Source organism: Homarus americanus, unplaced genomic scaffold, assembly GCF_018991925.1.
Source record: "Homarus americanus isolate GMGI-L3 unplaced genomic scaffold, GMGI_Hamer_2.0 scaffold45562, whole genome shotgun sequence".
In the NCBI taxonomy this organism is placed as follows: domain Eukaryota; kingdom Metazoa; phylum Arthropoda; class Malacostraca; order Decapoda; family Nephropidae; genus Homarus; species Homarus americanus.
The window spans coordinates 2,904,531-2,976,619 of record NW_024744839.1 but is presented as its reverse complement, the minus strand read 5'-3'; the positions used below and the strand labels follow the sequence as shown (position 1 = coordinate 2,976,619).

General features: G+C 41.4%; 4 protein-coding genes across 7 annotated transcripts in view; 1 reads left to right on the top strand and 3 right to left on the bottom strand.

Moving 5' to 3' along the window:
• LOC121878135 (beta-arrestin-1-like) overlaps positions 1-32,648 on the bottom strand; it is a 120,405-nt gene extending 87,757 nt beyond the window's left edge. For all 4 annotated transcript variants that reach the window (XM_042384144.1, XM_042384147.1, XM_042384143.1 and 1 more), the window contains exon 1: positions 32,490-32,648. The gene's annotated coding sequence lies outside the window, so the exon portion shown is untranslated. The remainder of the gene's footprint in view (positions 1-32,489) is intronic.
• A 3,860-nt stretch (positions 32,649-36,508) lies between these two features.
• LOC121878162 (gamma-gliadin-like) lies at positions 36,509-41,995 on the top strand. The gene is made up of 4 exons (XM_042384190.1): positions 36,509-36,618; positions 38,148-38,440; positions 40,959-41,063; positions 41,740-41,995. Exons 1-4 carry the CDS (start codon positions 36,612-36,614, stop codon positions 41,848-41,850), a joined length of 516 nt encoding a protein of 171 aa, XP_042240124.1. The 5' UTR covers positions 36,509-36,611; the 3' UTR covers positions 41,851-41,995.
• Positions 41,996-43,958: 1,963 nt separating this feature from the next.
• Positions 43,959-47,767, bottom strand: LOC121878209 (carbohydrate sulfotransferase 5-like). Its single transcript, XM_042384290.1, has 2 exons — positions 47,249-47,767; positions 43,959-45,970 (listed from the first exon to the last, which is right to left on the bottom strand). Exons 1-2 carry the CDS (start codon positions 47,358-47,360, stop codon positions 44,949-44,951), a joined length of 1,134 nt encoding a protein of 377 aa, XP_042240224.1. The 5' UTR covers positions 47,361-47,767; the 3' UTR covers positions 43,959-44,948.
• Positions 45,700-64,785, bottom strand: LOC121878094 (serine-rich adhesin for platelets-like). The gene is made up of 6 exons (XM_042384086.1): positions 64,551-64,785; positions 59,193-64,189; positions 57,432-57,570; positions 56,647-56,810; positions 51,479-51,588; positions 45,700-45,834 (listed from the first exon to the last, which is right to left on the bottom strand). Exons 1-5 carry the CDS (start codon positions 64,783-64,785, stop codon positions 51,493-51,495), a joined length of 5,631 nt encoding a protein of 1,876 aa, XP_042240020.1. The 3' UTR covers positions 45,700-45,834; positions 51,479-51,492.
• Between the last annotated feature and the right edge of the window lie 7,304 nt (positions 64,786-72,089).

Here is a 72,089-nt window from a genome sequence, read left to right as displayed (position 1 = left end):
AAGGATGGATGATGAGAGTGGGGGGTGTGGATGGTAAGGGGGAGAGGGATGGTAAGGGAGAGGTGTGGATGGTGAGGGGAGAGGGATGGGGAGAGGGAGGTGTGGAAGGGAAGGGTGAATGGTGAGAGGGGGGTGGATGGTGAGAGGGGAGTGGTGGATGGTGATGGAGGAGGGTGGATGGTGGCGATGTTGTATCCGCCTCCCATTTTGAGAGAGATTCACACTGGCCACCCCAGCCTCTGCCACAATACTTTAGCGCTATTTGCCAACTCTTAATTAAGAGCTCCACCCAATTATTGCACACACCAATTTTCTCTTTCAGGCCCTATTTTAACGAGAGAGAGAGAGAGAGAGAGAGAGAGAGAGAGAGAGAGAGAGGCAGACAATCTCAGGTAAAACACAGACACAAAATATATATATAATACACCACATCTGCCTGGGAGGTAAGGATATACTGTTATAATTATATACCGTCCATAAAAACTGTCGTCAGGTAAATATTCACCAGGTATATATACGCATAGTCTCATCAAGTCTTCTCGGGAAAGAAAAGAACGGTAGCCTAAAAATATATTCCCACTTTTTTTCTTTTTATAAGTTTTAACGCGAGAGGTTTAATTTCTTCACATCAGGACCCGATTCTCCCAAAAAAGTTCACAGCGACGAGTATTCCTGGCGACTGAAGCTGTATGAGAGACTATTAAATCGTCGACTTAATGGTAAAACGACAGACATCACAATTGAACAGACTTTTATCAACACTCGCTAATCACTGAACAACTACTGGGGGGCGGCGGGGCATAACAGCCTAACACAACCTCCCCCCCCACACAGTCAGGTTGGTTAAAGTCATTTTCTAACTGCTTCATCTATGTTTACTGATTGTCTGATTGTCACACTATCTGATGTTAAGGCTCGGTGTTTTCTGAGTGGGGAGGCGGTGGTGGGTAACTGAGTGGCCGCTACCAGCCCAGGCCACACACAACTTCACCTCTGACATTTAATTTACCACCCCACGGAACCCCCCACTCTCATCCCACCCCCCACCTGTCTGCCACCTGATACCCAAGGCCCACCCTCCTCCTCCAACTCCCACCCCCTCTTCCTCCCCCGGGCGCACACACACAGTCTCAGGAAGCGTAAAGCCTCCTCCCCACTTCGCCTGCCACCCACCATCCCTACATCCTGTGTTTGTTTGTTTTTCCTCAAGGTATCTCCATTTAATATAGGCATGGACACACTTATTCTCTCTCATACAACAGAAAAACACAAGTTGAAGATGCACTTTGTTACGAGTGAATCACCCCAAGTGTGTCTCACTGTTCCTCACATCGGACTCTGTGACCCTTGGCAAAACCGCCTGAACAAATCCATGCTTGTCCAGAGAATTGAAGCTTCTGACTCCCTCTGATGAAACCCCTACTGGACCGCTGGGCTGCATCAAGTGGATTAAGAACGTTCTTTATATCCGTTCATTTCGAGAATCATTGTTGTTGTTACGTTAAATAGTAAGACGCAGCGTAATTTTTCCACGGGGACCTTATATAATTATTCAAGACCTTCATTCCTCGTGGCCCAGATCTGTGTGAGGCGATGTGAGTTCCTTCTCTTGTAGCATAAACCCCGCCTCGGTGGTTCAGTTAGCTCTACCACCACCTATACCTCCCCATGACCACTACCACACTTCCCACTGTTATCACCTCCCTACCACCACCAACATAACAACCATCACCCACATTCTTCAGATCTACACTCATCCTCCCCAACCATCCCACATCTTACCACACACAAACTCACCCAGGTATAATAACGACCACCCAACCATACCCAAATCAAACGCCACACCCAGTACATCTACAGTACACCCACTCAGCATCACCACCACCCACTCCGTCACTTTTATCCCCCCCCCCCACCACCCTGGCCTTGTTGACATCCAACCCGGGTGTGTCGACACAGCCCTACACACATACTGCTGTACTTACTCCCTAATCCCACTCTTCGTCTCTCCTGGGGTCCTGGGGATCGTGTACAATTCCCCCCCACACTTCATCTTTATCATAAGTCTAAGGTGATATAATTATGACTTCCGCTCCAGGATCTGTCTCGGCTGGCATTACTAGACCGTGAAGTAGAGAGGCATTGCTTTGGTCCCTCATGGTGGGCATTAAACAGCGGCGGCAACACGGGACGAGCAAACTATGCCATTATCATCCAGGAGGAAGCTAAGTAATTTCCTGCAGATGTTAGAGCAGGAGCACCGTGACGTGTCTGGGTGCTTCAGTGAGCCCCACCTTGACCACAGCAGCCAACCCTTTCTTTGTATGGGCACCCGTGAGGAGTTATACCATGAAACAAAAGTGAAGCGGGTGAGCTGTCTCCGGTGGTTCCTCCATGTTTATAACCCGAACTGCACCTATATTATTACATCTATAGTCACAAATATTTAGTTCATCATTAGTGAATGTTGTTTACCTGTCAGTAGCAGGTGTCTCGAGTCTTCATCTCATTTTATAGTGACCGAGACTGTACACACCGCCCATAGCTGGAGGAGGGAGCACCAGGGAGTGTGGTTGGTGACTCCAGGGCGGTGTATGGGCAGCCGCCGCCGTTCAATAAGACAGCACCTGAGTCTTCCCGTTGTTCCTCCTCCCCGCGTCACTACCCTCCGCTCTACACACTCACGGATGCCCCCCCCCCTTTCCATTAACACCACAACAATGAGTATCCCAGAATCCTTACATGTCTAATGATGTATTTCCTCTTATAAACATTCTGACGATTAATATACAGTATATACCTATTCTCTACATTAACAATTAGGAACTGTTCCTATCTCGCCATGATTAGTGAGCGGCCTCCCCCTACAATACATATTGACAGTATAAGTTAATCTCTGGGTTCCTTCCCCGCCGTGGTAATGATGATGCCTGGTTACAAGAGCGTGCAGCAGCCACCACCATCTTCCCTACAGGTGCGGCGGCACATAAGGGCACATTCCCTGGTGTCCCGGTGTCATTTACCTCACTCCGGCTCACCAATATTGTGCCCTTGCTGGATCATTAATTCCGGATGTGGCCTTTCCTTGCGCGCGCGCGCACACACACACAGGTTAGTGCAGGTGAATGAGAATATCGTACACACACACACTGTAAAAGAATCAGGTTTTCCTTTCTGGACACACCTTGCCTTTTACCACACCCACTCCGCCACAATGGACTTATAACATTTTCCATAACCACCATAAAGGGATTCAAACCCCTGACCTGAGAGACAACGAACCACTCAGCAACCATCTTAACATGTTTCACGAGTCACGTTCCTCATTCACCCGCGAAATACTACCACGTTGAACTTTTGTGTACACACATTCTGAAGCGTTAAAAAAACAACAACAACATTGCTTCAGGTAAATTAACTAACACGATATCTTATTTTTCCCACCACCGGCACTCCACACACACACACTTGGTAGTTATGTCATGCTGCGCCGTTCAGAATGACAATAGCCTAACACACCCCAAGGCACAAAAGTTTTTACAAAATGTGATACAATAATAACGGTGACCGGATAAAACCCCCAGTCTCATATATAAACTAAAACACCTTTATGCTTAGGTTAGGTTAGGTTAGTGTTGACAAATGACAACCCCCGTTGGGGTTTTGTCATGGAACCAATAATAACCTCTCTCATCTTGTGTCTCGCCTCACTGGTAAACATACGAGGATCAGGTCAGTAATAGTCTTCATTGTCAACACATTTACCGCAGCAATATGATACCGTTATAAAACTTCACGTCTCGTAGGGGTCAAGGAGAGGAGTGAACAGCTGTGTGGGAAAACAGGAATGTGTGTGTGTGTGTGTGTGTCTGTGTGTGTGTGTCACGGCAGAGGTCCTTAAAGTGGGATCTTAAATGGTAATGGCCAAGTGACACAATTGCTGTATCCGGAATCGAGATTCTTATCAGCAGAAATTGCCTAAATGACCCGGAACTAGGGCCTTTTACCCGGCTAAACTATGTCACTAGTTCCGGGTGAAGTGGGAGACCTTAAACAGACCAGACCAGACCAGACCCGCAGCCATTATCAACCAGTATCCGCGTTATAAGACCCTGGGAGGACCCGGGTATATGGCGTCTGGGTGATGATTTAAACTGGTGAGGGCCAGCTGGTGGTGGCTGGCGGGGCGGGCGCTCTCTACACCAGAAATCAATATCAACGTATCTTAGGGAGAGGCAAGATTCTGCTGCCTGAGACACACACACACACTATATATATATATGGTGTGTGTGTGTGTGTGTGTGTGTGTGTGTGTGTGTGTGTGTGTGTGTGTGTGTGTGTGTGTGTGTGTGTGTGTGTGATTTAATAATAATAACAACGCCACCGAACAGTTTATGTCATAGAACTGGATACATATTAGTGGTATGTATGTATGTATGTATGTATGTATGTATGTATGTATGTATGTATGTATGTATGTCCCCCCGCTACAATAGTAAGTAACCTCAAAACACACACACACACACACACTTGAAAGATGATGCTGGGCGGATACGTGTGGGTGGGTGGGTGTGGGATACATTAGTGCCCCCGTCCTAACACAGAGGGTTGGGAAAGGAGGTTGCAGGATGACGCACTGTGGGTAGTATGGGCATGTGGGTGTGTGGGTTTACAGGGCTCAAGTGGCAGCAGCTATGATACCCCAGTTACTCCCTGGATACCCAAGGTCAGCTGAGAGAAGGCGCATTACTGCCCCACTTGTACCCCTGCTGTTGTTGTTTACTGTATTCTGTGTCCTGCTGTTGTTGTTTACTGTATTCTGTGTCCTGCTGTTGTTGTTTACTGTATTCTGTGTCCTGCTGTTGTTGTTTACTGTATTCTGTGTCCTGCTGTTGTTGTTTACTGTATTCTGTGTCCTGCTGTTGTTGTTTACTGTATTCTGTGTCCTGCTGTTGTTGTTTACTGTATTCTGTGTCCTGCTGTTGTTGTTTACTGTATTCTGTGTCCTGCTGTTGTTGTTTACTGTATTCTGTGTCCTGCTGTTGTTGTTTACTGTATTCTGTGTCCTGCTGTTGTTGTTTACTGTATTCCTACTGTTGTTGTTTACTGTATTCTGTGTCCTGTTGTTGTTGTTTACTGTATTCTGTGTCCTGCTGTTGTTGTTTACTGTATTCTGTGTCCTGCTGTTGTTGTTTACTGTATTCTGTGTCCTGCTGTTGTTGTTTACTGTATTCTGTGTCCTGCTGTTGTTGTTTACTGTATTCTGTGTCCTGCTGTTGTTGTTTACTGTATTATGTGTCCTACTGTTGTTGTTTACTGTATTCTGTGCCCTGCTGTTGTTGTTTACTGTATTCTGTGTCCTGCTGTTGTTGTTTACTGTATTCTGTGCCCTGCTGTTGTTGTTTACTGTATTCTGTGTCCTGCTGTTGTTGTTTACTGTATTCTGTGTCCTGCTGTTGTTGTTTACTGTATTCTGTGTCCTGCTGTTGTTGTTTACTGTATTCTGTGTCCTGCTGTTGTTGTTTACTGTATTCTGTGTCCTGCTGTTGTTGTTTACTGTATTCTGTGTCCTGCTGTTGTTGTTTACTGTATTCTGTGCCCTGCTGTTGTTGTTTACTGTATTCTGTGTCCTGCTGTTGTTGTTTACTGTATTCTGTGCCCTGCTGTTGTTGTTTACTGTATCCTGTGCCGTGTTTACTGTACTCACTCACACACCCGACCATAGATCAGCACTTACACTAAACTACACCATACTACACTACACTACACCACACCACATTACACCACACCACACTACACCATACCACACTACACTACACCACACCACATTACACCACACCCACTACACCATACCACACTACACTACACCACACCACATTACACCACACCCACTGCACCATACCACACTACACTACACCACACCATACCACACTACACACACGCCACCCCATAACTTTACCTGTAATAATATACTCTTTCCGGTGAGCATTGACAATTCATACTTCTTTGTATCTATCTTGAGTGTTGTGTAAGTTAGGTTACGTTAGATTAGGTTAGGTGTGACGCGAGGTTAGGTTAGGTTAGGTTATACCAAGCCTTTACCTGTATACTTTTTTCTAGTGGTGATGTAGTTTGGTGTGAAGTGTGGTCAAAACATCTGGGTCCTACTGAAGTGTATGTTCCGGAGAAGGGCTTGACCTCTGACCTCCCTGTGACCTTGACCTCCACCTTTGTCACGGACCTTCTGATCTTGGTGTTCGACGCTGTGTCCAGTGTTAATCCATATTCCTGTCGAGTTTCATCAGCACATATTGTTGTCATTCAAAATTTATATCCCAGACAATGCTTTGACCTTTGACCTTCTTGTGACCTCTGACCTCCAGCCTAACATTCGTGTCCTGATGAGACATACTCGTGTGAAGGTAGATAAATATATATTGGTTTCCATTTTACAGTCAGGTCTCTAGATGAAGCTAACATTACGGACACAATACAACGCTATGATATATACTGTATATGTTTTCAGAGGACGTACAGGAGCTAAAACAACTATCTGTGCAGGTGGGGGTCGATATGCTCCGAAATTTGGCGTGTGACTAGTGACAGCCCTCATATACCAATATTTATCGTCCGCGGTATCATATTGTTTCCCACAAAGTATGCACAGATAGTTGTTTTAGCCACTGTGCAAGACTCGTAAGGCCGGGGCATGAACGTCGGCAGTCCCGGATGTTGCGCACAGCTGAGAAACACAAAGCGCGGGTAAGTCTGGGAGGACAAAGAGGCTGGCTGTTGTTTCGGAGAGTCAAGTGCTGTCAGTCAGTACCGTGAGTGAGTGAGTGAGGAAGAGGGAGATGGGGAGGGTTGAGGGAAGGGGTGAATTTACTGTACTGTACTCGGGTCAAGCGTGATCAGCCAATGGTGGAGGTGGGTGGAGGTAGCGGAGGTGGGCACAAGGTAACGGAGGTGGGTACAAGGTAAGGGAGGTGGGTACAAGGTAAGGGAAATGGATACAAGGTGACAAAGACGCTCCCCTACCTGCCTCACTCAACACCACCTGCCCGCGCTAGATCACCCCTGTAGATACTATCACTTAATGGTCCCCAACAACCTAGGCCAGAATATTTCACTAAGTTGGGGAGCCAGGAGGGGTTTGATCACTACGGAATTATAATGTAGCATAATTCTTACACAGCCAATCTTACAAGAGCCACGAGTCCCCCACCCCCACTACCACCACACACACGCACATCAGCACAAATCTAACAGGTGAATATGGCTCACACCCAACCATCACATCTACTGTACCGGACAGGCGTGTGCCCCCCCTACGCCCGGTGTCATGTGAGACTGTCGTCAATATAAGTTAAGGAAAATTTTGTTTTTCAGTTTAATACGTCCATGACCTTCCTGTAAGAGACTCCTCGGAGATCTACTGTATATTACTCCAAGTTTACATGAGTTATATTGAAGTTCAAACCCGACAAGTGAAAGCTTATCACCATAACATCTCCCTCAACACACTAACTCATCCCTTACCAACAAAAACATAGTGAAAGATGACCAAGGGACGAGAAAAACAGTATACAGGTCGTCCACCACCCACCAGGATAACACTATCCCCCACCACCCACCAGGATAACACTATCCCCCACCAGGATAACACTATCCCCCACCAGGATAACACTATCCCCCACCAGGATAACACTCTCCTCCACCAAGATAACACTACCTTAACTGTGTTGGGATTATAACACTATCTGCACAGGGAAGTGACAAAACACTGCTGTCAGGTGATAAAACAAAAGCACCTTCTCTCCCCCCGTCCGTCCAGGCTGATAACACTGTGGTGTGAGTCAGGTGTGATAACAGCACCTTCACCAGTAAGGTCCTCACAACTTGATATTTTGGTTGTAAAATAGTGTGGCAGATGCCAGACCCACCAGGGCCCGCACCTCTTGGGGCCCCAACACACCGGGGCCCCGCCCCACCACCATCATACAGTCATTACCAGTGTTAGCTTTAACAGGCCCGCCGGGTCCTCCTACAATATTCATGTAACGATCACTCCTCCCCAGTTATTGCCTAAATAATGTAACCACTAATGTATTGGGCGTTTTCGTTGGCCACTAACATTTACCAACCACTACCTCCTCTTACACCCTCCCCCAACTTTAACTGCTAATGCTGGCTCAACAATTAATGGTTAAAACTGTACCCGCAACATGCAACAACAAAAATGTTGCTCAACAATTCAGTTTAAAGATTTAATAATCTTACTAAACATTGCGTTATATTAGTTATGCTTCATGGTCTAGCACTTGAGATGTTTACCACCCCATTAAGGTGTATTGCATCCCGAGACCAGGGAAATTTCTGGCTCCCCGAGAAAATATACGACGCTCGCCTGGTGTTCGCCCCTCCCGAACCTCTCCACTACCCTGGCGTGATGCGGACCTCACCTAACCTAACCCTTCACCATCACGCACGTTGCGCATCGTTCATCTGGTCGTAAATTTTGCCCGATATCGGGAATCCATGATAGATGACGGAAACGCTACTCTTATCCACGTTATTCCAGAGGTGTGTGGTGCCCTATCACCTGTCATCAGTGCTCAACGCCCACATCATCACAACCATCATCACTTCCTCACTCATCACCATCTGCCCCCTGGACCCCACCACACACTCAGGACCCCACCACCTACCTGCCTCCCTGGACCCCACCACACACTCAAAGGCCCCACCACTCTCTCAGGGGCCCACCACCTACCTGCCTCCCTGGACCCCACCACACTCTCAGGGGCCCACCACCTACCTGCCTCCCTGGACCCCACCACACCTCAGGGGCCCACCACCTGCCTCCCTGGACCCCACCACACTCTCAGGGGCCCACCACCTACCTGCCTCCCTGGACCCCACCACACTCTCAGGGGCCCACCACCTACTCCTGGACCCCACCACACTCTCAGGGGCCCACCACCTGCCTCCCTGGACCCCACACTCTCAGGGGCCCACCACCTACCTGCCTCCTGGACCCCACCACACACACTCAAAGGCCCCACCACACCTCAGGACCCCACCACCCTGCCTCCCTGGACCCCACCACACTCAGGGGCCCACCACCTACCTGCCTCCCCGGACCCCACTACACTCGCAGGGCCCCAGACAACTTCCCTGAGCCAACAATCACGGAAGACCCTACCATTAACGGGGGAAAGAGTATGATCCCGGCCAGGCATCTCCCCACCCGTGGCCGTGATCTGGGAACCATTCTCGACGACCCTCTTAATCAACCTCCAGCAAAATCGATGGAATTCCCCACGCCTCTGCTGGCCGGTGCAATGCGGATGATCAAGCTAATGTGTGTGTGTGTGTGTGTGTGTGTGTGTGTGTGTGTGTGTGTGTGTGATAACGCTACACCAGGCATCACTCTTCATCAGTGTGGGCACACGACCCCAGGAAGTAGTCCTGGCTGACCACCAAGCTCTCCTCACTCACCTCTCTCGCACTCAACCTGAATCCCAACCTCACATTCATCCTCACTCTCACTCGCCCTCACCATTCATATACCTCAAATCCACATCCTGACACATCTTCCTCACTCAACCTCATGACACACACACACACACTATATCCACTTCTCTACAACCATCACCATTAAATGTTCTTCTAACATCACTATACACTGACCATCAGTCACCATCACCATCCACCACCTAAAAACAACACACGGTACCCATATTGTCATCATTATCACCATTCCTATCATCACTATAACACTCTCCACCATAACCCAGCCTTAATTTAACCCAACCTCTCGTCACCATCACCAACATACACTATACCTTTATGTCTTGCCTACATAACACAACTACCACCATGCTTCCACCTCCCGTCACCATCACCACCACCTCCCACCATCGTCACCACACCATCAGCCAGTCACCATCACAACTCCCTCAAATCTCAGGCAGTCCAATCAATCTTCATCACCATATTAACAATACCCCACCACTCACTCCTGTACACACCAGTCTCCAAAAATTGATTGATGGAAGCTGTGAATCATCCCCTCCCCCCTGTGTGTGTGTGTGTGTGTGTGTGTGTGTGTGTGTGTGTGTGTGTGTTCGCTAATACATCATAAACCCTGTATTTATTTCCACACAAATTCCTCCATTATAGAAAATCGACCCAAATTTCCCCAGCAAGTATAAATCCCAAGAAATTTCCCCAAACAAATAATAGGAATCCCAGGTAGGAGTGAGTAAAGCCCCCCTTCCCACTCCCTCCCCTTAGCACCTGGTTAATCCCCCTAACGTGTACAAAGCTCCCCTGGACGTAAATACCCCTTTGGTCCTTATGAACGCCATCGACTACGTGTACAGAAACCCCCTTTGTGAAGTGTGCTAAATCCTACATCAAAGTTATATATATACCATTGAGTCAGGTGCGTGTAACCCCTTCTCCTCCTTATCTCACAAATGAATATCTCGTCAGGTGTACATATATACCTGCCAGGTGTGTAAAATCAACCCATACCAGATGCCATCACCCCCCTCACCGCCAAGCATACAATTATTTCGTAAATAATTAGAGACAAGATTATATTAGAATGAGGAGATAGGGAGGGTGAACACCGTGATCAAGAAGAGTGCCGATAACGGAAGGAAGGGAGAGTAAAAGGAGGGAGTGGCAAGGGTGAAAATAAAGATGTTTTTGAGTGGAGGGGAGAGTGGAGAGTAAGTACTGAGGGAAGACTGAAGAATATAACGTATAGTCACGTCACAAATAAAGAATTATTATTATTATTAGTAGTAGTACAGGTAATAGTATATTTCGTTACCATTTTCATTATTATTACTGTGTCAAACAGAAAACTGCAAGCCAAAGAAATTTGACCATATAACTGTACACACACACAGCTGGGCGGGAGATAAGAGCCACACTTGCACACTGATAGTTATATCCTCCGGAGGTCGCTGTTTGATAGGTAAAACGAAACAATGATAAAAGTAGAAGTGCGTGTGCGTGCCGAGGTCCTCCCTCACACACTGCCGACAGAATACATGAATGGTGTGAACATGCACCGTGACCTTCCATGCAAAATTAAGATCAGGATCAGAGGCATGAGTTCGCTGGTACACACGCTGTTGCCACACTACACAACAGGGCTAAGTGAGGTGGGCCCTACACACCCCGCCCACATCATTTCCTTCCCATTAGCTCACTACAAGTCCCTCAAACCTTGCCGTAATTTTTGTCATTCGTCAATCAGACACTGTCGGCCATTCAATCACTGTCAATTAGAGAGGAGGAACTCTTGAATAAGTGAATATCCGCGGTGGCTGAGTGACCTTAAACGTGGAGTCCGAAAACCCCTGAGTCTTCACGTTCTTCACAACCAGAGTACAATACAGTGGTGTGTGAGATCTGGCAACATAACGACGTGCTTCAGACATAAAGCTTAGTGAATTACCGTGAGTGAGGCTCAAACAGTCGGTCTATACAGTACACAGTAAGAGAAAGAACCCGCACAATTAAGCCTTGTCGTGTAGAGACGCAGTTGGGGTTACTCTTTGGTGGTGGAAGGACTGTGACACACACACAGGCAACCCCACTAACACACACACACACACAGGCCACCCCACTAACACACACACACACACACAGGCCACCCCACTAACACACACAAACACACACAGGCCACCCCACTAACACACACACACACACAGGCCACACACACACACACAGGCCACCCCACTAACACACACACACACACAGGCCACCCCACTAACACACACACACACACACACACAACACACACACACACACAGGCCACCCACTAGCACACACACACACACAGGCCACCCCACTAACACACACACACCACCCCACTAACACACACACACACACAGGCCACCCCACTAACACACACACACACACACACACACACACTAACACACACAAACACACACAGGCCACCCCACTAACACACACACACACACACACCACTAACACACACACACACACACACAGGCCACCCCACTAACACACCACCACTCACGTTTTATCTCCTGGAATCCTTTTCTTTGCGTCAAGAAACCAACTGTCTGTCACGATCCTCTCTGTTACCACCAGCGACACCCTCACCATCAACCATACAACTCGCCCCCACCCCCACAGCCATATCACCATCACTACCGACGACTACCATGAACATACATTATCACCACCAGACACCTGATACCCCGATCCTTCCCTACTACCTACCTACCGTCCCCAGCTGCTACTATCACCTCCCTGGCAGGAAACAACACTCCCCTACCACTCCTCCCCGACTAACGCCAGCAGGTGCATCGTGCCCCAGCCAAGTGATAACGAGGAGGGGCGCCGCCCACCTGCCACGCTCACACGTCTATCATCCCCTCATCCGCCGCCACCATTACCACCATCACCACAGGCCACCATTACCACCACCACACGCCGCCATTACCACCACCACATCCATGTAACATACTACCATCAACATCACCATTACACACCACCACTACCAGGCCAGCATACACCCGCCTATCACACACACACATGATGTCCGTCACTCTCATATCCATTCTCTGGCATTACCACCGTCACCCCCGAGCGTCACCACCATCTACACTACCGACGCTCGCCCTTCCCCCCATAACGACACAACCCTGCAGAGCGGCGTCGTGCAAGTCACTCTCTGCTGGCTTAGTTCAAGATCACCGACAAATCCACGGCTGTGTTGTGTTTCGGCAGGAATATAACGTATCTCAGCCATGCTTCCTCCGCAAAAGGTGGTGATGCAGGGCACTCTCAGGAAAATCTTTGGAGCGTGTTGGCACTTTTCACAACAACCGAGGGAGGAGGAGGGGCGGGAAGGTTGGATTTGGAGAACGCTTTTTTTTTCATTTACAGTATAGTGTTGGCATTGTAAGCAACAAGGGAATAGTGTTCAGTCTCACGGTCTACTAAACTATTCGCTCTCTGAACACAAATTAAACTCACAAAATCTTCAACTGTGTCGGACAAAATCCACGAGTGTCGGTGCCGAAGACCTGCTGTAGCGTATCAAATAGAGTTACCCGCCAGACGACCAGTGGCTGCAGGTGTAACTCTCCTCCCTGAGACCCTTATTCCCCCAACACCCTCCCTGGCCAGGTGTGTTCACGGTGGTCTCGTATTACTACTCAACGTGGAAGTAATTTTGAATAATGTAAACAAGGCCGCTCCATAACTTGTTGATAATGAATATGTAAGTAGTGCCATGAGGAAGTGTACTGGTGTAGGGAGACGGCCGGCGACACTGTAGAGTGAGGCAGGAGAACTAATACTGACTCAAGAGAACTAGTAAATATACAAAACCACTTCACTGATACCACAAAGTTCAGTACCAGTCCCAAACCTGAGACAAGGGTGAGGAGGAAGACTCAGAGCGGGGACAATAACAGGGTGAGTCAGTTACTAGTCACCGTGTAAATAATCCAATATTACGGGGGAAAGAGGGGAGGGAGGGGGGGAGGAGGGATTTAATAGAAAAAAGAAACACTCTACACACGCGATGCTCACCCAATTGATTCCACTGTTGTCTATGTTGGACAAGTCTGCCGATGTGCAGTACACCCAGTACAGTCTACCTGAATGGCTTCCCCTTCAACATCTCCACTACTCACCTGTAAACGAGAGAAAAACAATTAGATACAAAAAAAGGTGTTGACATTAAAAAAATTTCTTAAGGTTTAGCATACGCCAGGTACAATGGCCAGCTCACGTAGCAAGAGCAGCAAGCGTAAAGCCGACCCTCTCTCGCGTGACTCCCAACAATTGACGTGTTGGACGCATGACTGAAGGAACACTCATGCAGGTCTTGGCAGCAGCGTGAGTCACCCTGGTTGGTGTTGGGACAAGGGGGGGCGATTCTCCCTCTATAATACAAATTGCAGCCCCAAAGCCAGCCCCCTCCCCCTCCTCTCTCTCGCTAACGTCACTAAGTAATACTCCTTATCTTATACAGCAAAAAACTCTATATACTTTTTAAACGTCAACACAATATTTCTAACACAACCCAGACTCTCTTTAATCTCAACCCGCCTCATCATCTTCTATTTGTTGTTCTAAGACTGCTTATAAACTGACACGAGACATCCTGTTAACTGCACCAAGCCATCCTATACCTTTATAATGTTGACACAATATTACCTTGTTTGGTTAGGTTAGGTTAGGTTAGTGTCAGACGATTTTATCCAGTACCCAGAGACCCTCAGTACACAAGGGGGTTAAACTGCCGGTACACATACTGATGGTGACAGACACACAGACAGCGGCTATTATTAACGCCAGACGACTGCAGGTGTGAAGGTACAAAGTGACCAGTGAACGATGTGATTTTCCTCGTTAATTACAGGTGAATTGACTCGACTGTACTCGAGTCTCCGGGTTCTCACACACACACACACACACACACACACACACACACACACAGCTGCTCTTCAATATTGGAATAAAGGTTTCGGGGCCCGGTGACTGATCAAATGGGCCCCCCAGTCTAACTGAGCACCAACCTATCCTGACCATACCATGAGGGTCGGGAGTCCAGTCCACATGCGGGTAACCTTTATCACTAATATATATCTGTCCAACCTACTGTGTATTTAAAGGTTCCCAGCGTGTTCAAGTTAATGGTGGTATTTGGTAGTTTGTTCCACTTAGGGCGAGCAAGGAATGGAGGGGAGAGAAACACACACACTCAGAACAAAGCTGCTATACCAACCTCGCCACCGCCACTTCTCCCACCTGAAGTTACTCGTCCATGTATATGTTGCCTTTCGACGCCATAACCGCACCAAGCCCATACAGAACGCTAACATGACCCAGTCTGATTCCAATCATTGTAAAATTTATCACTAATTCGCGGATACACTGTACGTTTACTGCGGCTTTCTTCAATTTCTTCTCCTCTTCGTACTGTGTCTGCTGGGAAAGCTTTTGTTACACGACCCACTTCCGTCACGTCAATATATTTAAATCTTTGTGTATGTTTTCAGCTTTTGGTTGTTGTACAGTATATTCAATATCCCGTAAATAATTATTCTTACACACGCACATAAAACAAAAACAGACATATACCTGCATTCATAAAACACAACACCACCCACACACACTCATAAAAAGGAAAACCTAGCAAAACAAAAATGCTGGTCACGTCATAACCAGACACTAGCTCAACATAAATGCATAATCTGTTAACGGAGATCTGAGAATTTTACCTGAAAATGCTTTGCCATCCGACCTGCATATGACCAAAGGGGGTGTTATTTTTTTTAATTACCTGTAAGAGCAGCGTGCCATTAGAAAACGTAGAAATTAATACATTTGGAACACACCATGATCACGATGCTTGCTATCAGCTTAAAACGTAATACGTGCTACAAGATGTATGCTGTATCGGGGGGGTACATGGATGTAACGACTGTATTTAGATTGTATATGTAATTAATGTGCATGATTGATTAAATACATGACACTCTACGTTTTGTAATTACGACTAATGACCGAAGCGATTACACGAGAGCACACACACGGATGAGAGCGCTAACATGCATCACAGAGCAGTCGGTCAGTCAGTCGGTCAGGCAGGCATGTAGAATACCGTGTCCTACAGCTTTACCATTTCCTGATTTCCACAGTGGTGTAAAGGTCAAAGTGCTACAGATGACGTAACTTCATCCAGGACACAGCCACCCGGATTACTCCACACAGACACACAAACGGGGACACACACACATACAGACACACACACACACACACAAAATACTAAACAACCACTCGTGTTTTCAGAGCCGTAGTCACAAGCAACACTGCCACTTTAATCTGGAAAAGAACACTGATGACAAAAGACACCAGTTTGTTTACAGTCGAGGATATAATTGTTGCTCTGTGTAGCCGAGTTCTCGTACCACCGCGGGACCTTTTCCTGGCCTCTGTGTGTGTGTGTTTCCGGTACTGTACTCTAACCTAACCTAACCTAACCTACCTGGCCTCTGTGTGTGTGTGTGTGTGTTTCCGGTACTGTACTGTACTCTAACCTAACCTAACCTACCTGGCCTGTGTGAGTCCGGTACTGTACTCTAACCTAACCTAACTGGCCTGTGTGTGTGTGTGTGTGTGTGTGTGTGTGTGTGTGTCCGGTCCTGTACTCTCACCTAAGCTAACCTAACCGAACCGAACCGAACTTAACCTGACCTAACCGAACCGAAGCGAACTTAACCTAACTGAAAATACATTATAATGAGTGTGATTGATTGTTAAGAATGAGTGACACCAACTGAGCTGAAAGAACGAGAGAAACGCGCACACACACACACACACACACACACACACACACACACACACACACACACACACGACTTTTTTAGACTCTACTGATACAAAAAAAAGATCACAATACAGTAAGTTTTTTTGCTGTAACTTCAAAATAATAAATTCTCATATTTTCGGGTAAAGTTCACACACCAAGGAAGGATTTAGCCCCAGAGTTACATCCCTATTACATTAATGAGCTGAAATTTATTATTAATTCTGATAACATTTTTGTCCGGGTTTAATCGGGAATTTGCGGCCATTAATCACTCACGGAAGGTTTAATTTGTCGAGCGATTTAACCCACTTAATTTCTATAAGGAAGTGAAACGAGAAGTATGCGTTAATCAACTATCAACTTGGGAACATGTAAACATAATAAGAACTGACTGACTGATATTAAGAGCACATCCCGTAAGCTTTGTCTGATGGCATCGTTGGCCAGAGGTGAATGACGAGCGTTGCCTAAATCACTGTGTTGTGTCACTGGCTGCTTTACGACCCAGTGTTTATGCAGCTGGCCTTCGTAAACGCAATTGGCCGTAGTCTAGCTTTTTACCATTACATTGAAGGGAATACGTGTAATATGGTTGTTGTTGTTGTTTACAGATACGAACGTTAGATAATAGTAACGGAGGTATTGCTACAGTGGCTCAGTAAGCTACATGTTTCACTTCACTGCAACTTATTGACATAGCAGGACATTTGCCTTATGACTTCTCGGTACATTTAATAGTATGGATACATTTAACAAGCTACTGACTTATCTATCTTAAACTCTACAGAAACATGATCACTAGGAAATGTTCGCCCGTACTTGACCCCCGTGTACAGGAGTCTCCTCCGAGCAGAATAAAATCGTTTGGAGTAGCCCAGTAAACTATTGAAACTGGCGCCCCCGTAGTGAGGGGCTAAGAACTTATAAGGAGTTACTTGGTAGTAGTGTAGTCTAAAAGTATTGGTCAGGACTACTAAAGTACAGTATTGGGGTTAAGATCTTACAGTTCACCCGGAGTAAGAGCTATAGTAAGTTAAGACGGGTAAAACGACTCGGTAGCCGTCCATACTGGGTGGTGGAGACCATAAACAAACAGTGGGAGGGAACTACACCAGGCCAACACACAAGAGAGTCGAGGGTCACAGACTCTGCCTTTCTCGCCTTGTCTAGTAAACCAACGTCTTCCTGTGTTGGTGGACGTGTACCACTTCCGCCAGGAGCCTCACACGCCGTCCACCATTTCCTACTTTACGAGGAGCCGCTCTGGGCGCCACCGCTCAATACGTAACAATAACGATCACGGCGCCAGTAAAGAGGACAATACCTTTTGTTCCCCACCGTCCCGGTAGGGGAACTTAAGAAGGCATGCGCTCCTTCCGTTCGTCAGTCCCTGCGTTAGCTAGGGGGTTATAAACAAGTAGCTACTGTGGTGAAGCGGCCGATATAACCACATTCACAGCTCCGCTAAGTCACAAAAATAATGAACACAGGAATACAAATTAATATATGACTAACCGTAACTTATAAATTAACCACATTGTATTATTACGATAACAATGATGGCAGTCACACGCGGGGCCCGAGAGCATTAACAGTGTACTGAAGGAGACTCCATGCACAAGTGTTTGTTCCAACTCTTACATGTGGTTGGTTAGGTTAGGTTAGGTGGGTCCTAACCACCGTGGGCCAAACGTCTTACACTAGGTGACAAGACCCCTCCTTACCGGATATGTACAAGTGTGTGGACAGTTTCCCACGCTTGTCTTGCACCACTCCCTCTTTTGACCCCCCTTCACTGCCGAGTAAATGGATGATTATTATTACTACCGCCCTTAATAGTATAATACGGAGGGGTTATGTAAATTGCTATCACCTAACTGTCCTAACATGTGCAGAGAGAGAGAGAGTTTTTTTTTGGGGGGGGGGGGCAGTAATGGATCTAGCCGCAGGCTAGATCCATTACTGCCAACACGTGGGGGTTGGGTGGTGGTGGAGTGGAGCAACTGAGTGTCAGTACTGAGGAGAACCCCCCCACCCTCTCCCTCCCCAAGTGAGGTACTGAGGGGTGTGGTGACAGTATATGTGAGTTTGTACATATGTGTGCTTGTTTGTGGTTTATAAGTATACATCAATAAGTTTGTAGTTGTATCAGTTTACATCTAATAGACAACTAAAATACAAGACAACAAACCCCTCACACTTCACCTCGGTAACAAAACATGACTAATTCACAGCTGATTCCTGCCTACCTGAGTGTACCTGCTGCCTCCCCTGACCTACCTAAACAAAGTCATGTGGCCAATGACACCAACTGCACCCAAGGATTACGAATACAATTATATTAGTCAATTAGAAGCAACTATTTTATTAAAACTGGTCTATCAATGTGTATTTTGGCGGCTCTCTTCCTCTACCTGATTAAGGAAATAGATAATAATTTAGTCCAAACACACATTGTGTGTGTGCCCGAGCCATGTACGACTGTGATCAGGCCCGTCTCCAGTGTATGGTGAACCGGGGCCCCCGACCGCACCACGCCCCAGGGACAGCGCCTGGGGTCCTCCAGGAGTCGGGATCAACTTCACCCAACACCTGGAGGAGTGACCTGCGCTTCCTGTTGTCGGGTCTAGTCCTGCGCTCACCTGGGGGTTAATCTCTCTGACCTCACCTCACTACCCACGCACAACACAATGAGGTCATTCTTAGTATCAATTGACACTTTACTTGACACCTGTAGTCCAAACCTTGATTCCTCCAGTTACGTGATTGTTTTGTATTCCGTGGATATACTTTTTCTATTGTACACAGTCTACGTCTTTTATCATACCATGGCGAGCAAAGACAGACAAACATACAGCAGTTAGATGGGAGGAATGATCAAGTGTCTACAGAATCACAGAACACTGGATTTACCTCCTGGAGACTGAACCTTAATTAAAAAACGGATGAGTGAAGAAAAATCGACAAGCTTCATCTACAAGTGAAGATGAGCCACAAAACGTGACCAAGAAAACCTAACCCAACCAGACTTTGAGGTTACTGGTGGTTCCGGAGCTTCGTCTACTTCAAGAACTTACATCCCAAGAAACAAAACTGTACTCGTAAACATCCAGATTCTTACATCTTTTAAAGGCAGAAACAGCATTCAACATTTTACTGACAATTCCAGTCACTGTGGCATCAGGGGAGCGATTTTCTTCTAAACAGATCAATGAAAATAACTACAGTATCTCGCGACGAGTACCAACAGGTCTCGAGACAGGCTGAGTGGGTTGGCTCTGGTTTCCATAAAAAAAGAATCGACAACTTCTCACGATTTGATGGCAGAGTTTGGTGCAGAGGCGGCGAGGAAGTGAGTGTCTATAAAATAAGCAGTTGTGGGATCACCTGAAGAATCGTCACCCCGGGATATCCCACCTGAAGAATTGTTACCCCAGCCTGCTCCACCTGAAGAATCGTCACTCCAGCCCACAGTGAATATAATTTGTATAATTAGGATAACATAAATATATTCCTTTGTGTTATGCATCTTTATTGTGAAAAGTTTAAAGAAGAAAAAATAATATACACCCTTGTGGAGTATTTCATGACAACTTACCAATGTTAAAGTACATTAACAATCTGACTTAGCCATTACGAATATGTATGAAACTATGGGAAAAAACTGTAGTACTTCCCACATTTTGTTATAGTTTACCAAAAACTAACATTATCGCCATGTTACATAAAAACAAGTATCGTCTTATAAAGGGGTACCTCTCAGGAACTTACTTCTCCTGGGCCCCGCATCCTCTTAGGGCGGCCCTGACCGTGACTAGCTACAGGGATGAGAAACATTTAATGAAAACGATAAATAATGCAAAGTTCTAAACTCTCAACGACTCAATTAAAACCTTCAATCAGATATGGACGATGTTTACCAGTGAGTCCTACCTAATGTTTACTTCTCACAGACTTAATAAAGAAAAACATGGGATTTATTAAGGGTTAGTCACTTCAACTGCGTCTACAAAGGCTTCTCTACACCTTGGAGTTTGGGGGCTACGGGCTACTGTACTTACTCGCTTCCTTCCTCCTCAGTCCCCAGGTCCCTCCGACTTCTACTTGAAATCTATTTGAGAGCCTAAATAACGGTGTGGTGGAGGTCCCTGCGAGACGAGGTGTTTACACTGCACCCTACACCAGAGTCATAACACCCACATACCCCTGGGTCACGAGAGGCATATCCCTAATAGCGTGAGAACAGAGGCAGGAGGGGGACACAGAGTATGGAGAGCGTTAACACGGTACACACTTGGCGAGAGTAAAAGATAAAGTAGAAAGATGGAAGAAGGGGAAGAACGTTTGGTAAGAGGAGGAGGAGAATACGTGCCTTAAACCTCACACTACTACCCAGGGAGGGAGGGAAGGGACACAGGAAAGGGAGGGAAGGGGCGCAGGCAAGGGAGGGAAGGGGCGCAGGCAAGGGGGAGGGAGGGAGAGGAAGCAAGCAAGGAGGGAGGAAGGGAAGGGACACAGGCAAGGAAGGAGGGAGGGAAGGGACACAGGAAAGGAGGGAAGGGATACAAACAAGGGAGGGAGGGAGGGAGGGGAAAAGGAGGTGGGCCATACAAACACGACACAGAGGGGTGGGACGTGGTGGCTGGACGCTTTGGATGGCATGAATGAGAGGAAGTCACACACACACACACACACACACACACACACACACACACACACACGAGTCAAAGAAGTAAAGACACTGATATATATATATATATATATATATATATATATATATATATATATATATATATATATATATATATATATATACTATATATATGAGAGAGAGTGTGTGTGTGTGTGTGTGTGTGTGTGTGTGTGTGTGTTTCCCAAATATCGGCACAGCAGCAATTTAAAGCTGGAAACTTGCCAGGAATACGAGAGGCAACTGCAGCAAGGAATAGGAGGGAGAAGAGAACGAGGTGGAGAAGGATGAGAGGAGGGGGAGGAGGAGATGAAAGGGAAAATGAGGGAGAGAAAAGAAAAAAAGGAGGACGAGAGAGAGAGAGAGAGAGAGAGAGAGAGAGAGAGAGAGCACTTAAAATTTACACTACCACGTCAATAATAATTCCACCCGTAAAACTGAACACTAAATTAATGGACGGCCGCATAGCAAAAAAAAATAAGAATAAAATACAACAAATAACTCACGTATACCAATCCTGTCTGACGATAAACAAACTGATTCAGCGATTTTTTTTTTTTTTACATTGTGGGAAAAAAAATGTTTGTGTCCATCCAATATACTCAAGCCTTTATTTATCCCATTCAATAATAATGAAACACAAACACTGAGTATGTTACAAATTTGTTTACCCACTTAAAGAAGAAAAAAAACATGACACTTCAGTAGCTTCGTGAAAATGGTTTACCGTATGAACACCACTGGGAAATATACCTTATAAAGTACCGTTTGTCCCCCACCCACCCCACCCACCCACCCCACCCACCCCACCCCACAAAAAAGTAAACTAAATAACCAGCCAAAACAGCGATTCTGGTCACAACCACGGTGATTCACTGTAGCTCAATATGACCTTCATCTTCCTCGCCCACATGATACTGTTTACTTGTTCGTTTCACCAATACAGGAACATGTTTATCGACTCGACCGGACGATAGCCCTATACAGACAGCCGCCGTTGTTGTTGTTGTTTTAGCTACATATAATCTTTATTTCTCATAACAAGTAGGTGTCTGAAAATTGTTGGAGCAAGAAAGGATTTAAAGAATCGTTTGTGTGAGGAAAGAAGAATAAGGAGGAGGATGAGGTGAAGGAAGAAAAAAAATGGGGGGGTGGTGAAGACAGTATAAGACAAACAAATGAACGCCCATATCTCGCACGTAAACACAGTGACCGGATACGTTGTTAAAATGTCAACAACGTGACATCAACAAACTTAAAATGTAAAGCTAATGATCTAACCTCATAAAAATAAATAATGTATGTATTTTTCTTGTTAATAATACACCGTGAATAGTATTGAGCTAGAAGTTATAGATGATAATAGTAATACAGGTACTGTACATGGTTAACATTTTAACAGAATTCTGATTTTGTAATGACAGCAGAAATAGTCACTTCAGTACACCTGAGATCTGCCCGCAACGTACCTTAATACCAGTCTTAATGGCGTTTGTCAAACAACGTGTGTCGTGTTCAATAAAAATAGCACAGAGGTGGAACTAACAATAGCTAGTCAGGTCCAGTTATACATTGGTACAGTACCGGGGATGCTTCCTCTCGCCAAATAACCAAAACTATTAGTGGGGTAGCCATCATCTGGGGGTATTAGTGTTGGCATCACAGGCGCATCTCTTCATTGAGTTTCATGGTCGAGCGAACCTAAACACCTAATTAAATATGTCCATTGGCCTCCTAAAAGCTATTTTTGTTTTTTTTTTCAGTGAGACGAAGCCATGATGAGAATGACTCCTAGCATTCCAGGACGCCGCAGGGCCAAGGAGGCAGCTCACAGCTTGACCTCACCACGTGTGGATTGCCTGGAGATTTTATTTGTGAACTAAATGTGACTTCCAAGTGACTGAGGAGCAAGTTTCCTGGTCTGTTAACATGGGAGCTTGCTTAGCTTCAAGTATTATTGGAATCACATAACATATAAATGACTAAATTCTTACGTGTATCTAACAGACATGTTAATTTAGGAAAAACATCTGGTACCGGCATATGTAATGTATTTCTACATAACGTTATAAGAGTAAGGATTTTCCCTATTACGAACATTTTGAAAAGTCGAGAATTTTAATATTTCTCATTACCTAATATATGACGGTACTGCCAAAATTACTTAGCTGGTGATGAAAGGAAAAATTACGTCCTAGTTTTATTAACAAAATACTAAAAATAGAAAGCAGCTAAATAAGAAATTCGATTTTAGAACCCAAAACACCGAGGAATGGGAAATAACAAATTAAAGAAGGGCGCCGGGGAAAAAAATGACGCAGGAAAATTTAAAATCTAATTTCCCAGCGGGTTAGAGGCGCATCAAGATCAAGGGAGGGAGGAGGCTGCCTGCCACACCAAGACACCAAAGACCACACACCAGATAATATTCTTGTGTTGGCGTGACGACTACCGCAAGGGGCTAATCATCAGGGAAGGATAGGATATATGAGCAACTGAACTATCTGTACTAAATGATAAAAAAGAGGTCGGAAAGTAGACAGACATTTTCCTTAAGTGTAAACTGAACGTGATGTATTGACTAATTTCACGATGCATTTTGCAGAGTTAAACGCTACATATCGTCGTATTTGTACATTTATGTAAAGTTTCACAAATTCCTTCAGTGGTTAAGAGCTTACAAACCAGGCCAGGAACAAACATATAGACAAAGTGGCGCCTATATTCGCCAAGATTTCATAAATCATAGAAATCGGCCACGGCGAGGCAATGCACCCCACGAGAAACGCCTGATCGAATCCTATCTCAGTGAGCAAAGCGCCAGTAGGGGCTTTGCCTCCACCACACTTTTGCTACGCGTCTAGCTCAGGTCTGGTGATCAATACTCTCATCAAGCCTGGCACAAGCCGCCGCGTCGCCAACTTAAGCCATAGACGCTCATGAAAATCCCAATGGGGATCAAATTAAACACAACTCGTCCCTCCTGACAAGGTTTCCAAAATACTGCACACCAAGGCTGTTACGGGGGAAGGGGGGCTAAACTAGATGGGTGGAGGACTGCCAGTATTAAGTAATCTAGGAAAAATCGAGGGTATTCTTGGTGTGGATGAGGGGGACTACGAGATTGGCAGTGAGGAAAGAAACTGCAGATAAAGAACAGTGCATTATGCAGAAGACCCGACAGCAGCACCCTTATCCACTACCTCCTAAGATGTCCCCACACACAACGCTTCCGTGACGCCTGCTGGACCACCACTCCACGACCCCCTGACGGAGACACAATGATCCTCCCTATACTGGCCAGATATTTTGTTAATAATATTGATTATGTGTTAAAGGAATATCCTTCCTTCCTTCCTTAGGCTTTATTAAGCCCCTTTATAATATTTATACTGTATATACTTGTCACACTTGCCAGATGCTTCTGGTGTCATTGTACAGGGGTACCTAGTGACAGCACTAGGATCCCGCTTCCTCTATCAAGGAATAAACAATTGAAATTGAAATTGATAAAGAACAATCTCCACAAGAAACGAGAAACATTTATGGGGAGGATGGGTAGGAGGCAGGTTGACCAATGAGCGAGTACACCTAACACACCAACAAAACTAGGCCTAAATCCAAATAACTCCTGAGATGGGAGAAGGATTTTGATGCATCACCTCAGACTCCCAAATCGAAAAAAAAAGTATTACAATAGTATTCCACTTCCCTACATTTACCCTTTATACATGTACAGCATAAGAGAGAGAGAGATGCAAAGGAAGAATTTTTTCGCATATTAATTTACCAGAGCGATGTTTTCCTCTATTATCTACTGTACAGTATATATCTCAACATACAACACACAAAGTTAATGGGGCTTTTTCACGATGTACAGTACAATAATAACCCCACAGTCTCGCTCCTGACTTCCCTACACGCTTTTTATCTAAATCATTCCCCCGTCTATATTCATACAACAAACACTCCCCTATTAAATAAATTCTTACATTACACATTTCCACAATGATTCACCTGCTCCCTCTGTTCATCAATACAGTATATAAGATAAACACAGCCCTCAGCACTGTCCTCGTCCATAAACTTGCTCCCACCACTTCCCATTCTTCCACCCTTTTATCTCTAAATATGTTGTGGAAGCCTTGAACAGAGGTCGCGATGACGTCTTGCACACAGTTTCACTGCGTCAAAAATCGGAACTACCAGTATGAGGACAGAAGTAAAATTCATATCCAGAGAGGCCAGATATCACGGTATAAGGTGAACCCGGTGGTGGAAGAGATCGTGTGGAAAGGAGGGTGGAGGGGGCTTGGGGGAAAGGGAGGGTAGGGGGCTTGAGAGGTGGGGAGGGGAAAATCCTTGAAGCTTACCATGGAGTTGGCTGGAGAAGAAAAAACCCTTTAAAATAATTATATCGTATTTATTTTTAGAATAAAGTAAAGCTTGTCAATCCAATCCCACCGAATGCATTACAAAATGTGAGTCTAACCTAGAGTACACAAACACGAGTATCTTTCATAGAGGTTATCCGGTTCATTTCTCTTCAATAAGAAATAAGAGTGAATTCAATTAATTCTGCACTAACTTTACCTCCAACGTTCCTTTACTGCGCATATATCAGGTTTGTCGACATAATCCTCTACCTAGCTGGCTGCTGTGCAACATAACGTTCTACTTCCTCATAATAATAACACTACAGGTAAACTTTATCTGTATTAAAATCAACAACACACGGGTGACACAGAAGGCACAAAGTAAGGATGGACAATATCAAAGCATCTGCAATATGGTGTGTGATGGTGAAGCCGGGAGGAACTAGATCTAAGGGTAATCTATGGAAGGAGGCGATGGTGATGTGGGAAATTTAAGCTTCAGATTTTTTCCTGACTATCCATTCTGAATTACAGTCAACCTATAAATCTTTCTACCTACATGTCCTACAGGCTTAATTTGTGTCGATCATTGTGTACTGTAGGTGTGCACGCGTGTCTTTTAAGTAGTGTGCGCGAATAATAAAATACCCAAACCTCTTATAGGTATCAAAGGTCATGCTCATTTCTCACATCCACCTACCTAAGTACAGTAGCTATTTTTCCCATCAATTTTCCTCTAGGTTATAAAGGTTTTGTTCAAGATTTAACAAAAAGGAAGTGATTCAGATGATTAAAACAGAAACAATATAATGATTATGTGTTTCTCAGAAAGACTTGAACCACAGAAATTTTTTATGGTACAGTAGTTCTAGTTTAAACCTTATTTTCAAATATATTTCTTTTTACCCTGCCACCCGTAGTTGGTCTACTTTAGTTCCCTACATCATTGTTATCTCTTCCACTTTCATTAAATACATCAATAAAGAAATTTGTTCATTATGTCTTACAATTTAATATTTATCCACAACCAGAATGCCATTCAAGTTATTACCGTAGGTGAAATGTGTGAATAATACTGGGTGTTATTATGTGCCTGCCCTTTATTTTTACAACACTACAAAAAAAAAGACATGGAGATGATTATGTTATTTACATAAAAAAACACTTAAAAGTGAACAAAAAGTTAGAGATGATAAGGCACTGTACTAGCTATTTAGACAAGTACATTGTTAAACTTGAAAAGGTGGGTAATATCAGTCAAGCAAATTAACTAATGTGGCATTGAAGATGTAAAGATCCCATAAAAATACAGCATTGTATACAGTAGCACAGTACAGTACATGAAAAAAGTAATATGGTCGAATTCACAATAAATTTATATTCACAGGATTTTTTCTAATATAGTAAAAATGGGTTGGCAGAACTACCAGTAAATGATTCCAATCAAACCCAACAGAAATACTGTACTGTACATTTAGCAACAACTGAACTATCAACTAAGATTCAACCACTTTTGGCATATTCAACAAGCAACACAATTTGTTCAAGTTGATTGGTTGTTATTTCACTGTCATATTTGTCTTTCAATTTTATAACATACTGTAAATGATAAATTTACTAAAAATGGCATTACTGTATTTGGTATATAAAAATTATTTTGTATTCTTTAGTTAATCAAATAATTTGAAATATACAGTATAATCTTAACAGTTCATCATATACTACTGTATACTGACATTACTAAATTTAATTCTGATATTTATAATCACAAGGAATCACTGACACTACAGTGATAACCAATTATGATATTTAAAGAAGTGTGATGCCAAAAACAAGGGTCACACAAAATAACACATCCCCACCCAAAGATGAAAGAGCACGAGTAGCTTATGTACAGTGCACAGGACCATATACATTCCAAAATTACAAGAGCTAGCAAAGCAACTGTCAATCCCAAGCAAGAACCTATGATAACACACCCTCACTCACACCAATATTTAAATACTGTAAGTACTGTATATTGAGTCTATGGAGAAAAAAAACAAGCAAAAATCAAATTTGTCATGGGCAATATCAATATAATACATGTACTGTTCTGTACTGTATTGTAAATTCCCTGAACTTTCAGATTGGGGATAAGGTAAGTCCATGCTTGATAGCTGCAAAGGTCCTTTAAATCTGATCACTGTACAGTATTGATTTCAGACTAATAACCAGGAAAATAAATGCAGTACTGTATACTGTACAGTAAATAAATAGTCAATAAATAAATGAATAAATAAATAAAAATTCTCTACCCTTGGGCCTGACGGCCTTTGCAACGATCACTGACTGAGGGGTCATGTTCATTTGCTAAGGTTGGTACAGTACTGTACTTCTGATTGTGTGGTGCATTGTGTAATCAATAGCTATGATGTATTCCGTATGGCCATCACATTTAGCTGTTACAGAGAAATTATGAGGAATACATATAAAACCTGCGTTGTTCCAAATTTTTGGTCCGGTGTGTCACATTGTATAACACCGTAAAGGTGATTTTTTTGGTGTGTGTACATGTACCTCTACTTGCAACATCATTCTTGATAGTTTTCTATTTTCACAATAACCTTACATTTGCCAGAAAAGTAGAGTACTGTATATTATATATACACTACTCTACTGTCGTACAGAACAGTACCTACGTACTGTACTTGTTACGGATGAAGCTTCCAATATTAGACCCCAACATAATAAATCTCTAAAACCTTGATGATGTCGCTAACTAAACAGACAGTTACAACACACTGCAGTGAAACCTGCATAATTATAACAGATTTCTCTCTCCATATAATCCGTTTGGTGGGGGTTTCACATTAACGGATCCTCTATATACAGTAACAGACATTCATCTCTATACCTGTGTATATCATTAGATGGAGGTTTCACATCTAACTGACCCTAATTAATGGACATTCCTCTTCATATAGCCCATTAAATAAAGGTTCCACTGTAGAAAGAAGTCATGTTAGGTAATAATGTTACAGAGCAGGATATGTCGCTATGTTACAGGTACAGTGTATTTGTATTACCAATACCGTAGGCCTATTCACTGACAATTGATATCAAAGAGTAACCAAGCAAGTGGTAACAATTTTGTAATTGTAATTGACAGAAGTTAATTATAAACCTTTTCATGTTTAATAATTGCCCAGTAATTGTTTGATTTTGAAAAAAAAAATTATTGTACAGTACAGTAATTGCAACTGCATTCAATTACTGTACTGTATGTTCAAAGTAACAATACAATTAATACAATATTAGTGAAAATGCAGGAGCTCAACAAGCATGTACTGTACAGTGTTTTATTAAACCTTGTTTGCCTGTATCACATATCTTAGGAGTCGGCGATGCGTACAGGGAGGGTGCATGGGCGCAGAAGAGCTAATTTTTCACATTGTTCACTGAAATTAAGCTAAAGGCAGTGCTAATTTTAGTTCAAGTGTTTGACAGCATAAGTCAGGCCACATTTGGCTCCGTTAATGCTTTTTCTCCATCCCGTTGGGACATGTGATACACCTCCTTACTGTTGGTACGACCTAGGTGCATCCTCTTATGCTTTATGACACTGAATCTTAACAACCATTCCTTTAACCACCCCCTCGATAACTTGGCATCGTCCACAAACATTTGTATGGAGGAGTGTATAGCAACTTCTGGGCTGTCATTTATGAAATGATCAACAATGGGCCCAGTACAGTACACTGCCCTGTGGTACCCTACTTGTAGCTACATACCCTCCATTTTCATTAATTTTACATTTTCATTTATTCATATTTATATACATGCTCACATCACATTTCAAAGACTCCCTCAAGGTGAGGAACGAGATGCAAGAATGAAACAAGCATTCCCTCTCTAGATCGCTATGTAGAGATGCTGAAACAAGAAGCTCAATGCTCTCGAGCCTCTATTGGTTTTAATAAGCCGGGAACCCAGCTCATTCAGGAACTTCAGGGCCTTGGTACCCGTCTCAACAAGTCTCTGGTCCCAACAGGACATGATATTCGCGGCTCAGGTTCCTTCATGTACGTACTGGGCCTCCTGGTTTTCCTTCGGGCTTGCTACTCAGTATACGGTACCTGGTGTATATACTGTACTTGTATATACCATATTGTACAGTTCAGTATACACATACATATACAGTATGTTGTACAGTATACACATACACAGTATTTTGGTTATACAGTACAGTATATAAATTCCGGTATTGCACAAGGACAGGGGACAGAATTCAAAGTTGAAACAACTACAGTATCATAAATTGCAATTTTTTTAATATTTGATTAATCAGACTACAAATAGCTTTCGAGTGCATATACATACGCCGAGTGGTAACTTACACTTCAACCAGGGTACACCATTCAACAGTTCACAAAGGAGGTCAGCAAAACAAGACGCCACTAAGTCAACAGAAGAAAGGGTTAACATCACAAGCCACCTCTTACTCAAGATTAACTAAGGTGTCAACAACACAAGCCACCACTTTGTCAACCTAAATCAGTGTATCAACAAAACAATTTATATTCACTGTGCAATATTCCCATTTATGGAAATCGAGTGAATAAAAGGGTGCAGGCAATGGCATTGTACTTTAGTCTTCTCATTCCTTCATTCTGCAATGGCATCGTGTTTATGTGATTGCACGGGACTTTTATAGGACAACCATTAAATCCCTGTGCCCAGTACCATCAGCCTGTTTGTAATATGATCCTACATGATATTTACAACCATACGTTTCTCACTGGAAGCTTCTAAGTACCTACCGGTACTGGGATGGATATTATCACCACCCACCATGAAAACTTACCACCACCTACTATAGACACTATCACCCACCATGGCCACTATTACCACTTGACACGAACATTATTACCACCCACTACTGACACCACCATCTATCTGAACTTTATCAGTACTCATCATACTGTTCAAATTCCAAACACTAACACCCACCACAAACAGTAACACCCACCACAAACACCAACACCCACCACAAACACCAACACCCACCAAAACCACCTTCACCACTCACCGTGGCCATTGACAGCGTCGACATAATCATCCTCCATCAAGGACACCAACACCACCCTTCTTCTACCACCACAACCTACCTTAGCGCGACCACCTCTGACTAATTAATACGTGATGAAAAATCTGATATCCCAAACATAACTAACAGTGGTAATGTTTACAGTGGATGGTGAAATGATAAGGTTTATAGTGTAAGTAATCCTGATAGTGCTGGAAGTATTAAACATGGGTGACAGACTGAGTGACTGTCATAATGATAGCTGACTGTAAGGACCATGCTGGGCTGTGCAATATATAGTAGGTGGTGAAAGAGCATTTAATGAATGGTGAAACTAGTAATGGTAAATGGTGGCACTGGTAAATGGTTGTAGTGGTAGGTGGTGATAGTGGTGGTAATGGTAGGTGGTGATAGTGGTGGTAATGGTAGGTGGTGATAGTGGTGGTAATGGGAGGTGGTGGTAGTGATGGTAATGGAAGGTGGTGATATTGATGGTAATGGAAAGTGGTGATAGTGGTGGTAATGGTAGGTGGTGATAGTGGTGGTGATAGTGGTGGTAATGGGAGGTGGTGGTAGTGATGGTAATGGGAGGTGGTGATATTGATGGTAATGGAAAGTGGTGATAGTGGTAGTCATGGTAAAAGGTGATAGTTATACACATGGTGGTTCTGAAGGGTGTTGTCAGCGGTGGTCCTGGTAGGGGGTGAGAGTGGTTTTCATGGTAAGAGGTGATAGTGGTTTGTCGTGGTAGGTGGTGATAGTGGTTTTGGTGGGCTTCGTGGTGAATGGTGAACGTGGTGGTCCTAGGGGTCGTGATAATGGTGGGCGGTTATGGTTACAGTCAATGGTGATAATAGTCTAGTAGTGATCCAGGGGGTGATGATAGTGATTGTTATGGTGAATGGTGATAGTGGCAATTATAGTGGGTCTGGTGGATGTCCCATGAGTGGTGATTCTGGTCAGGTGGTGGTCCTAGGGAGTGGTGATAATGGCAGCAATAGTGGTTGGTCATGGTGGGTAGTGATAGTGGTTGATCATGATGGGTGGTGATAGTGGTTGGTCATGATGGATGGTGATAGTTATAGTCATGGTGAGTGACGTGTGAACATAAAAAAAAACATGCAATTCTTTACACTGCTGTCAGATATGGAAGGCGGCAAATCATGGTAAAGGCGATAATGGTCGTTAGGCTATTTGTGCCAGCGGCTAGATAATGGTGACAGTGATAACAGGTGATAGTGGTCCTAAGTGAGTGGTGACCCGCGAGACTGTGGTGATGTTCTGAGTAGTAATGGTACTGGTCCCAAAACAATGGTGACTATCAGACACTGTAGTGGAGATGAATCGTGTTATGGGTGGTGGTGGAGAGGATAAAGGCAGGTCCCGGTGAACAATGCCAGATAATGTTAAGTAAAAATACTCATGACTGGTTACGAATGGCTGAAACATTTGATGAACGGAATTAGTGAGTAGTTACATAGCTGCTGTGAGTGACTTCAGTTCATTGCGAGTGGCGATAGTACCGTAGTGTTTGCAGTGGGTGGTGATAATGAACGTCATTAATAACGATTGCCGTGATAAGACGATTTGTCAGTTTCATTAAGATCATGGATGGTAATGTGATTGACTCGTGCCAATTAATGCACGTGACGAGAGCAACAGTGATGTAATTGATTACTGCATTTCTTCAAGATCAATTGTGACACTTAGTCAACACGCTCACCGCTAATGTTTATTTACATTACTCAGGGACTACACACTTATAAAACATTATTTTCGCTCCTAAATATAAGTTCAAACTATTTCATTCTCTACGAATAACATTACAGAAAGCCGCGGATATTGGTGTCAATGTAAATTATAAATAATAAAACCGCTTGCCGTCGTCCAGTACTGTTGGGATGATAAGGTTGAGCGCGGGTGGTGGTGCTGTTAGCCGCGCCCTCCAATACTACCACGTCCTCTTTTACTCACCTTCACCAGTGTCTAGGTGTCCGCTCCGGCGTCCTCGCCAGTTCAACACTCCGCTGGGGCCCTATCCCACTCACAAAAATTCTTCAGATTACAATTATCTACACACAAAGCTTCGCTACACCTTGCCGCGCCACAGCCTCTCATCAAACTGAGTGACGTCAGGAACTTGCTTGGTTTATTTTCCTTCTCGGCCAATAGATGGCGAGACCAGCTATAGAAAACGAGCACAAACTTGAAAGAAAATGAGGTATTTTATGGGGTACGATCCTGAAATTCTCATCGAAATGATAATTATCTAAAGTGATGAAAGACACATTCAGGAAGAAAGTTACACGGAACATAAAGCCAACACCAGATTATCTTGTCACTTGAAGAATATTCGAAAGGTAATGAAGCTTTAGTAAATAAACTCGTAATCCATACCACAGTAATGTGATTTTCTGATGCATGTATATTTTCTAATAATTTAATTTTCAACTGCAGTAACCAAGTTAAACAGTTGAGGGGCTTATAAATATTACTGCACTTAGTTAAAGAAAAGACATTGCACACTTGATAGCCATACGTTATCCGTTGGAAACAGTGCTGAGCGGAATTTATTGTCAGAAGAAGTAATTAACCCCAATTACCAAATCTAAAGATAATATAGCCCGACTATGGATATATTTGCGATACGGTCTACCAGCCAGGGCCGGATTCAGGAGTGGGCAAAGTGGGCAGCTGCCCAGGGGCCTCCACAATCTGGGGGCCTCCACATGTGCGGTAGTACCTACTGTATATCAGGGCTGGTCGACTTGAAACCACATGAATGACTCCAGTCATGTCTCACTTTTGTGTGTGTGTGTGTGTTCTAATTTCCTCAATATAACAGCATATGGCTTCAAAATTCTCCAAAGAAGTGTTCAAATTTAAAAATTTTCCCGGGGGGCTTACAGCGCCCCCCGAAACTCCCAGATGTTTAGGCTCGCTTCACTCGCCACCCCACCCTCCTGGGTAGTTATAATTTACTGTATAATTGATAAATTATGTTCCTCCTCTGTTGCTATAGAAATGTGTATTATAATCAGCTGTGGTCCTTCGAGATTCACTACCATCAATCCTTAACTCTTGGATAGTCCCACAAGCTTTTCAATACACACACACAAGATAGGATAGAACCAAGGGCACTATACATGCACCTACAATATCGCCACTGCTATATTTACGTAACTCTTTTGACATCTGAGGGGGGCCTCCACAAAGAGGCTGCCCATGGGCCGCCACAGGTCTAAATCCGGCACTGCTCCTTTTCCTTATAGCAGGGCAACTAATCAGTCAACGACCCAAATTCTGAAATCTCATATTAATATTTCCTCGTCAATAGAGAAGGAATGCATCTATTGGCTATTAATAACTGTATTAAGTTGACCCCTGACATGTACCCTAGCAGGTCAGTGTGTCAACCCTCGTGTTAATATATGTACGAGTATTACCAACTTAATCACTATTACTGATTGACGGAACTGAGCATTTAATTATTGGCAGTAGTAGTAGTATCACTTATTCATTATTATTAAGTTATTATAATCATTTGCATTACTGATCAAGACAGTTCCTTGACCGCAAATGCCCTCGGGTTCAACGTCACGGCTGCCAGTTTGGTTCTAAATTAAAACCATGAGCTCTCTCTTTGTGCGCGTGTATAAGATAACAAAACCACGAACCAGCGTATTTCTACAAGTTTAGGTTAACCTCTCCTCCACTCCATCAACTTACTAACCATGTAGGTGGTTACTTACCGCTTGGAGTTTGTCGGAATGGATTGCAGATCAAATGGATCTCCAGTCTTAAAAGCTCTCAATTTATCTTAACCTAACCCGATCTCTAACACTACGGGTCATTAGGGTTGAAATGGAATAACGCAGATTAAAGCCTATTAGGCCTGGACCCTAAATCCAAGTGGTTACCTCAGGTAAGTCTATTAGAAATGGGCCCTAATGGTTGATTTAGGCTGGGGGTCTATTACAGTAAATCCTTCGACCAGTCATGTGAGCTAGGTCAGGTGTGTTGATACACGCGAGCATGAGTCAAGTGTTGGTGTTAGCCTGCTTGGTGGTGGTGGTGGGGAAGACTGCGTTAACTTCTTATCGTTGTGCTGATACTGGCTTCCTGTTCGGTATGTGTGTGCTGTATTTTTCATATTTGACTCGCGTTCACACCTCAGATATGTTTGACAATATGGCAAATAACATCGATTTAATTTATCATTCTCTCCTTTAAATAAAATTCACACTGGTAGTAATCTATATCGATAGATCCCATCAAATCCGCTATTACATTTTTGTTTATACCACGTGATCTGGTTCAGCCAATCAGCGGTCGACGTGACGCGAGGCAGTCCACAAGTCTTAAAAAAAAACTTATATATATATATATATATATATATATATATATATATATATATATATATATATATATATATATATATATATATATATATATATATAAACCCACAGAAATGTATCTCAATTTCTAATTAATGATGATTAGTGTATGTACTTACATAGAATACTCACTTAAAGATTTTAATTGTAAAAGCGAAGAGATGCATTGTAATATAAATAAACTTTACACGATTCAGTGTTCATGACTATTACAGCACAGCCTACTGTTCAAAATCCCAGATGGTGAGGATATTTCCCTGGCATTATTAAAATCGAATAGTGGGTATCTGTTTGACTAGAATTTGTCTTCTTTGTATTTCAGTGTACTCTTTTAATTCTGTATTTATTAAGGTCGATGTCTTAATACCGTCATAATTAGGTGGAAACGGTGAGGCAGTATGGTGGTTATCTTCCCTGGACCAGAGAGAATCACCAATCTATATCTGTATTACAGCAAGTTTATGATGACTTCCTCTGAGTCACACATACACAATAGAAGAGAAATTATATTATGTTAGTTAACCCACAATAAACAGGCAAGGGGTAAAACGAATTTGATTTTCAGCAGTTGTTCCCTGGTATACAGTACATAGGTATTATCGAACTCATGCTATCAGCCTTTAATGTTATGACATGTCTCAGAATACCCCGGTGTCTAGTCTATAGTACTAACATATACGCTAATTATCTTAAACGAGTATAAAACATGCAGAAAGACCAACAAGTCGTCTAATATAATGGTATACGGTACACCTACAAGATCCATAGCTTTTCGAAGTTTAAAAAATTTGTAGCTGTAAAATCATAACTAAAATGGAAAAAAGTATCTTCAATTACAATTAATTACATTGTGTTGTGAAAAACACCTTAAAGAATCCACAATTACTGATCGAACAACTCTTAGTGACTGCACGTAACTACGTCCACTTTTGTTATCTCTCCTTGGGGAAGGTGATAACTTTTGAAGGAATGGAAAGATTACCTTGAAACTTGGCAGATACTATTGCCAGCATATGCTATGTTCCTCGCCTCATAGACAACTCTGTGCATGTGGTATCGCCGCAGTCAAGCTACTCTAACTGGGGGATGGTGGGGGCTTTATATTTAATTTTCTTTCAGATATTACATGTATATGTCTGCTTTATAACTACGTTGTTGGACTTTGTAGCCCACCTTCCCTTCCCCCCACCATCCACCAGTTGGGGTACCCTGACTATCACTGCAGCCCTACCACATACACTGTACTGCGTCGCCTGTGAGACGAGGAAAACATTGGTTCCCAAACTTAAAACTATTAGAAATTTATCATTTAGAATCTGGTTATATATATATGGTTGTGGCAAGAGCCACATGTCCACTAAAATGATTAGCTCCACTATTTGGGAATTCTACACAATTACAGTACCTTATAATGTGTCGTCGTCTCTGTTAGTGCTCAGACACTATACTTGTATTCATCAAACTTATATCTTTAAAAAAAATTTGTAACATGCATGAGGAACTCCAACCTTAAGAATAATTCCAATTGTGCTGTATCATCACATGATAGCAGCTAAACACATGACTGAGGTATTGTTATCTTGACGTCACTCAAGAGCTCACACAAACAGTTGCTCACACAATCAGCTGTAAACTCTACCACCATCACCAGTCTACGTTGCCACCCCTTCCTAAGTCTTTCATCGACTTCACAGCCAAAATGTCAGGTAAGGTGCAATTAATCCCAAGGAACACGAATTTAACTTCCAACGTTTTCATATATATTGATATAAAGTCTGAGTAATGTGAAAACAAAAAATCATTTAGTTTGTGTTGTAAGTTTAGTACAACTAATCACTATCCTAGTACAATGGCGACTCCTAAAACCATTAGTTGTGTTCTTTACTGTACAACAGGAACACGGGACATGAGTATAGTTTTTCCGGGACATGAGTTTAGTTTTTCCCGAGTTTTTCTTCAGTCCATGAAAATTCCAGTTTTGTGTGTACAAGTATACCTCATATCTGAACAAGCGAAACAAGTGGCGAGACTGAAGTACTTCGCATTATTATTCGTGAGCAGCTTGTGGCAACGTTTCATATAAATCCAAGTTCCGGATTCTCTTAAGATTTGTCTTACATGTACCTCTAACTCAAGAAGTGAAAACAGATCTTACTGCCTCGCTTATTTGTTCGAGTGAGAGTTGTGGACTCTTGGAATAAACTACCAGCGTGTTGTGACGACACCGAGTGTGAGCTCATTTATGACTAACTTGACCAACACTAGTGCAGCAGGTTCAAGTATACATTCTGGAGTCAGTGCATCCCCAACCAGTACTCTATTTGTTGAGTAACAGAAGCGACCACCTGCGGGCGGTCGCTTCTGTAGACCTTGCTCTAGCGGCTAGCTCGGGTGCCAACCAGTGACGAAGGGGATAAAGTACATGTAACGTATACCTAAGGTGCGACACAAACATAGCGAACACTAGTACAAGAAAATGTAAAGAAAAACAATGCTTACATTAATTCTTTAAATCCAGAACACTAATGCATCACCGCCGCATTTTAGTTACTAATACAGTCATGTACTTAATAATTACATTACTTAATAATTATATTAATTAACAACTGATTTAATGTAGTACTGAATACCAATGTTAAAGATTTTTTCGACTAATATTAGCGGGAGACAATGTTGACAATATTTCCCGTCGCTGACAAAACATAACTTCGTTTATATTTCTTCAGTGAATAACAATCAAAATTATATTTTATCGCCTTTAGCACCACAAAGAGACGCAATTTTCATGGGTAATTAACTTCAGGATGGAGGAACATAATCATAAACAAAATTTGTAGCGGATGAACGATAAATATAAACCGTTAAATTAATTGGTCCAAAGCCTAATTACTTAATATACTCTTACTGCTATACAATTTTGCGTATCGTTGAATTTCGTTCTGAAAATAGGGGTTTGCTATGCCATGTTTGCATACCCCAAAATTTGATCTACTTATATGAGAGGATCTGGGGATGTTGTGCACTCTTGCATTGTCAACAGTATATATGGGATAGTCTAAATTACTAAATGAGATAGCCTATATTATGATAAATTGATAAAGGATAACCTATACACAATACTTCCATTTTATCAGCTAGAATATAAAATGGAAGTGCATGTAAAGGTTAATGTTTGTGTGTATCTTTACTGCATTCTCATGAACGAGTATAATTAATCGGTGGCATGGATCTACAGGGTTCTCCCAACTGCCTCCCGCCTGGAACAACCCTTCAGCATCACCATCTGCGCCGCCGTTAGACCCTAGCGCGTACTCCCAACTCCCGTTCCCCCAACATCCACATTCTCAACAAATATATTCCCAACAGCCATATCCCCAACAGCCAAATCCCCAACAGCCAAATCCCCAGCAGCCAAATCCCCAGCAGCCATATTCCCAACAGCCTTATCCTCAACAGTCGTACCAGCAGCAACAGGGACAACCTTATTCACAACAGATGTATCCACAGAAGCCTTATCCTCAACAGGCGGTAAGTACGGACGCTTCATAAACTAAACACACCTTCACTTCTCCCTCCCTGGACAATCTTGTCAATTTAACCTTCAAGATCACTGAAAAAGGAAACACGGATGCTAAGCTGGGAAATAATGTGTTCCTGAGCTCCTATAGTTACCAACTATTCTAACCAAGACAAACTTTAATTAATCTACTTCTAACAATGAAAAGTTTGAATTAATCTAACACTATGTGCTTCTAACAAGGCTTGGCCAAGCATAATTCAATTTGCCTTCAGCCCAACAACACCTAAACTAATTTAGGATAACTTTTAACCTAGCCAAACCTAAACCAATCTAACGTCGTATCTTTCACCAAACAGACAAAATTTATCATCTAACCTAGTGGCATAACTTGTCTCTGACACGCCACAACTGTATCTAATTAAACCCAAGTTAACTTTTCCTCGCCGACGCATCTCTACAACAACCTATACTTATTTAATTGCAGTAAATCAAGCATGTGTACTTGAAGAACGAACCAAGTCTTTATACAGAAGATAGGGGTAAGGGTGTGGAGGATGAAGTTCAGTGTGGAAGGGGCACAGATGTGGAGGTAGTGGTGCAGGTGAAGTGACAGGGTTGGAGCAATTACATTTACTTCGAATCAAATACAATTACAGATATTATTTATTTTCACAATTTTCAATTACAATTACTTTGCCTTTTTATCTATAAAAGTTTATCCCAAATTTATTATTTTCTATAATTTCGTTCTTGCATGGTCCATGATTGTAATCAGATCTTTTATTTTGCATTATCACTCACAAGGAGGCAACTTTTCAAATACATCCATGTTGCACTTGATCAGCACTATTGATGGGTAGAAAGTGATCTGAAGTTGGGCTGTGCTTGGAGTGAACAAATCTCCAGCAATACTGAAGACTCACTCAGGAAAGAGCCCATGTGGGAGTACATCCCACCATCTTCTTTACAAGTGTTCAGTGAGAGCAGAGTTGGGGCGACATATTTCATAAACTGGTGTCTACATAAATAGCGCCCCATGGTTGAAGATCTGGTATACTGTATTACACATTTAATAAACTATGGACGCTTTCATCTTCAATTACAATATATTACAATTACTTCAGTGGAAAAATTCAAATACAACTACAATTACACTAAATGTTGTATCTAAATATTTTTTAATTAAATTATAAATCTAACCCTGAAAACGACACAACTGTGGAGGTGCAAGTGTGGACAATGGAGTTCGGGTGTTGAGGGTACAGGTGTGGACGGGAGTGTATTTACCAATTACACTTTGTAAATTAGACGATCTCCCACCAATTACATTTCAGGACGCTATTATCCTCCCAAATTCTGAAATAAATATGTTAGGCCTCACCATTTCCTCCAATATGTCTTGGAAATCACACATCCTTAGTATAACTAAAGTTGCCTCCCGAAAGTTGGGAATGCTGTACAGATGCCGCAGCTACTTCACTCCTGAGCAGTTGCTCCAAGTATATAAGGGATTCATTCGTCCTAACTTGGAGTACTGCTCTCATATCTGGGGTGGCTCTTCTTCTGTCCAACTATTAGATAGGGTGGAATCAAAGGCATTTCGTCTTATTAACTCCCCTCCTTTAGTCGACAATCTCTCTTCCCTTTCTCTTCGCCGCAATGTTGCTTCACTCTCTCTCTTTTACAGGTACTTTAACGGGCAATGTTCAGTGGATTTGGCATCCTGTGTACCGCCGGCAAGGCCGTGGGTTCGTAACACACGTCTTGCCCGCGGTGCCCACCGTTTCTCCGTGGATGTCGGTCACACGAGAATAACCCGTTATAGTACCTCCTTTCCTCACATAGCCAAACTGTGGAATGCTCTTACAATGTCTCATTTTAAAAAGCTGGTTTTCCGGCATCTTCGTGGTGTAGATTAATTCAGTATAACCTTTTTTCCCATATTTACAATTTCTTTCCGTTCTTTTTCTTTCGCCCCCAAGCTCCGTTGTGGGTCATTTGACCTGTGCCCGGGTGGGCTAATTCCCATAAAAAAAAGACGTGGGGAAGAGGGTACAGGTGTGGGCGAGAGGGTATAGGTATGGAGATGGAAGGCACTCGCTCGGGAAGATCACCCACTAATTCTTACAAATTAGCTAATAATTTCCATCTCCCTTCATTATTACTATTTTCCGTACAAGAGATGAAAGTGGGTAGTCTTTGGTGCGAAAATTAAAAGTTTTAATATAGGCTAGACCTGGGTGGTATTTTTCTTTTGATCCAAGAGAAATTAAGTTTTGCACCTCAGGCGGGAGTACGAGTACATAATTCATGCTCTTGTAAATTTTGTTTTCTTATCTTCCTTTACTTGTCTCTATACCAAGTAAATAACGAGAGACTGTAATATTCAATTACTAAATGTATGCGACATTGCTTCTAGTTTTAGGATAACCACCTAAGATGCAAGATGTCTTTCGTAGGCTTATGTTACATATTAAAGAGTCGGAGTCCAGGGCGAATGCACTAAACCAAGTGGTATTGTAACAGCCATCGACACAAGTGGTGGTGGAGCAGCGTGACCCATCGCCTGTGATGCTACACACCCAACAGCCTCCAATCATCGTCCAGGAGAGAGTCGTCATCAATAACAGGGTAGGTTCAAAGCTTGTCTTCCTCACCCGTATCACCTCCACTGTGTACAGTACATGTGTTCTGACGTCATTAACACGTGTTCATGTTGGTTCTCCACTTATGTAAAATAAATGTATTTAAGATAGTGTCTGTAAATTTTAAGTTACATTACGTTTATTTCCATGCCTTATCTGTAACTAATAATAATATTGCTCTTACTATAATACAGTACTGGGAGGGTTAACTCTTATGCTACTGATTACGACATAGTTTTAATACTACGAATTAAAATTAACTTTAAATGCTCTTTTGTGATTACTTCTGAGAACTATTAATATTTTTTTTAATTCAGTATTATGATTTAATATGATAACTAATGATTAAGATGAATTAACTTTTAATATTACTGATATGAATAATTAGTTCCACAGTCTCACAAATTTTTAGTGCGGCTGACAGGATAATCATTTTGTACTTATCTCGATATCCTTCATTGTCAATGTTACACTATTTTATATCAAAGTACTAGCCTACTGATCATGTTTTAATCGTCGGGAATCAACAAGATTGAAAACATCCTCAGCAAAGCTAATCGTACGCGCCAGTGGCACACTATTGTTGATTAAAAAACGCAATGGCCCACCCCCAATTTGTTAAACTTGGATCACATTTACATTCGATTATATTTCCTTGGTAGAGGCCGTTGGTGGGTGCAGGAGTGGGTGCGGACTTGTTGTTCGGCATGGCAGCGAGTAGAGGCCTCCGACACCATCACCGTCACCACCATCACCGCCACCACAGGCATTAGTGTGGTGCTGGTGTCACGTGAGGAAAAATGATGATGGTAACAGTCTCAGCAGAACCAGAAAGCACCCAACAACTCCACCATTTACTACTGTAGACTTCTAATTTAAAGTGTATTTCTACAAGCAAAATACACTTGAACAAACAGGTCCTGCTTATGTTTTAGATCCTGGAGAATGCAACTGGATTTTGATACATTAAATGAAAATGTACAGTACAGTACTATTGTTTAGATGAATGTTCAATACATTACATAACAAGTGATTCCCTCTATATTAAAGTCCTGCCCACTTTGAACAAGTAATATTATTGATAATTTAATGGGTTACAATACTTAAAAATATAAATTTCCAAAGGAAACATTACAAAATAAATTATTTTCAGTTTTTTCTTTCTCCCTATACTGTATGACTCACTGTATGTAAGTACGTGTTGGCAGCTTCTAAATATTTACCCAAATAAGCAATACTGTATATATCGCAGATCATATTTGACTGCGAACCAGAGCTAAGCATAATAGGTATTTCCAGGACTTTTAAAAAAGGGTCATCGAATGAACCATGTCCAGAAGATCCTAGGCGTGATGTACTTTAGCAATAATAGCAACGGTCACAGAAACACCAAAATATATACCTTTTTACCAAATCTGAAACAAGATTTATGGCTAGACGCCTTTGCTTTATCAATCCACTTTTACAGAGGAAACTGGCATTATTATTATTATTATTATGTAGAATTTCCACGCGCCCTCTTGGCGGGCAAATTGATTGGGGTGTATTTTACTTGGGAGAGTTTAAGTTCAATTTCGATTAGCTAGGTTACATGCAAGGAAATTTGCGCAATTTCAAAAGTGCTTTTTTTTTTACTCCAAATAAGCTTTTAAAAATCTCTCTGCTAATTCGATAATACGTACACAAGTTTCATATTTCGTAGATGTCCTGCAGCACACGTATACAGTACACAGACGAGATAATTGTGATGAGTAAATTTCCACGTGTCGCTTGCGGGATCATGTATTTTGTATTTATTTTTTAATACAGAGAAAACAAACAAACCAAATACACCAAACTTTAATAAAACTTGGTCCCATAGAACTGACGGCCTGTTAGGTGAACCGATTTTACATACTTTGCACTAACATTTCTTTTGCACACTCGATGTACGGCAGCCGTATGATGGTACAGCAGAGAATCACCCAGACACAAGATGCGGTTGTGGTGCTTACTTCCGGTTGGGTAGAGAGGTGAGGTTTGGTTAGCCAGAAAGAAAGATTATCTTAATAACTATGGAAAACGGTTTTATATTTTATTTCGTCGTGTTTCATACGAATTCCACCTTCATTTCCATCGGAAATGAGTATTTATGGAGATTTGAAACTACCACCCCAATTATCAACAATATTGGTTGCAGAATGTAGGCAGGGGTTTGAAGAAAGGGGAAATTGTGAGATATAAAGAAGAAAAAAAGACGAAACGAAACCAGAAAGACCTGACCTAACCTCCTATCCTAGCCACAGCTTAAAAGAAAAAAACTTACCTTTGGGTAGTGTCTGTCTCTTACTGCAATACCAAGTATGCCGATCTTCACGACACTGACAGCCTGAATCACACCTTGGACACTTAACAGAGGAAGTGAGAACACCAAGAGCCATTAAGATGTCAACAGCTGCAGCTTCGTTCTCAAAAACTCGCTGAATTACACGTCAATTCACTAAGATGCAACTTCAAAGACAAACGCCATCTTGTAAATAACCATTCAACTTCTATAACTTGAATGTGCATGCTCACAAGTCTTCCGATGATTGGCTCAAAAGTACCACTGTGACTTGACACCCACTTCCGCTGATTGACTGGGTAAAATGAAAGCCAAGAAGAATGCTAAGGTGCTCCGTTGTTTCCCTTTTCCCGTGTGATTTTATCATTATATATATATATATATATATATATATATATATATATATATATATATATATATATATATATATATATATATATATATATATATATTGTCTCAATGTAAGCACGTTGATCTTTAGATGCATGATTACTTCGTTTCAACCAATGAATCCTTAATTTACTTGCCTTGTAAGTTTGGGACTACAGAGTACGGTAATTATAATTGTGAAAATCTTTATTAGAAACAATATTTTCTTTGGACATGTAACAATAATAATAATATTTATCAAGTCAAGATGTCAAACAGGTTTACAATTGCATTGTAACGTAGTGAATGTGGCCAGTTGTCTAATTTCTGTTCGGCTCACATACAAGAATCAAGAATCGAAATACTGCCGATTGGCCAAGATGAAGGCGGCAACTGACCAACCACCTTGTAGTTAGAACGCAGGGCTGATTTGCGGAACTCGCCGCTGGTTGGCTGGTAAGTGGACGGCAAGTGACCAATCGGCAGTTGTAGGGGAGAATATCCACTACAGCATAAACATATTTATAAACTATGCAGTTATAACAGTTCAGCACATGAATATAGACGGTGTAGGTATATGGTGAATGTAGGGCCGTAGGACTTGGCGAGACAGTACAGGTAAACGACAATGGTAAACAGTATAGCAATTTGACTTAAGGATTGCTGACAAAGCAGTCAGGTGCTTTCCAGGAAGGTCCTTTAATATATTGGTACAAGCTTCATGTACAGTAGCTAAAACAACTACCTGTGCATACTTTGTGGGAAACAATGAGAGACCATGGACGATAAATATTGGTATATGACGGCTGTCACAAGTCACACGTAAAATTAAGGAGCATATCGACTACCACCTGCACAGATAGTTGTTTTAGCTACTGTAGTACACACGATCAAGTGTATCTAGGCACATATCGCGCGAAACAATGACAATAGACGGTGGATAATGCAAAATGCCATACATCACTTGCTTGCGATACTTCCTGCCTTAACCATAGTATTATAATATGCACATTTATAATAAAACATAGATTTAATCTTGCGAACAAGCGTAACGTGGTTCATGTATGTTGCGGCGGAAGTGTATTGATCATTTAGGAAACCATCCCGACGTCCAGATACTTTTTTGATCGTGTGTACAATCACGAAAACACTACAATTGATTTTCATGTCATGACTATTTTACAAGAAATTCTTCGCCGTCTTGTAATGTGCGGTGAGAGCAATGCTAGAGTTCCTAGCATTGTGGAGTGAACCGAAGAGCACGTGTCCCAGCTGAGTGATGGTGGCGCGACAGGCAGGCTCTTTCTCTGTCTCTTTCAGTAGTTCACTCGTGATCTTCCACCGCCAGGACTGATACTCTTTCAGACTATTCTTTTGGGTGTCCATATTGTCACCAGAGGGCTGTGTGTCGGTGGCACTCATGTGTTCCATCAGGAACTGTAGGGTTACCTTACTAAGGGTCGCCCCGTCATACAGGAAAGCATAAATATCACTCACTGTACCGTAGGGATCCATCGATAGTCTCTCTAGCCGTAACCTGGTTAGTTTGGCCGGATACTTTTTGAGCAAGTTATTATATCTGCACATGTCATCTTGAAGTGCAGAACACCTGATAGAAGGTTTACTGTTCCAACCAAGATTTTTTATGGAGGTTAATGACCCCCTCGGATCACGGACTAAATGGATAATTTTGATTTTGAGAGAAGTGTCATTTAAGAGACCTTCTAGCCACGAAAGTCGAGATCTAATCACTTTCACTATCCTGATGCTTGCATTTTGGCACAAACTTCGGAGATCCAGTTTTCGTCTACATGCACCCCCTCCTTCCTTCGGTCTCCCGAAGCATCGGCTCACACTAGAGTGGAAATATTTTAAGAAAAGGCCTTTTCCTTTCAGCCAGTTTTCGAAGTTTCGTTCATAAGTACACTTAAAGATGCTGGATATATATTCCTTAACACAAGTACCGTTCAGGAGGCAAGGCTTCATTTGAGGGTTAGAGAGAGGCTCGAAGAAGAGGACGGAGTTGTGGTGTGTGGCTAGGAGCTCGGCCACCAGTGTGGAACCACTACGGGGTAGGGAACTGAGTATTAGCACCTGGGTAACACTAGCAGCAGCACCTTCACCCTCCACTGCGCTACTACCACCCCCAACCTTCCCCTTTTTTACCGTATGTGGCTGATCTTGCAAGCTAACTTCCACACCTGAAAGAAACCATACTATTAAGGAAGGACAGTTACAGCTTTTATGTTACCAAATGACATCTTTTTCGAATCTACATTACTTGCGGTACACATCGTAGCACGAGACGAACATGAAGTTGTTTGTTGGCAAAAAAAAAAATAAAATAAAATATTAAGCTCTTGCTAATTTTCTTAACGGATACGTCACAGCTATTTGCTTTGCAAGGTAATTGATAAAAGGTAAAAAATAAATAAAAAATCTCAGACACGATCACAACTTTGGTGAAACCTTGCCATCCCTGGCTCGCAATATATGACATTCTGACCATACTCCCGAGCAGTAATACTCTATAATAAATCAACCATAAATCTTTAAAGATTGCACACGTGCAGAGCCATTCGATCTTTAATTAAACAAGCATCCCTGTGATAACAATAACGTGAGGCGCAAAGGTGGGATTTAGTTGAAATGGGTTAAGTATACTGTCGTAGTATAATCTGGCTTCGTTTTGCTGTAAAGCTCGTTTAATGTTTATACAATATAGGCTGCGCGAGTTTATTCTCATGAACATTATCTTTTACAATTACTTATCATGTTAAACTTAATATTTATAAGCGGAAGAACAAAGAATTTAGCTTTAATTCCTTCTATTTATTAGAACCTTTGGTAAATTGACTACCCGGTTTTCTTCTCAAAAATATTAACTCGTTATTTGTTAAATGTATAACCACTATACAAAAATATAGAAATCATTTACATACCCTAATCCTTATATATGAACAGTCGATTTGACTCGATTCGAATATTTAGGAATAGTTTGATTCGGAAAACTAGCAGAACCCTATTTCCTGTGTAAATTAATTAATGGGCAACATCACTATCAGGTATACAAGTATGTACTGTATTTCATGGCATCCAAATATGAGAGCAACCCAATTTGAAAATATTTAATTATAAATTTTATCATTCCATCTTCTTGGGTGGTAGATGTACACTCGTGAACAAAAGTCCTGCCGCCCCTTCTGCTGCTCCACGAACCCTGAGATTCAGACTCATGAATCCGAAGCATTTATGGGCAGAATAATGCACCAGTGTCTACTGCTTCGGGTTCACGAGTCTGAATCTCTTGGTTCGCGGAACAGCACAAGGGGCGACAGGACTTCTGTTCACGACTGTACAGTACACTTGTATATACTGTACAACTAAAATATACCCCCTAATGAGTGAAGTACTATTCAGCTGAAAGTCTATTTTACTTTTTTAATCTACTTCAAATAGCCAATTTTTTTTTTACATACCTGCGCCGCTTTTGGTCACATGAAAAACCCTCCGTGATATTAATGCTGACGAGGTAAATATTACTGCTATGAAGGCCAAAGGAGCCCGCACTCTGTGAAGTCTGGTCGCCATTACACTGCCTACGCCACTGTACTAACGTCACCCACCCCACGACTCACCCACGAGTCGACTTATGATGGTGTCTTCCCACTACGCACAATGATCTTGTCAACCATTACCGGCGTGAGCTACATCATCTCCCACATACTGAGTAAAAACATTGAAATCTGAAATCTAAAGATAAATACTCTTTCAAAATATATTACAAATTAGTGTAATTATATCATAACATACTTTTTCAGCTTATAAAGATAGGTTGTTTGATTGAACAAACCAATTTATACACAGTTGGCAACGAGCGCCATGACGATGTGAAGTCGGAAGCACCGTTAGTGTTGGCGAACACCGTTTTGGAGAATTATAGCGGGAACTTACGTTTTTTTTTTTTTTTTTTTTTGACGGGCATTAGCCCACCCAGGAACAGGTCATTTTTAATGACCCTCAACAAGGCCCGGGGGGTAAAAATATTATAAAATAATAATAATAATAAATTACAATTAAATAAAAATAATATTAAAAATTAATTAAAATAGTAAAGCCATAAATAAATAAAATATCAAGAGTGAGAAATAATGTGTTGTGTTGTTAAAGTTAGAGAAACAATTGCAGGGTCTCGATTGTTTCTCTTACTCTAACACAAAATACATACATGATACATTGTTTCTCACTCTTGGTCTTTTTTTTTCATTTTTGTGTCTTTATTATTTCATTATTTTAATTTTAATTGTTATCATTATTACATTTTCGCCCCCCAGGCCCCGATGTGTGTCAGTGACCGGTGGCCGGGTGGGCTAATCCCAGTAAAACCTACTATACCTGTAACGTTAGTTTTTCTGATTCAATGGACAATGTAAAATTTCTCTGTGAACAACAAAATCTATTGTGTGAACATCAGTGTTACTTCGGTTCACCACTTCCAAAAGTTTTAAGTGTTAGTTCCAACAAATAAATGCAATACACTGATATTACATAATCAATCTTCAACTCGTTTAACATGCAAATGCCTAATTTTGTTTTACCAGAGGGAAATTGGTGAAGGGGAATTAGGTTCCGAAGGTGTAAGGGAACATTTTTTTTTTTAGTTTGAGGAACAAATTAATCAATCACGTACACAAATAGATAGCTCTATTGACCACAGTTTATCGCGGTTAATATACTGACGATGGTGTGGCTGCTGCCTCACTCGTTACAGCCCCTACCACGGGTCCGACTAATTACCCAAATGTAGCCGCAATGAAGTCAAATAATGGTCCTACATGAATAAATCGGACTGCCAATCACTTATTGACTGGTATTTGGTGTCACGAAGTCACAAAAAATTGGTAAACTTAATTTAATCCGAGTTAATAGATCAAGTGCATGTACCGTACCTAACCTAACCTAACCTAACCTAACACAACTCTGATTAAATTAAGTTTACCAATTTTTTGTGACTGACACCAAATAATAATCGAGAAGTGATTAGCAGTCTGATTTATTCATGTAGGACCATTATTTGACTTCATTGCGGCTACAGTTGGGTAATTAGTCGGACCGCATACACCACACCTCTAAGTAACTACAAGTACACTGACTGAGCCTGAGGCATAACTCAGCTGTGTTCACTCACAGGAACGCAACACTGCAGTACGCATACTCTAATTTCTCCCATGAAACTGGCCGCTTCCATGCAGGTATTTGGTAAATTAAAAGTGGAAATGGGAAGCGAGAATACGGCCATATGAAGGCAAACTATGAGAGGATAATATAACCTACAAGTATGGAGAGAGCGGTTTAGGAACATTGTTTCATAATACTATTTACATCACCAGGTGTAACTAATCTACAAATCTAGTGACTTATATAATACTGAATTAGTAATGAGAATGTGAACCAGAAATTATCCTTGTTACGGAACTATTTTGCTTATCTGTTTAATCAAAGCGAAAGCCATAACTACCTCTGAGGGAAGGAAAAAATAAATCTTTACAACAAAAACGTCGGCCACATTAATATCCCAGCAGCTTTTTCATTGCCAACCTAATAGTTGCAGTGCTCCCTATTTTAGCAAAGGCAATTGCATTTGTAGCCCCACCCCCGGATTTCCTGTTCACCCTTACATTTTTAGGGGTCCAATTGCATTCTCCATGTCCCAGTTATATAATTATTTAATGCTACTGTATTTTTGGAGTCTTCATAGTTCAACAAATTCTCTAGTGTTGTGGGCCGTATTAAACAGTTATGGGGTGTACAACGCCATTTACGATGACCTTCTTGCCCTGATCTTGTTTAAAAAATACCACCTTTTCGAAGCTCTGGACAGATCTCTAAGTTTCGATATTTTGAGTACAGTACTAGCTAATAATTCCCACAAGGAAACTTGGTTCGAGACTCCTCCAAAGCTTCGAGAAGTGCAGAGTTCCATGTGTTAAAGGCGATATTGCTGAAAAAGATCAGGGCAAGAAGGTACACCCTATAACTGTTCTTGAATATGGCCCTACCACAGTCTTAAGTAAACTCTGATGCTACTTACCGTGGTCATCAACTAACTGATGCTACTTACCGTGATCCACAGCAAACTATGGTGCTACTTACTAAAGTCCATAGCAAACTCTGGTGCTACCTACCATAGTCTATAGCAAACTCTGGTGCCACTTACCACAGTCCATAGCAAACTGTGCAACTCACTAGTCACCGGCAAACTCTGGTACTACTTACCATAGTCTATAGCAAACTCTGATGCTACTTAACATAATCCAGAGCAAACTCTGGTGCTACTTACCATAGTCCATAGCAAACTCCATAGGTGCTACTTAACATAATCCAGAGCAAACTCTGGTGCTACTTACCATAGTCCATAGCAGCAAACTCTGGTGCTACTTAACATAATCCAGAGCAAACTAGCTACTACTAGTCCATAGCAAACTCTGGTGCTACTTAGTCTATAGCAAACTCTGAATCCATAGCAGCAAACTCTCTGGTACTACTTACCATAGTCTATAGCAAACTCTGATGCTACTTAACATAATCCAGAGCAAACTCTGGTGCTACTTACCATAGTCCATAGCAAACTCTGGTGCTACCAACCATAGTCCATAGCAAACTCTGGTGCTACTTAACATAATCCAGAGCAAACTCTGGTGCTACTTACCATAGTCTATAGCAAACTCTGGTGCTACTTAACATAATCCAGAGCAAACTCTGGTGCTACTTACCATAGTCCATAGCAAACTCTGGTGCTACCAACCATAGTCCACAGCAAACTCTGGTGCTACTTAACATAATCCAGAGCAAACTCTGGTGCTACTTATCATAGTCTATAGCAAACTCTGGTGCTACTTAACATTATCCAAATCAAACTCTGGTGCTACTTACCAAAGACCATAACAAACTGCAGTGCTACTTACCAAAGTCCATTGCAAACTCTGGTGCTACTTTCTTTAGCCCTCAACAAAATGTGATACTCCATCTTCCAGGCCCTGGGTACAAGCTTATTATATATGTGCTGACAGGGTGACCCATGTTGGTGTGGCAGCAATTATGAACGTGATAATTGCGTGTGTGATACCAGCAGCAAGTTGACTCAAATAATTACCGGTATGCCGTCTCATAAGATGCTGGGATGACTGCACTGATCTCTTTAGAGACCTACGGTAAGTGACAACCGCCATGCACAACATTCATGGTAGCATAACTTACGATGCGACATTCTCCATATATACTTACTCGTATAACTACAGTACTACTACGTTAAGTATTGCCCCTCCCCCACTCAAGGGCGGATCCAAGGGGTATGGACCCTCCCTTTTTATCAGAAAATTCAAATACTTTTTTCTTTAATGCAGTAATGTACAAGCATTTTTGTATTGTAAAAAGTAATTACTTTTGACCTCAGAATATCTCCTAATAACAGTGCACAAGGCTTCAAAATGCCCATGTTATTGATCAGATTTAAAAAAAAATTCTGGGGGGCTTACAGCACCCCCCAAAACTCCCCAGCTAGGTGGATTCACTTTGCTTGCCATGCTCCCCCACCCAAAACATCTTTTGATATTCCTGGATCTGCCCCTGCCTCTTCTGTGGACACCTATGTCTGCTGTAGTGCTTCAGCTAGGTACAACCTTGCTTGATCTCCATTTGTTAAAACTTACCTTTTGCTATCCTGCTAGCTACAGTCTTGCCCAATATTCACTGTCTCCATGTCTCCATCATCTCCAGTCGTTGGAAACAAATTTGGTGATAATGATTCTGCTTCAGTGAACTGCAAAGGGAAGGGAGGAAGGATTGATGGTAGAGAACAAAATTTAATGAAGTTGGTGAAAAGTAAACAGAACAGGAAAGGAAGAGGAAGATGTACATGTACAGTAAAAGTCATCAATTTAAAAAAAACAATTATAAACACCCCTAAACTAATCAATCTGTTTAATACTTGCTCTCACTGATCACAATGTTAAGGAGTAAACAGAAGCTACTTTCTAATAAAAAAAAAAGTCATAAGCTCAAAGAAATGATATATTAGACAGAGAATAATTAGCATCTTCAATTACTCAAAGATTATTCTTATCATTTGCTCTCCATGATAATTATATTGAAATGGTACAGTAGTTACATTTACGAGCCATTCAGTAGCGAGGAGAATAAAGTACTGTATATAAATACAGTACTGTACAGTATTAAGTATAAAATGGCCATGTCATCTAATCAGTAATAATATAAGTTGTCATATTCAAAATTGTATGTATTGTATTACAGGTACTTGTAGTGAAGAGGTCTACACAGCTTTATTTTTAGCATTAGTCAGAGAGTTAACAAACCTTAAATGGATGTGTTCTGGCCAGCCTAATACAGTAGCATAACATATAGCCCAGTAACTTCTGCTATACAGTACTGTACAGTACCTCATTATGATATTTTTTAAGGACATGAGTCTGGATTATCCAATCACTTAGCAAAAAATCTCTATAAAAGAAAACTTATTTAACTCAACACAAAAGCAAATCAGGTGGAGGATTAGCACCTTAGGGTAAGAACACAAAGAAAGCAAGTTACCCGCTTGTGGGGCGGACCGGAGCTGACAAGTGTCATGAATGTGACCATGCTATCAAGTGCGACCACACACAGTAGAAGCACGTTGAAGTCTGTCGGCTTTGGTTGCCCGTGCTGACAAGTTTACTGGAATGAGTAAAACATTTTTTTCTCACTTGCCCAGACAGGTGGATGTGTTGTTGAGGCGGTGCTATATGCGAGGTGTTTTTATTAATATTTTGTCATGGTGGAAGTAGAGGTTTCGATCACCTGTGTGTTCGAAAGACCTGCAGTGCAGGACAAGAGAGAGAAAAAACCTACCTGTATTTGGGTCCCTTTATAGCTCACTAAAAAGGTGGTGATATTCACCGTAATTTTCTCTACTGTGATTGATTTCATGTATTCCAGTTCTTTTCCTCCTGATTTTTGCATAAGCACTATCGAGCAAAAGAAAATCTTCATCAGACGATGAGCTGGATATCATTACTGTTACAGCTGTGTCTGCCTAGCAGCGCTGACTGCCGGTGCAGGTCGGCGATGGAAACAGGCAAGCAGGTAACCTGCTTTCTTTGTGTTCTTACACTTACAAATTATTCAAGTTTTCCATAATTTTCACATAAATAATAACAATACACATCCATCCTACGGCAGGTTAGTTTTGTTGGTTTATTTCATCTAATACAGTAATTGTATTCTTGTTTAATGTAATACACAGTAACAATAATAATATTTGTTGTAAGGTTTCATGTGTATATAAAAAGACAATGAAGCCACTGCTGTGTTCGTGTACAAGTATCGCCAAACTAATAATATATTATTACAAAATATTACAAATCCTACTACGAGTACAGTACTATATTATTAATAAGTGTCCTTTTTGGGGATGTTAATTTTCTTCTCAATGCAAAAATAATAATTTATCTTCATCTATCAAAATTTTTAGAAAGCTGCTACTGTTGTTTTTAGTGAATACAAAAATAGTGAAATACTGTCGTGTTATTATTAATGGCTAAGAAATGTCTGGGTGATGCTGCTGCCTCCTTCTGGTTACATGAATAAAGATGGTGTCCTCCTCCTTGTGCGGGAGGTAAGAAATCTGTTTTATAATAATAATAGCTGGTCTTTTGTTTCTCAAAAGCACAGGTTCTTCTAAAGAATTCACTAGCACTCAAAACACTACAAAGTCGAGTACCTGACAATAAAAAGAAATACTAAAAGAAAAATCACAAATGTGACAGTTCGACTTGTATCAATCGTACAGTGATCCCTCGGTTAATGAGCGCCTCGGTTAACGATTTACCTTCCATAAGATTCTCAACTTCGGTTAACGAGCAATCCCTCGATTAACGAGTTTTTTACGAGCCGACTTCAACATGTTTTTGCTTACATTTGGCGGTTCACCAGCTGTAGTATTAGTCCGCCAATACAGTAATCGGTTTTAGGGCTTAAATTCCTTACTATTTTAGTAAATATCAAGAAGTTTGTACTATTCAATAATTTTAAAAGTTTAATATTAACTTTTTTAGTCATTTTAACAGTTATTGAACATAATTGAAGGTAAAGACACTAGTTTCTGGCGTCCCATCCAGCCTGTTAGCACACCAGACAGGAGTTAGTCTCTCTCTGTTTTCACTGGAGGTAACATCTTGCTTGAGACTCTCTTCAACTAAACGCTTTTTTTCTGTGTTTCCAAGCAAATTATTGGTCATATTGAAATTTATTTTACATATTGACAATATATAATGCAGTGCAGTGTTGATTTAAAGAAAATAATCTTGAATTACACCAAGAGAATTAAAATTTTATGGGTGAGATGGTGCCATGGGGTGACTTCTCTTCCACCCCAATGCCTTCTCTTCTCCCTTCTCCACCCCCATTCTAATTCCCATCATCATCATCATCATCATCCAGGAGCCTTCTAGATACACACCTCAAAGTAAGTGTACTTTTCTACCTTTTTTGTTGAATTTAGGCAATTTTCGGTGAGCTGGAACCAATTACCCAAAAACCCATTGAAACAATGGTTTTGGTTAACGAGCAACCTGCTGGAACGGATTGTGCTCGTTAACCGAGGGACCACTGTATATCCTTTAGTTGTAATACTTCCTAATCCTTGTAATTCTCCATCACTGTTGTTCTTAAGGGTCTCCACTGAAATCAGCTGCTTCACAATGCAGGCACCCAATTGTACAATCTGGGTGTTGTACAGTATAGTCTCGATTTACGTGGTCAATTAAACCCATGGAGGTCCGCGTAAAACGAGGAACGCGTAAACAAAATAACAGAACATATGGGATTAATTGAAATAGAGACTGGGCCGACCCCCAGACTACCCTTTTTCCGACACAATACGTACGTTGTAGTAAATATAACATCTTAATTTTATGATGGTATGCACACACAATTAATATTTAAGAGAAATATCAATAATATTAGGTTTTTTAACACTTACGTTAGTAGAAGAGATGGCTGGGTACACGGGGATGGGGGGTTGGTTCCGAGGCAGAGGGCAGATTATTGGCTCTCACCTGTATCACTATCCACCACAGAGGCTTGCAGGGCCTCTTTGTCAAACCCCTTAAAGTCCATATCCTCACTATCACTGACTTGGGCTGGCTGTGGTGGGTGGCAGGTGAAGAAATCGGTAATGTTTTGTTGGCCGGGCGACCTTGTGTGCACCGCTTCCCGCGTAAATGATGGAATGTACCACGTAACTAATAATTGCCGGTCTGGCCAGGTGCCGCGTAAATGACCAAACGCGTAAACGAAATCCGCGTAAATCGAGACTATACTGTATAGGAAAAGGATCAGGCAGCAATAGAACATTTCTGTACTGCTCTTGGCTCTTCAAGAAATGAGGGATCATCACTACTTCCTTCTAGATATTTTTTATTAGGTAGCTGGTTAACCCAGACCTTTGTCCTTAAATATTTTACTATTTTCTGCCCTATCTGAGTTATATCTTGTATTCTCAGGCCTCACTTCCATATAACCTTTTAAAGAGGGCAAGGAATCTGAATACAATCAATTCCATAGATAAAACATCTTAACTTGTATACCAGTTACCAAAACTGAATTTTAAACAACAGCATCCATTTTCTTCACACATACAGTACAGTCCTTCATCATCTCACAAATTTTGATCAGCTGCATTTCCTTTTAAAACAAAGTACAGTATGAAATGCTGACATCTAACACCAACATTAAATTCAGAACCTGGATAGTAAGGGTGTGTGCTACCTTCCTATTTCCACTCCTTGTCAGCAATTTATTTAATCATTTCTCTTCTTTCCAGTATCAGTTTCTTCATCCTCATGCTTGGTTTCCATGTCATACAATGCTGAAACTAATTCCTTCTTACTCTATCATGATCTCTCAGTCTGAATGATTTTTCCTGTAACATATACCTTATGGTTATACTGTATCCAAGGTTTACCAAGTGTAGACAAGACATTTGCAGTCATCCACCTGGTCACTTCCAACAGTTTTCTTGCCAGATCAAATATCTCACTGGTTTCTAAACAGTCTATCCTTATAATTTTTCAAGCAACTCCTTGTCTATGCCACACAAGCTGTTTTCATCACTATAACAACACCTGCCATTTTCATCCTGTATATCTTCTTAAAGTTAAACCCCCTATTTCATTTTGTAGCCAAACTTAAGAGCCACACAGATTTTTCTATCATTCTTCTTTCTCTTGTTTTACCACATCTGCTCTTCTATGGCATTCCCCTTCCTAAACAAAGCCCCAAGTCATTTCATACACACCTCTGTATCACACTCCAGGAATTTGCCAAACATACTAACAAAAGCTGATCACAAAAAGAAATTCTTAGAAATTCTTACTCAAATGCACTGTTCTTTCAAATCAACTTAAATTTAAATGCCCAGACTCTAATACATTTTAAATTTTGTTTAATTATCTTACTAAAGCTATATAGATAAACAGACAGATTGATAGGGAGACAGCCAGATATCTATTCAGTAAAATTGCCATACATGTTCACATCCGTTCAGCACATACAAAAGTAGTACCTGTATAAGTATACATGTACAAATACAGTTCAAGTACAGTATATAAACAAAGTACTGTACAGTATATAAACAATTCAGGTACACAAACAATGGTACGTTAATCTGACCACATATAAAAACAACTACGTACAAGCTTTCTCCAATGGCATTGTTTGACCCCAACTTGTTATTTGATGTTAAAAAAAATTCCAGAACACGATTGTGATAATGTGATATATGCTCCAGTATAAAGCATCAGCTGATGGCAGTAATACATACCAAAATTTGTGAAGCAGTATGTGGAACACTGTTCTGAAGACACCAGGAGGTCAGTAGTGAGCCAAGAGTGGCAGGTGGAGGGTGTTCCTTGCCCTCCACCCACACACCCAACAATCTTTGTGTACCTGCTGCATCTGCACTCAACTCGTACTCAGCCTCCATACCTGATATAATAATATGTATTGCTTAATCGACATGCAGTTTATGGAAGTAGCAATATTTCTGAGACAATTTAAGTGTAATAAAAAGCTGGTGTCAGCCACAAAACATCAGTGAGAGTGAACTTCCGGTTTCTCCCTCAAAAATTATACTGCAATGTAATTTCCTTCAGATACATTACCAATAGCAGAATTCACAAACATAATTACTGTATAGAGTTTATAATGCTCAGATGTCTCCTGTGACCAAAGTGATAAGAATAGAGCAATTATCATGCATAACAATTATCTCAGAGTCTAAGACCTGATACACTCATGCAAGCCTTTAATTTATATATAGAAACATTAAAGTGCCTTGGAGTTTGACTTGGCATCTGTTACATTCCACCTCTGGCACTCTCTGCCCTTCTGCACTCTGATTTCATTTGAATTCTGAAGTTAGCATACATCAATGTCTTGTTCATCAGAGATTTCTTTTTAACTTTGACAATTGCTGCTCGATTCAAGTGTTGTACAAACCTTATTTGATGTAATATTGTATATGCAGTAACTAGTATGTACCGGTAACTGTTCTTGTTGGAATGTACTGTACATGTAAGTACACAACACAATGTCAAAAATTATTACCAAGAGTGAGGATGTACCAGAGCTCCACCTGGTGTAAACGCAGACCATATAGATAGCAGTGATCACGAGAAAAGTACAAGGTACTGCCATTGTTGATTTGCAATTGTCCATGAAAAGAATGAAGATCTGTAATTCGTCCCTAGGAGAGAAAAAATAATAATTAAAATAAGTGACACAAACTCTACAAAACATAAAAAAGATTATCTATAAATTATTTTAAAAGGCATGAATTATGTTTTATACAGAGGGATCAGTGGAACAGTGGCAGCCAGTTCTTTGTAGCAAAAACTGAAGCAATACAGGAGCCACAGCTCAAGGTTGAAGAAGCCCCAAGTCCAGAAAACTGTGAGGGCAAACTTTTTGGAGTGAGAGTTGTGAACTCTTGGAACAATCTGCCAGAGGGTGTTGTGATGTCACCGAATGTGAGCTCTATCCAAGACTAGACTTTACAAACACTGGAGCAGGTTCAGATATATTCAGGAGCCAGTGCATGCCTAGTTCTTGCCAACAGTGCATAACAGAGATTGGACCGACTGCTCAAGCAGCTAACGAGCCAATCAGTGGCAAAGAGGATAAAAGTAGAACTTACAGATTTTCGAGATGAAATCAACATTGTTGAAAATGAAGTGGTTTGACCTTTGAAGTAAAAGAGGACTATTAATAAGAACAATTTCTTTAAACTCAACTCTGTTCAGTCAATAATGTAAGTTGAGCTAGAACTTCCCCATATGTGAAAGCAATACTCTCTATAGGAGTACCATAGTTGTTTGGAAAAAAAGATTTTAAAAAATCTGAACAAGATTCCACGTGTCTTGTGGGCAGATATAGCTATTTGCATTATATAAACACCTTTGAGGTTACAATGATATCAAGTATATTGTGTTTTGTGGTGAAATTTCAGAACTATATATAAGGAGATGGGAAAATTGTAAGTCTTAGAAAAATAAAGAGGAGGATACCGAGCCTAAGAAATGATGAATTTCACCTGGTTATGTCTGCCTCACTGGGTAATCCTTTCTATATCTGAATTCACAAATGAGGCAAGAATGAGTTTTAACAATATGATGGATTAGCAACAGGTAAAAAAAATGCAGCATAGTCATTAGTTGGAGGGAACTTGGTAGCTAGCCAAGGAATGGTTATTCATGAAAAGGAGGTGTAGTATAAACGAGAGAACAAACCCTATGGATCATCACCGCTACTGGAGACAGAATTACAGATGTGAAACATAAAGTGAGATATATAACTGGAAAAGAAAGAACAGGGTGAGGGAGGAAAATCTAATACTTTCAAAATACCATGAGCCATAAAATAAGATATCCTCTAACATTTTTAAATACTGTATAGTACCTTAAAACTAGTGACCAGAGTTTGGAGATACAAATAAGAATATCACCAGTGGAATTTTTCTTTGTAGAAACCAAACCAGTGATCAGATAGAAGACTATGAGAATGAAGATGTTTGAGGTCACAAGAGTGCACGAGACTCAAAGACAACAAGAAACACTAGAAAGTCAAAGCTCAATGACAATTTAGTAGCTAAAGTAAACAGAAGTCACTTTTCTTCAGGATAGATTGAATTGAATAAAAAAAATGTTGGAAATTTTTTTTGTTTTTAGACAAAGGGAAAAGAGAAGAGTAACCATATGACTTAATTGTGTACTGTATATAGAGAAATACTTAAAAGAAATAAGAATAAGGGAAAATATGAACCAAATATAAGTTTAACACGACAAAAAAGTACTGTATAATGATATTTACCTTGGCAGCAGATCTTGGCTGTCTGTCTTTTGTCACCTCGGTTCCAACATTTGTTGCTTCAACTGAAGTTTTGTTTTTATTACGCTTTCGATTCTTTCTCCTAGGTTGTTCCTCACATTCATTAGTGAGGCTGCTGTTGCTACTAGTCTGTGGCCTCGCTTGACTAGTGAGGCTGCTGTTGCTACTAGTCTGTGGCCTCGCTTGACTAGTGAGGCTGCTGGTGCTACTGGTCTGAGGCCTCACTTGACTAGTAAGGCTGGTGGTGCTACTGGTCTGTGGCCTCGCTTGACTAGTGAGGCTGCTGGTGCTACTGGTCTGAGGCCTCACTTGACTAGTAAGGCTGCTGGTGCTACTGGTCTGTGGCCTCACTTGACTAGTGAGGCTGCTGGTGCTACTGGTCTGTGGCCTCACTTGACTAGTAAGGCTGCTGGTGCTACTGGAGTGGCAGAGCCGAGTCTCCCCGACTTTTGAAGGTGAAGAACTTGAAATTGGCTTTTTTCCTTGCCATGCAAGAGTTACTACAAACTTGGGTTGTCCACTATTTGCTTTGTGTGAAGAATTTTGCTGAAACAAGCAGTGCCATATCTGACCTGAGGGTGATGACTCGACCTTTTTCTTGCTAACTGGTAATCCATCTTGGTACATGTTATCGAGACTTACCACTGCCGCTCCAGTACCTCCTTCTACATATTTGCTACGGACCTTAACTGTTCCAGTTCTCCGAGTGACATTGACAATTGTACAGCTGGCTTGATGGGTTAAATACTTGACAGGCATATTTTTTCGCATTTTTGACAAAAGAGATTTGTATTTATGATGCTCCAATGCATCAGACTGAAGATTCCAAGTTTTGACAATTTCACCTGCAGCAGTTGGTTTTTTGCCGAACCATGCCATTACTGAAATATATTTTACTGTGTGACCCCAGATCTCCATGGGATGCTTAGCTTCATAAATTAATGCTCCAAAAGCATCGAGCCTTTGTAGCACATCTTTCAAATTTGCCGAGTCATCAAGTTGCTCATTGTGTATGAAACAGTCTTCCCTGAAAACCAGTATCAATTTCTCTGTAGCTCTTAGGATGGCCATGCAAGCTTGAGCTTCAATCATGATACATGTCATATATTCTAAAGCCTTTTGAACAGAAACATTATTATTGTCACTACTGGTCTGTGGCCTCACTTGACTACTGAGGCTGCTGGTGCTACTGGTTAGTGGCCTCACTTGACTAGTATGGCTGCTGGTGCTACTAGTTTGTAGCCTCACTTGACTAGCGAGGCTACTGGTCTGTGGCCTCACTTGACTAGTGAGGCTGCTGGTGCTACTGGTCTGTGTCCACACTTGACTGCTGATATTGTTTATGCTTCTAGAGTGCAGGAGAGAAGTCTCCTCATCCTTTAAGGACGAAGAAGAATATGAATTTGGCTTCCCTCCTCTCCATGCCAAAGTTACAACATACCTGGATTTTCCATCTTTTGTTTTAAGCGAAGAATGGCCAAATAAGCAGTTCCATGCCAGACTTGAAGGATAGGTTTCAAGTTGTGTCTTGGTAACTGGTTGTCTATCCAGGTACATGTTAGAGAGACTTACTACTGCCTCTCCAGTACCTCCTTCTATATGTTTGCTACGGACCACAACTCTTCCAGTGCCTCTGCTAACACTGACAATGTTACATGAAGCCTCAAATATTTCATGCTTGACAGGTGTATTTTCTCCAGGTACTTTTGAATAGCTGAAGTCATATTCAGGTTGCCACATCTTAATTGGCTGAGGTTTCCAAGCTTCAACAATATCATCTGCAGTATCAGGTTTTTTGCCTGCCCAAGCTATGACAGCAATATGTCTAACCTTATGTCCCCAGACTTCTATGGGCTTTTGATTTTTATAAAATATTACCCCTAAACATTTAAACTTCTTTAGTTCTGTTGTCAAACTTATAGCTTTACCAACTTTCTCCTTGTTTATGAATAAGTCTCTCTTGAAAACCAATATAAAATTTCCCAAAGCCCTTACAATGATCATATCAGAATGAGTTTTAACAACTCCACATGTTAAGTAACCTAAATTAGGTTTAATGGTATTGGGACGAGTAAGGCTGCTGGTGCTACTGGTCTGTGGCCTCACTTGACTAGTGAGGCTGCTGGTGCTACTGGTCTGTGGCCTCACTTGACTAGTGAGGCTGCTGGTGCTACTGGTCTGTGGCCTCTCTTGACTAGTGAGGCTGCTGGTGCTACTGGTCTGTGGCCTCACTTGACTAGTAAGGCTGCTGGTGCTACTGGTCTGTGGCCTCACTTGACTAGTGAGGCTGGTGGTGCTATTGGTCTGTGGCCTCACTTGACTAGTGAGGCTGGTGGTGCTACTGGTCTGTGGCCTCACTTGACTAGTGAGGCTGGTGGTGCTATTGGTCTGTGGCCTCACTTGACTAGTAAGGTTGCTGGTGCTACTGGTCTGTGGCCTCACTTGACTAGTGAGGCTGGTGGTGCTACTGGTCTGTGGCCTCACTTGACTAGTAAGGCTGCTAGTGCTACTGGTCTGTGGCCTCACTTGACTAGTGAGGCTGGTGGTGCTACTGGTCTGTGGCCTCACTTGACTAGTAAGGCTGCTAGTGCTACTGGTCTGTGGCCTCACTTGACTAGTGAGGCTGGTGGTGCTACTGGTCTGTGGCCTCACTTGACTAGTAAGGCTGCTGGTGCTACTGGTCTGTGGCCTCACTTGACTAGTGAGGCTGGTGGTGCTACTGGTCTGTGGCCTCACTTGACTAGTGAGGCTGCTGGTGCTACTGGTCTGTGGCCTCACTTGACTAGTAAGACTGCTGGTGCTACTGGTCTGTGGCCTCACTTGACTAGTGAGGCTGCTGGTGCTACTGGTATGTGGCCTCACTTGACTAAAGAGGCTGCTGGTGCTACTGGTCTGTGGCCTCACTTGACTAGTAAGGCTGCTGGTGCTACTGGTCTGTGGCCTCACTTGACTAGTGAGGCTGCTGGTGCTACTGGTCTGTGGCCTCACTTGACTAGTGAGGCTGGTGGTGCTACTGGTCTGTGGCCTCACTTGACTAGTAAGGCTGCTGGTGCTACTGGTCTGTGGCCTCACTTGACTAGTAAGGCTGCTGGTGCTACTGGTCTGTGGCCTCACTTGACTAGTGAGGCTGGTGGTGCTACTGGTCTGTGGCCTGACTTGACTAGTAAGGCTGCTGGTGCTACTGGTCTGTGGCCTCACTTGACTAGTAAGGCTGCTGGTGCTACTGGTCTGTGGCCTCTCTTGACTAGTCAGGCTGCTGGTGCTTGTTTTTGGTTTTATTTTAGTACTGTCAAGCAAAAAATCATTTGTTTCTGTAAAATTGATCTCCGTGTTTTCTTTACCTTGTCTTTTTGAATTCCTTGGGTGTCCATTAATTTCCTCCCCTGCCACTTGTTCTTTAGCTTGTGCTTCTGTCTGAACACATGAACTCCCCACTGTACTTGAGGGTAAGGAAAGATTTAACATCACCACAGCCCATGAGATTATTCCATTCTTATTCTCTCGTTTTAATATATGTGCCTTTGAAATTTCTTTTGAGTTCAGAATTACTTTACACTTAATATTTGTGTATATTTGTTCTCTTGTACATAGCAGTAACATCTTGCTGTCATCAATTGTCACTGACAGTTTACAAATATCTTTTGATATGCTCAGAGTGGACACTATATCACAATACAGTGTAAACTTGCTATTTGCTTCTACATAAAAGCCATGTGATTTTTTAACGTAGCTCTTTCTTCGTTGAAAATTCATGGGCAATTTATTTATTGGAGGCCTCTGCCCAGTCCACAGACATGTGCACACATAACTCACACTGCCACCCATGTCACCATTTAATAACTTGAATACTGTAGCATACACAACATGCAAATCATTGTTACATAGTTGAGTCATCTCTGATTTCTCTCCATTCATAAATAAAACATCCTTACAAACTTCTGCATCAACTAAATCACCATCAAACCTCACCCTGATACTTCTTTTAACAGTGTCCACAAAATCTGTTTCACAAACAAAACCCCGACCATCGATAATCACGAACGTCTGGTCATCATCGGGTTCAACACATATGGTGGGTTTCTTGTCTTGCCAGATGACCACTGCTTGTAGACGCTCATTGCTGGGGGAGGTGATGGCATCAAAGTGAACTCGGGTACCATCTGGAACTTGTGACAGTGGAATGGGATTATCCCCTTTCCATAATACTCTGCAGAATGATGTTTGGTCACTAGATGTTTTTAAAACAATGAAGACTAGTACCAACACTCCCTCTAGCCGTGATAAAATGTAACGCTCTCCCAGCACGGTACATAACTGTCCACTGTAACAATACACACAGGTGGAATGGTAGCAACAGGGGTAAGGATTAGTGCATATGTTAGGATCCTCTACATCGGCATTAGCTGACTTTGGTGCAGTCTCAAGCAAACTGAGATCATTTACTTGGCCATTCATCAAGCCTGAGCCAGTCTCTAGTCTATTTTCCTTGATGTCAGTTTTTAAATCATAATTTTCTTGACCATTGTTTGTTACTGACTCATTCAAGGTTGTTTCTGGTGCCAGCTTTGTGAGCAATGATGATGGTTTTGTTGGTGTCAAATTTGGTCGTGGTGTTGGTGTTAGCTGTGAGGATGATGTTGGTGTTAGCTGTGAGGATGATGTTGGTGTTAGCTGTGAGGATGATGTTGGTGTTAGCTGTGAGGATGATGTTGGTGTTAGCTGTGAGGATGATGTTGGTGTTAGCTGTGAGGATGATGTTGGTGTTAGCTGTGAGGATGATGTTGGTGTTAGCTGTGAGGATGATGTTGGTGTTAGCTGTGAGGATGATGTTGGTGTTAGCTGTGTGGAGGATGTTAGCTGTGAGGATGATGTTGGTGTGATGTTGGTGTTAGCTGTGAGGATGATGTTGGTGTTAGCTGTGAGGATGATGTTGGTGTTAGCTGTGAGGATGATGTTGGTGTTAGCTGTGCTGTGAGGATGATGTTGGTGTTAGCTGTGAGGATGATGTTGGTGTTAGCTGTGAGGATGATGTTGGTGTTAGCTGTGAGGATGATGTTGGTGTTAGCTGTGAGGATGATGTTGGTGTTAGCTGTGAGGATGATGTTGGTGTTAGCTGTGAGGATGATGTTGGTCTGTAATGTGTGTTAGGAAGTTTTCTTATCAGGTGTGTGTCTGATGGTACTGCTACAAGCTGTGTGGCAGAGGGTGTTGTTATTGTGTCTGATATTTGTTGTGATGTGGGCTGTGTATATGAGGAAGTTGAGGGCAAACCTTCATTTGCATCATAGATTTGTGTAAAATAAAATTCAGAAGTACTTAAGAGGGTCCTGTGACCTATACTTCTAACATCAGATTCCTGGATATCTGTCCCCTTGACAATACTCTCCCCTAATGTTAGCAGCTTGTCAGATTCCTGTGATACCAACTGCTGGCCAGGGGGTGTGTGTGGCAGCTGGGCTCTCATGGCTGGGCCATGGGGGTCCTCAGTTTTCACTTTCTTCTTTTCTGAAGCCTTAGCACTGGGGGATTCAGTGGATCCACCATGGTTCACTAGGCCACGCAGCCACTTAATCATGGTTACTGATGGGTCTGGAAGAGAAGGTTATTATCAGATAAAAAGTATCTTGGAAGTACCTGTAAAGTCAGGAGGTTTAGTGAATATACAGTGAACCCTCACTTTATGCGGTCAATTGAACCCACGGCGGCCCGCGTAAAGTGAGAAACGCGTAAAGTGAACAACATAACATATGGGATTAATTGAAATAGAGACCGGGCCGACCCCCAAACTCCACTTTTTCAGACAATACCTACGTTGTAGTAAAAATAACTTCTTAATTTTATGATGGTATGCACACACAATTAATAATTAACAGAAATATCAATAATATTAGGTTTTTTAACACTTACATTAGTAGAAAAGATGGCTGGGCACACGGGGATGGGTGGTTGGTTCGGAGGCAGAGGGCAGATTATTGGCCCTCACCTGTATCACTTGTATCAATTGTATCACTATCCACCACAGAGGCTTGCAGGGCCTCTTTGTCAAACCCCTCAAAGTCCATATAAGTCCATATCCTTACTATCATTATCACTATCACTGACTTGGGCCGGCTGTGGTGGGTGGTGGGTGTAGAACTCGGTAATGTTTTGATGACTGGGCGACCTTGTGTGCACCCTGCTCGCGCCGCTCTCCGCGTAAAAGGGTACACACACCGCGGACAGTGAGCATTCCGTGTTCGGCAGGGTACCGCGTAAATGTGGAAACGCGTAAAGTGGGACCGCGTAAAGCAAGGGTTGACTGTAGTTCTGAAATTATTTATTCCATCATGGCAAATGAAAATACTGTACTGTACTGTACAGGTAGCTGAACCTTTGAATTGTATTTGAAGCAGTTCTGGAATTCTCCGCTATAATCTTAAAACACAGGGAGTGCTTTTTATTAATTAAGAAAAAAATCTCCCCAATCACAATGGTACTTGAAAGACTACTGATATACTTTCTGACAAAATAATGGCCAGTGCAGTAAAGTAACTGTAAACCAAAAATCTACTGTACAGTACTGTACTTTAAAAAACAATCTATTTGACAGAATAAAGTTCAGTATTGGAACATTTAAATGTGAAATTTGAGAATACTGTCCAGTACTGTATACTGTATAATTTTTTCTTCTTATTTTCTACATATTCTATTATATAAGAATAAATAAAAAATTATTCGACAATCAGGCAAATGGCTTAGTGACTGTGCATAAGCGGAGAGCTCATCATTAATGCAACAATTACTCGAGATTAATCGAATGAACCGACTAAACAAACGGATGCAGATGTACTGTCGTTTTGCATGTCTAAAAATACTGTCTACATCATAAAGTCTCATTACTTATTAAAAGATCCTCGTGCATATGAATGCCCTGCTCTCCTATACTGCTGCAATAACTCCAGTTTTGTTCTTAACCCACCATACCCCAAGCATAAACACAGTTCTTACTGGCAATTCAGTGGATTGGCCCCAATAACCAATCACATGTGTCATCTCAAGGTCTAGGCTGTTTTAAAGTCTTGTGAATGGTTACTATACCCTATGAGTGTTGTGAGCATACTTGGCACTCAATTTATGACGCAGTAAGAGGTTTGTTTCTCCAAAGACTACATTCACTTAACAGTGGAATCAATTGGATACAATATACCGTAATACTGTACAGTACAGTAATTTCATGGCTTATAAGATGCACTCATATTTCAGCTGGAACTATATAAGAAAAAACTTTTGAGTGTATTTCTCTCCTGTAGCCAATGTTTTCTTAAAATGAGGATACAAAATCAAATTCACAGCATTAGTACTGTAGCTACTCACTCAGCTGTTATTGTTATGATCATTACTCATTGTACAGTACTGTACTAATATGTCCATACTAAACACTCCCAAAACACGAAATGGCAACTGCCTACAAGTCTGCCGCACTGTGATATATGACGTTACACACTAGTGAGACACTATTAATGCGCAGTGATAGCTATCAAAATTATTCACCATTATCATCATACAGTAATTTTAAGTTTCTTTAAAAAATTAAGGATATTACCTTATAATAATAATAAAATCAATGTTGCAGGTATGACATTAATAGATAGTAACACTGTAAGAGTGCAAAAACAATTATTGTACTGCATAGCTTTGAAGAGTTGAGTCCTGTATGGATGCTACTTGTGTTGGGTTATCCATCATCAGTAGCTATAAATCTAGGTTTTATATTAATAATAAATCTTTTTTAATTAATTAAAAGTAATACCCGTAATTACATGTTCAAGTAAACAAGAATATATTTCTAATTCTGGAGTTGGGCTTGATAGAATATAGCCTAAATTACTTGAGACAGTAACTAGGGGATTTTTTTAGCCTATGGTAGATTGCAAATTCACATATAGGACACAGGGTGATTTTAGGGTTATTTTCCAGAAAAAAAAGTGCATCTTATATGCTGTAAAATACAGGACTTAACTGCAGGCTTTGACAAGTACTGTACCATAAACACTCGCACACACGGGCACTGGATATTACAAGATCCTGGGTATGTGCTACTCTGTCCTGATATTACAGGTAGGTACTGTACTTTCTACTGTATTTGACAAGTTTGATCGATTACTTTTCTCCAAAGAAAGAATGTGCTCGCAGCGAGAACTTGTAATGGGTGTAAAACATTGATGATGATGACGACACAGTGTTCAGGCGAATCTCATGACATATAACATTAGACTAAAGATTCTGATTAAATATTGTGATTATGATGTTCACTTGGATAACACAGTACTGTACTGTATTGTAATAATACCAGGGAATTTTTTTTATGCAGAAGCATGAACTCTCAAAGAAGCAAATGACTTTATTCAAAGAGGATAATAATGACACTACCAGAAGATGAGAAATAAAACAGTGAAAAAATTGGCAAAAAAAATTCCAATTTAATTAAAGGAACCTATTCTTTGGTCAAAAACTTGTGCAGTATGAATCAAAGAGAAGTGTCCAACTCATAGAGAAAAAAATCCAAAAACATAAAACCAAATCACTTTGAAGTGAAATATCATTTTTATAGTCAAATAAAAATAGAGTAAATTCTGTATAAGGTAAAAATTGCAACCATTCAAATGATGAAATTTACTCAAGAGTATCTTTGAGGTGTGACATATTGGTGATGACTGACAATGAAAGATAATAACACAGTAAAATTTCAGGTAAACTGTGGGGCAAGGACAAGTGTTAATGTTATTTGACAAATAAATATTGCATGTCAAGAATGAAGACTCAATACCTTGTAATACTATTTTAGACGTCTGGATATCATCTTTAATAAAACCAATAGGAAAATACAGAGTTGTTATCAGAAATTGCAAAAACTGTCAGTTGGTTGAAAATGTTCAAAGGAGGGCCCACCAGACTGGTGCCTGCACTTCGGCACCTCAGCTACCCAGAGAGATTGGAGCGCCTGAACTTGCCTCGCTTATACTACAGACGGGCAAGGGGTGACCTAATTGAGGTGTATAAGCATCTCAAAGGGCACTACTCAGTCGAGTGTCCTTACTTGGAGCTGGCAGACGCTCGCCCCACAAGGGGTCAAAGCTCAAGATTGAAGAAGCTGCAAGTCCAGAAAACTGTGAGGGCAAACTTTTTCGGAGTGAGAGTTGTGAACTCTTGGAACAATCTGCAAGAAAGTGTTGTGACGGTACCGAGTGTGAGCTATTTCAAGACCAGACTTGACCAACACTGGAGCAGGTTCAGATACATGCAGGAGCTGGTGCATGCCCAGTACTTGCCAACAGTGTGTAACAGAGACATGACCGATCACCCAAGCGGGTAATGAGCCGATCAGTGATGAAGAGGATAAAAGTAAAAAGGTAAAATGCAGAAGAATTAATATGTAAAATTTTAGTAGCCCAACAAAAATTAACTCCTTGGAAAGAGAACTTCGGAAAAAATAGGTCAGATTACAGCTAATTATGAAAATATCAGTACCCTGTACTGTACTGTAAATAATGGCCTGAGCTCTTTTAATTATATACCTGTACTGTATTCAGCAATGAAGTTAGAGCACTACTAACAACTGTTTACTGACAGTTGATGACAAAATAACCCGTTGCTAATTATTCATGCAGTGCCATTCACCAGTAGTACAGTACAGTACTGTTAAACATGTATCCCAGAAATTAACTGAAATGGAAAAATAAGAAAATTAAATCTGGGGTAGACCAACCTGTAGCTATGTGGTAACTGTTGTAAAAAATTAATAAATAAATAAATAATTCAGATAATTGGTAAATAGTGTGCTGTTAGGTATTGGATGATGGCATCCCACAGAGTTTTCTCATGAGTTTGCACATACCTGTACTATACAGTACTGTACTGTAAAGTAAATGTGATGTTTGGGTGAGACCCCTTGTTTTCAGCTGCAGTTTTTCTACCTACCTACAGAGTACAAGTACGGGTACTCCTCAACTTACGACCGGCCGGACATGCGACCGCCACAGTCGTATAAAATATTTTTCAAATTACGTATTTTCTAGTACCGAAACATTTCCGTCCTGTACGACAGCATGGGCTGGGCCACCTCGTGGTGTACAGCATCCACGCCGTAGTCCGCTCAGTTGGTGTTAGTGATCACACTGTGTACTGACAAAATTTTCGTTTCTAATTCCCTTTAAAATGGCTGGCAAGCATAAAAGTGAGAGTTCTCTTGGTGCTCAGAAGAAAAGGAGACAGTCAATTACTTTTGAGATGAAAATGAAAATACTAATGTAATATGAAAATGGAAAAACGGTAGCAACCATTTAAAGCCACCTTGGCTTCTCTCACTCGACGATATAAAAAATTTTGAAGGACAAGGCAGAGGCATTTGCTACTATTAATAAGGGGAAGCAAATATTTGGAGGAATGGATCAAAATGTTGAGGGTTTTGCAAAAGTTGACGGACTGATCCAAGATGCACTTGCTTGCTACAGGGAGATTTACAATAAAAAGAAAAGGCAAACTGTGCAGTCTAAATTGGACATATATTTTAAGAAGTCTGCCACTGCTGTCTCTTCACTCCCTAAAGATGATCCAATACCTTCAACAAGCAAGTATGTCAGCCTGTCTGAAGAATGCCCTGTGTGTCTCCTTCATAAATCATCACACTCATGCGTTCCCGTACACGCCACGCAGCCAATCAAAAGCGTTTTTTGGGGGCAACCAATTAAAATGATTTGTGGTTTAATTCGCGGTATTTTTGGCACAATCAAATTCGATTTTTATTTTGGGTCTCATATTTCCAAATTCAAATTAAATTCCGACCGTGGAAGTCTGCGATGGGTGTCACTTCAATTAAGTGGAGTTGATTGCGCGTTTTGGAGAAAAAAACGAAGAAACTATAGCATTTTTTCGATCTCACGGTGTTCGCCCGACCTCAACTAAGTGTCCTAAGTGCAAGAACGAATGTAAATATCGTCAAGACCAACACATGTGGCATTGTGGTATTTGTCCCTTATCCCAAAGACAAAGAAGAGACCAATAAGGTAAGAAATAAGTGATTCCATCATGTGGTGAGAGTCAGTTAGGTTAGGTCAGGTTTATGTTTTTCTCATTTTTTTTGTGTACAGGTATTTCGTATTCACTTAACCATTATTTTTTTCGGAAAACGCCCCACGTAAAAATCGAAAAAAAAAACCCAGTCAATTTCCGACGGAAATGAAGGTCATAATCGGTCTAAACACACATAAATACACTATAAAAATATATTTTTTATTTTCTAACAGAGTTGGGTGCGCTTATACAAATTTACCCTTTATTCATTTTTCATTATTGATTACTTTTACTGTACCATATTTCATAATAGAATTTCTATGTATTATTTTCCCATTTTCGACTTACGACCTGGTCGTCGGAACGGAACCCCGTTGTAAGTCGAGGAGAGACTGTATTGTACTGTATACTGTACTGGGGTGATGATGCCATTTTTCCAGTCCTAAGGTACTTATCTTCAATCCAGAGGTTGTGGGCACTATAATTTTTTTTTCTTTAATCCATTTTCACCACTTATCAGCTTACTGAAGGCAATTTGAGTCTACAAAACCTGTGATGTTTAGTAGTGAGGGTCATAGTGGCTATCCCCCTTCTCACACGTGTCCGGGCCAAGCAAGACTCAATCCCTTGACATATTGGTAAGAGATACGCGTGTTACCGCTGTACCACGAACACCCCCTTATATAATTTTGAACACTGGACCAGGAGTCCTTAATTTGTATGTAGAATTTTTAGGACCATGCTTGAAATATTCAGGAGACGAACCTCCCGATGGAATGTAAAATACTGCACTGTTATGCCCCTGTACAATATATGGACTCCTGTTTCAGGGCAGATTTGCTTGTGTCTGGGATGAGTACCTGCCCCTCACCCCCCTCGTGTCAGGGCCTATAACTCAGTTCTTTAAATTAAATAAAAACCCAACAAACACTGCCCATTCAGGATAAAGTCTCCTTTGTGAAAACATTATGCAGATCACAAGATTAATCGCCTACTTATTTCATCTGATGATTAAGTAAGTGTTAGGGGGTTACTCTTTTTGTTAAATAAGCTAGGACTAATCTTCAGGTGGTCCCATAGTAAGTACTGTATACAGATGGAATATACAGTCAAAGTTATTCTGAACCCACATTTTTTTCAAATATATATATATATATATATATATATATATATATATATATATATATATATATATATATATATATATATATATATATATATAGAGCAGGCGTGTGTATATATATATATATAGCATTCTACAAAATCACACGGAAAATGAAACAACGGAGTACTCCAGAAGCCAGTTTCTTTATTCAAGACATCTTCAGAGCGAATTAAATTCAATAAACCTTAAAGGATGGCTGTTCAAATTGATAATATATTACATAAATTTATTTGTCAGTGGCCCAAGGTTAAAAAATGTTTTGGAAAACCTTGGATCTGATACAGTTATTTTAGGTCCTTTTTTCTGACCTGACCTGTCTAGTCACGCCATCACCCTTCTAAGCTCCCACGTATGGCAGGGATTAGTGGATGCTGACACAGACTGACCTCATGTTTTTAGGTCACCTCTGTAATATTTAAGTTTCTGTCCATGTAACTAGTTCGGAAGATGTTCTTGAATAAAGACGAAGCTAAGGTATACTGCTGTTTCCATTTTTCCGCAGTGATTTATCAAGATTTATCTATCTGACGTTTTCATTGTGGATTTACATGAAATATATATATATATATATATATATATATATATATATATATACATATATATATTACAGATATATATATGTTGTGTATTACCTAACGCCAGCTTTCACTTAACGTTGCCAAGAT

Coding starts and splice junctions, on each gene's coding strand:
- LOC121878209 (XM_042384290.1), bottom strand. CDS start 47,360: ATGGCGACCAGACTTCACAGAGTGCGGGCTCCTTTGGCCTTCATAGCA. Junction 45,971..47,248: donor TGTGACCAAAAGCGGCGCAG/GTATGTAAAAAA, acceptor GGTTTCTTTCAG/GTGTGGAAGTTAGCTTGCAA.
- LOC121878162 (XM_042384190.1), top strand. Junction 38,441..40,958: donor AGCCTTATCCTCAACAGGCG/GTAAGTACGGAC, acceptor GTATTGTAACAG/CCATCGACACAAGTGGTGGT. Junction 41,064..41,739: donor GAGTCGTCATCAATAACAGG/GTAGGTTCAAAG, acceptor TTTCCTTGGTAG/AGGCCGTTGGTGGGTGCAGG.
- LOC121878094 (XM_042384086.1), bottom strand. CDS start 64,785: ATGATTAAGTGGCTGCGTGGCCTAGTGAACCATGGTGGATCCACTGAA. Junction 57,571..59,192: donor AGCCAAGATCTGCTGCCAAG/GTAAATATCATT, acceptor TTTCTCTCCTAG/GGACGAATTACAGATCTTCA. Junction 56,811..57,431: donor CTGGTACATCCTCACTCTTG/GTAATAATTTTT, acceptor TTATTATATCAG/GTATGGAGGCTGAGTACGAG.